The following is a 72,089-nucleotide window of genomic DNA, read 5'->3' as shown; positions in this document are numbered from 1 at the left end:
CGACTCAAAACACTCTTTTTAGGCTTTTCAAAACATGTTTTTCAAATTTTTATGTGATTTTCGAAGTTATAAAACAAAACATACTAAAAACACTCTAAAACAACTTAAAAACACCTTAAAACAGCAAGGAGCAACATTTTAAGTAATGGGTGATAAAATCCCACGAATTTGCATTAAATATACTTAGTTACCCCCCCCCCCCCCACACTTAAATCAAACATTGTCCTCAATGTTTTAAGCATAGATTCACACAAAACATAAGTAAACACACAAACAACAACTAAACATACTAAACATGGCAGAATGTAATTAACAAAGAGAAGAGTTTAGGGACGCAAATCTGGTTATGGAGTGTAAATTCCCTCTTCTCCTTGGTGATTGCATTGAGGCATTGATCTTGGTGATTCCACAGGCATACTCTTGAACTGGGCTGCATGATTCTTTTGGTCTCCTCCACTTGTTGATTTTCCTTTGTGCTACTGGGCTGGAGGATTCTTTTGGTCTTCCCTGAAGGTCTGAGCTTACCCCTTTGGTCTGTTTCTTTGTTCAATCTTTCCAATTCGTAATGAAAAGGGTTGGAGGATAACTCAGCCTATGTTTGTCTCCACATGCTTCAATGTATCATTTTCACTTGCCTTACTCGCTCCCCTTTGCAGAAGTGGTCCCTTCTCCGGAAGTGTATCAACCGTTGAAGATGACTACTCGAGAGCAACGCTAGGTAAGCAATCAGGAATAGGTTCCAGGCAGTTGGCTCAAGATCGGAAGACTGACTCCAAGTGCCGGCTGATTGCTTCTTTTACTTTGCCATGCGAGTAAGAACAAGGACAAAGAAAAAGACAGGGAAAGAGCATGATATGAGATACTTTTGCTTTTGACCTTGATGATATGAGATACCTTTGCTTTTGAAAAAGCGGTGAATGAATCAGCACATGTATTTGTTGTGCTGTTTCCTCCTGGGTCATCTGTACTCCAGACATCTGGTATCATCTTTGGGGAAGAAGAAAAAATTTAGTATTTCGAAAGGCTTTGCTGGGAGTGCGCCTTCAGAGGTGAGGGAGAGTTGGGCATTTTCTTCAGGTTTGCCCTGCCATAAAAGACGAAGGTCGACATATATAGAGATAATAGCAAGTGGTGGTACTTTTTATCTTTGTCGACAAACGTTTTGATCCCGCAACTCCGGCTTTTTGAAATAGTGGCGCCTCTTCGATCTTTGAATACGCCTCTTCGATTTCTGAGCAGGCGCCCCTTCGATTTCTGAACGACGCCCCTTCGCTTTCTGAACGACACGTGGTAGTGCAGATTCGGTTCCTTTTGACAAAGCTGCACGCGTCTTCAGAAAAGCAGAGAAAGCGTCGCCGAACTTTGCGCTTGTCGGCTAAAGATGTGTAGTTGCGATGATGGCGTCCACGTGTTTTCAGCTTTGTCAGAAATCTTTTGACAAAGTTGAACGCGTTTTCTGAAAAGCCGAGGGAGCGTCGCCTAACTTACGCCGGAAAATCCGGCTCTTTGAATCGGTGGACGCGTCGCCTTGGCTTTTTATAGAGCTATCGATCACCGCCAACATACACACTCTGAAGATCTCCCATTCTTGAAAATCGTCTTCGACCCTTCGAAATTTAACTCCATCCACCCCTTCTCTTTGAACACTTTTGAAAGAAAATGGCAAACTCATCGAACCTTAGCTTAGATTTGAGTCTCAGCAGCGATCCGGTTGCGCCCCGTCAAGGTAAGGTATGGCGCCCTTCTTTTTTATCTTCTAACGGTTCTCTTTCAGGTGAAGACTCTGTGATGCAGGACGCCACAACAGCTACAATAGTAGCTAGGAACCTCCTCACTCCAAAAGATAGTAGGCTGCTGTCAGGACGGTCCGATGAGTTGGCCGTTCAAGAGTCCCTCGCACTTAGTGTTCAGTGTGCGAGCTCTGTGTCCAACATGGGCCAACGCCTGCTTGCTCGGTCCCGTCAGGTGGAATCATTGATGGCAGAGGTGGAAAGTCTCAAGCAGGAGATCCAGCAGCTTAAGTACGAGAATAGAAGTTTGCATGTGCTTGCAAATAACTATTCGGCGGGCATGAAGAGGAAGCTTGATGAGCTGCAAGAATCTGAAGGTCGGATTCAAAGTGACCGTCAAAAGCTTGCTACTTATCTCCAGAGGCACCTTTTTCCTGGGTCATCCAGCGCTTGGCCAAGTATTGAGGCCTGGAATGCTCTAGCTCCGATGCCTTCTGCCCCTATGCCTCCCGCTTCTATGCCTTCTGCTTCGACGCCTCGTAGTGGGGCTTCAAGTAAACGCCCTTTGTGAAGGCTCCATCTTTCTTTGTTTAGCAGTGCCTATCAATAAATCAAACATTTTCTCAATGTTACAATCATAGACTCACACAATTAATAAACAAACAACAATAACTAAACAACCTAACAAGGCAGAAACGAAATAGCAACAAAGAGAAGAGTTTTTAGGAATCTGGAATTGGAGTGCTTTCTAAGTCTTCCTTTGTTGAATGCATGGGTTGCCTCCCAAGTAGCGCTTTCTTTTACGTCTTGCAGCCGGACGGTACCTCTGTTTAAGCTTGACTAGGTTCCACGGCATGGAGGGGTACCTCCTCCACGACATGCTCCTCAAACGTCTCGTAATAGGGCTTCAATCGATGCCCATTCACTTTGAATTCTTGCTGCGTCCTTGAACTTTTGATTTGTACTGCACCATGAGGGAAAACATTAGTGACAATAAAAGGACCAACCCATTTGGAACGCAACTTACCCGGAAACAACCGAAGGCGAGAATTGAACAACAACACTTTCTGCCCAATAGAGAACGTCTTGGCACGAATCATCTTGTCATGGAATGCCTTCGTTTTCTCCTTGTAAATCCGGGCATTCTCATATGCTTCATTTCGGATTTCATCAAGCTCACACAATTGAAGCTTCCTATGTAAACCTGCGGCATCAAGGTCCATATTGAATGTTTTGACGGCCCAATGTGCACGATGCTCTAATTCGACGGGAAGATGGCATGGCTTCCCATAGATGAGCCGAAAAGGTGACATCCCAATGGGGGTTTTGTAGGCAGTGCGATACGCCCACAATGCATCGTTTAAGCGCAAACTCCAATCCTTCCTTGTAGGCCCCACGGTCTTCTCAAGAATCTGCTTGATTTCCCTATTCGAAACCTCGGCTTGCCCGCTCGTTTGAGGATGATAAGGTGTGGCCACCTTATGTGTGACATTGTATTTCTTGAGCAACGCCTCGATGGTTCGATTACAAAAATGGGAACCTCCATCACTGATTAGCACTCGTGGCATTCCAAACCTTGCAAAAATGTTAGTTTTCACAAAATCTGCAACCACTCGAGAATCATTAGTTCGGGTGGCTTTTGCTTCCACCCATTTCGACACATAGTCCACAGCAAGCAATATATAAAGAAACCCATGTGACGAAGGAAAGGGACCCATAAAATCAATACCCCAAAGAGAGCAATTTCTGGAGTTAATAAGCATGTTTAGGTATGATCTCATGAATGGAATGCTACTACTTGGATGCGAGAACCAGTGACACCATATGCTCATACCAAATTCAAACTCCACAATTGAAATACATAACACTCAAGATAGAAGTCAAGGGTTGTAACGGGGCTTGGGGTAATTGGCTAAAAATGAAAGGTAAGGATAACAAACGTTCTTTAAGCAATAGTGAGCAAAGTATTGAATTAGGCACTTAGAATTCCCTTTAGAATGCAGAAGTCAACTTTGATCACCCAAGGGGGAATTACACAAAACTTAGGGCCATATTCATCTTTTTTTTTGGACCCTTTCTTCAACCATCAATGCTTGTGAGTTCATTCTTACTTATTTTCACTCATTTTTTTTTTTTTTTTTTTTCTTCTTCTTTTTCTTTTGAATCTCATATAAACTTAAGAACAAACTTTTACTCCCCCACACTCATTTTCTTGCATAATGTAACTCAAAAGGAATTCATTTAAGTCATGCTCACTATGCTTCAAGAACAAGGGTACGGATGGTCCTAATCTAGGCTAGGTGAGATGATATGGGTTAACAAAGAACATGGGCTAAACGAGGCTCAACGGGGTTAAAACCTTCAATATATACGTAATATGGGAAATAAGGCTATTTGGCTATGATGGCAACTACACAACTTCATCTTGATATATGTTATGCAATTCAATGTCATGCTTTGAATGAAACGGATATAAGTTCTAGCATTTAGTTCTATCATGATACAATTGCATTCTAAGTAGCAACCAAGCAAGGAATAATGAGATCATGCAACAACTTTAGAAAACACAGAATCACAGATTATAACTCTCCAAAGAAGGTAATAGCTCGAGTCTCACAAGGTTGTAGCGTTTGTATGAGTTCCTTCCTTCAAGCATGTTACAAAAATGAATTTTTCTTTTATGATTGCATGTGAAGTCATACATTATAACCATAACTAAGCATATACCAAGAGTAAATCAAACTTTTCTCCATGTTTATAACTCTTTTTAACAGTCATGCAATTACAAACCAAATCCTCATCATAACGTTGGAAGGTTCCCTAAGACACAAACACACAAAAACAACTCTTTTTTTTGGGTTTTTCAAAACAATTTTTTCAAATTTTTATGTGCTTTTCGGAGTTATAAAAACAAAACATACTAAAACACTCTAAAACAACTTAAAAACACCTTAAAACAGCAAGGAACAACATTTGAAGTTATGGGTGATAAAATCCCACGAATTTGCATTAACAACATTAGTTACCCCCCCCCACACTTAAATCAAACATTGTCCTCAATGTTTTAAGCATAGATTCACACAAAACATAAGTAAACACACAAAAAGCACTTAAACATACTAAACATGGCAGAATGTAATTAACAAAGAGAAGAGTTTAGGGACGCAAATCTGGTTATGGAGTGTAAATTCCATCTTCTCCTTGGTGATTGCATTGAGGCTTTGATCATGGTGATTCCACAGGCTTACTCTTGAACTGGGCTGGAGGATTCTTTTGGTCTCCTCCAACTCGTTGATTTTCCTTTGTCCTACTCTTGAACTGGGCAGCAGGATTTCTTTTGGTCTCCCCCGAAGGTCTGAGCTTCCTCCTTTTATCTCTGTTTCTTTGTTCAATCTTTGCAGAAGTGGTCCCTTCTCTGGAAGTGTATCAACTGTTGAAGATGACTACTCGAGAGCAACACTAGGTAAGCAATCAGGAATAGATTCCAGGCAGTCGGCTCCAGATCGGAAGACTGACTCCAAGTGCCGGCTGATTGCTTCTTTTACTTTCAAAATTTGATGCGAGATTTATACGCACACAAACTAAACCCTATTTGTGACAATTGTAGTAATGATGTAAGTAGGGATCGTTCTAACCGGGGATTAACTAGGGGTGCTAAACACTTGATTCAAATAAATAAAACTAATTTTTTAAAACACTTAACTTACTTAACAAGAACTCAAAACAAGTACACAAGACTTCAAATACTTGAAAACACAAAAATAAAACAAATACGAATGATTAAGACTTAACAAAAGATGGGGGGGGGGTTGAGTTTTTGACGAAATTAACTAAAATGCACAAATTGTAATTAAAGGCAAAACGTAAATATGAATGTGATGAAAATATGGATGATGGAATAGCCAAGGGGTTCTTCTCCACACATGTTACACTTGCATACAAGATTGATTCTCAGTTGGTCTTTCGATAAATTATGAAACTCAACACTCCGGGTTAATTAGGTCCGCTTAAATTAACCGTCAAGTTTTCCTTAAGTTAATGAATTGGATGGGTTAGCGCAACGCAATTCACAACATTCTCCAAAAGTCCTTTACGTGAACAGCACAATAAAGATACAATCAAAGATCATTAAGCATTATGAAAACTATAAGTGTTGACGAGGCATTCGCTACTATGATAAGCATGAAACTCGTGCCAAGAATTCATTTAACGCGATTGTTTATAAGCAACCTCCACTACTTGTGAATATAAGTTCATAACGATTAGGTGAAACTCACTTATATTCTAGTGTCATATTTATGCATGAAAATTAAGCGCGCATTCTCAATAAACATACATAAATAAGTTATCAATCAAACGGTTAAACAAATTGAATCCACAACTTATGAAATTCCAACGAAAGTTAATCAATTCATATTGCAAATATAAACATAGTTTCGAATCACCCCCTAGCTAAAGGGGGTTTAGTTCCTCATAACTTTGAAATCAAAGAAACACCTAAACATTCCAACAACTCAAACTTGAATTGTATGAACGTTTAGGCACTCTTCTCTTCCATTCCTCATACGTACAAAACAAAGAGAATTAAATTTAAACTTTGAAATCAAAGAAACACCTAAACATTCCAACAACTCAAACTTGAATTGTATGAACGTTTAGGCACTCTTTTCTTCCTCGTTGTTGTAGCACAAGGTCTAAGGTGAGCTTTGGGGATTATGTGAAGTGTTTTGGAGGGATGGGAAGTGGTTGGATAGTGGCTGCAATGGAGGAGAAAAACTGCACAGAAATGGAAGGATATGCACCGAAAAGGGGAAGTGTTTGTGTTGTGAATTGTGTTGTGAATTAGGTTGTGAAAGCATGTGGATTAGGTGGAAAGAGGTGGGTGTGCATGTGAGTTGAAATGCATGTGTTTAAATGGTTCAAATGTGTAGATGATTATGAGTATGATAAGTGATAAGTGTATGGTTATGATAAGTGATAAATGAATGATATGTTAAGTGATAAATGAATGATATGTTAAGTGATAAATGAATGATATGTGGTGATGATAAGTTGGTCTTCAATTTCGTCCATTCCTTTTGCTCCAAACATAAGCTATCCATTCCAAGTCCGATTTTGCTCCAAAATGCTTCTTTTTGCTTCCTTAGCCATGTAAACCTAAAAACACACGAAAGAAGCATAAAGGACTAAAATAACTAAAGAAACATAACGTAAATGTACGAGAACAAGCCATTTAAGTCGCATGAATATGCTCCTATCAATACTCTTGCCTAGAATTTACTTAACACAATCATGACTAGTGATTTTTACTACTTGTGAATATAAGTTCATAACGATTAGGTGAAATTCCCTTATATTCTAGCATCAAATTCATGTATGAAAACTAAGTATGCATCCTTAATCAGCACACAAGAACAAGTTCTCAATAAATCAATTAAGTAAATCGCATTCACAATTCAAGAAAAAAAATCTGGAGGAAATCAATTCACATAAAACATAAGTCCATGGCTATGAATTCACCTCTAACTAAGAAAAACTTAGTTACACATGTTCATAACAATTGAAAAGAAAATTAAAATAAACATGGAAACGAAATGAGGGAAGAAAGAACTCTGAAAATCTCCAATGGATGCAGATTTCTTGTGGCACAAGGGTCTCCTTTTCCTATGGAAGCCACGACACTCCTTCTTCTCCTTAGGGTTTGCGGCACAAGGGGTTATGTTTCTGAATATATGGTGTTTGGTGTGAATGAATGAATGAATTGAATGATGAATGGCTGCATAGGGTGTGTAAGGGGGTGCGGCACATTAAGTTACATATATATATATAGCACGGCCAAAACCCTAGGAATCAGAATTAGGGTTAAACCTAGCAGAAACAAGTGATTAGGGCCCTTAGGGTGAGGCAAAGGTTTGGAATTTAAGTCATAGCCCAATTAATTTCCAATATGGACTTATACAATCCAAATCCAAGAGGAAAAGGGCCAATTTAAATCAGAATCCAAGAGGAAAAAGGTTTAGGAAATTCGTCCAAAATTGGGCCTTCTAGAAACTAGGTGTTTTGTGGCTGATTTTGGGTTTTCTAGAAGAAATAAAAGGGGGAAGGGTGCGACACCCTTTTAGGGTCAGATAAGGCTTCTAGAAATTAGGTTTTTAGGTCCACTTGCAGCTAGGATTAAGGTGGAACAAGATTAGGTTAGGATAAGATAGGATAAGGTTTGGATAAGATAAGGTTGTTAGGAAAAGTTTCCATATTTCTTGCTTGTTCCTTATCTTCTTTGTCTTGAACTTTCCTTTTCTGATTTGTAGCATGTTCCTAGCCTCTTTTGACTCCAAATTCGTCCGACCACTTGCTCCATATACAACCTATCCATAATAGGCTCAAAATTGCCTTTTCTTGCCAACTTTGTCATTAGGACTTACAAACACACAAAAATAGCTTAAAACACTATAATAAGTAGTAATTAGCTAACTAAATGCAAGGAAACAACATAGCTAAGTAGCATAAATATGCTCCTATCAAATTCCCCCACACTTAGCTTTTGCTAGTCCTCGAGCAAAACGAAATAAACAAAACAAACAAAACACAGCCTAAACCTTCAAACATTGCCTCAGGGATTTCCAATGCAACATGACACATTAAAGATCACCACTCACATAGATTTTAGTTATCCCTACCCTCGAGCACATACTTTATCATAGTTACCACTCACTAGCTCGCATTTCATCAATTAAAACATGATTTTGAATGTAGTAACGTGCCTTAGAGAATCCCTCAATTCCTCACAAGATATACTCTCTATTTTCACACAGATTTTCTGACTACACTCCCTACACTAGGTATATGTGAGAAGATTGATGTAACATGTAGACTAGCACTCACATATGTATAATGAAAGAAGGCACTTTCTGGAATTATTAACATGTATATGTATATGATCTCATGAATGGAATGCCACTACTTAGACGTGAGAACCAAGGATACCATATGCTCAAACCAATTTTAAACTCCACATATTGAAACACATAACAATCAAGATAGAAGTCTAAGGATTGTAACAGGGCTAAGGTATTGGCTAACAAAGAAAGGTAAGGATAAACAAAAGTTCTTAAAGCAATAGTAAGCAAAGTAATGAAATGAACACTTACAATTCACTTTTGATGCAGAAACCAACTTTAAACACCCAAGGGGGATTCACACAACACTTAGGGCCAGATTCAAACTTTTGGACCTGATGTGATATATAATAACACACAAATTAAACCCTCTTTTTGAAAATTATAGTATAGATATAAGTAGGGATTGTTCTAGGCCGGGGATTAGGAGGGATTGCTAATCTAATGAAAATCGACTCAAAGATGTAAAAATATGCTTTAAAACACTTAAACAACTCAAAAGACTCTTAACTAAACTTGTATGACTCAAAACAAACTTCAAAGACTCAAAACTACTCAAAACAATAAAAAAGACTCAATTTAGACTCTAGGACTCAATTTGGACGAAAATGCAATTAGTTTTGACTCAAAAGACTCAAAAAGGCACTTTTGGACAGATTTGGAACAAGTAAGTAAAGGGGATTTGATTTTGGACGAATTTAAAAGAAAAACAAGTAAATTAAAAACTTGAAAACAGATTTTGACGAAATTAAGTAAAACCAATGGATGATGGACTAGCCAGGGATACTTCTCCACACATGATACATTCAAACATAAATTGATTTCCAGTTGCTTTTCTGATAAACCATGAACCTCACCACCCCAGATTAACCGTGACATCACTAATTAACCCTCAGATTTCCCTTAAGTTAGTGGATTGGATGACATCATACGACAACCCAAAGCATTCTTCAAAAGTCCCTTACATGACATCATAATAGAGATACAATCAAAGATCATTACGTTCAATGGAAATCATAAGTATTGACAAAGCACTTGTAACTATGACATCATGATACTCATGCTAGGAATTTACTTAACATGATTGTGAAAACAACCTTAACTACTTATGAATATAAGATTGTGACGATTATGTGAAACTCCCTTATATTCTAGCACCAAATTCAAGCATGCAAATTAAGTAGGCCTCCCTAATCGACATACAAGAATAAGTTATCCATCAAACGGTTAAGTAAATTGCATTCCTAATTTATGAAATCACAACTGGAATTTATCAATTCATATTATAAACGTAATCATGGTTTCAAAGCATCCCTAGGCTAAAACGAGTTTAGCCTCTCATGTTCATAACAAAACAAAGGAAAATAGAATTAAACATTGAAAACAAAAGAAAGATTACACCTAAAAACGCTCCAACACTCCAACTCGAATGCACAAACGTCCAAGGCTTCGTCTTCCATCTCCTCTTCCTTGCTAAGTCACGGCACAAGAGTCTAGGGTGGTTTTGTGGATGATTTTCTAGGTTTTGAATGGATTTAGGAAGGTAGGGTGGTGCGGCAAGGGTTGATGGTGGTGTATGGAGGTTTGGATGAAGGTTTGGAAGTAGGGGAATGGTGGAAAGTTGGATTGAAGGCTGCGGCAAAGGTTGGTTTTTTAAGTGAATGAAGGCAGGTTGTATGGAAGAGTGATTAGGTTCAATAAGGGTGCGGCATAGGGGTTTTTATAAGGAAGAAAGAATCCTAAGGCTTTATTACTTAGTTTAGGAAAGGAATTTACTCCAAATCCTTAAAGAAAAGGAAACACAAAGTCAGAAATTGAAGGAAAAGGGAAGGGAACCTGCGGCATTCAATTGTGAGAAGGGGAATGTCATTTATTTCTGAAATTAGGCAAGGATTTTGGAATAGAAAAGGATATGTGAGTTATGGCTGAGTTTGATATGAAAAAGGAATGTGTTTGAATGCTTTAGAGTAGGAAAGAAGGCCCTCCCTTGCACGGCAAGGAAGGGAAACACTAAGGGGATACACGGCAAGGAATTTATGTTGCAAGGAAACTTTGTTCTGTGTCCTAGAATAAATAGAAGTCCTTAATGTTGCTGAAACATGGAGTCTTTAAGGATTAGGAAAGGTTAAACCAAAATAGGAAACCTTGGCTTAACTTTCCTACTTCAAGTAGGAAACCTTCTTTGACTAGGATTCCTCATTTGATTAGGAATCCTCTTGTGATTAGGAATCCTAACTCCTTTAGCTCTTCAATTTCGTCCATTCCTTTTGCTCCAAGCATAAGCTATCCATTCCAAGTCCAATTTTGCTCCAAAATGCACCTTTTTGCTTCCTTAGCCATGGGAACCTAAAAACACACGAAAATGGCTTAAACTACTAAAACAACTATGAACTAACAACATAAATGCACGAAAACAAGCCAACTAAGTCGCCTAAATATGCTCCTATCAGGACCCTTTCTTTAACAACCAATAATTGTGAGTTCAATCTCACTTATTTCTCAACTCTTTTTCTTTCTTTCTTTTTTTTTTTTTTTTTTTTTATTCATATAAACCCTTCCCTCACACTTGTTTTTCTGCAATTTGTAGAACAAAAGGAATTCCCTCTAAGTCATGCTTCACTATCCTTTAAGAACAAGGGTATGGGTATTTTAAGAACAAGGGTATCGGTATTCCTATTCTTGGCTAGGTAAGGATAATGTGGTTAACAAAGAAATTAGGCTAAATAAGGCTCAAAGGGGCTAATCCTACAATACATATGCAAAGGGGTAAGGCTTTTTTGGCTCTGGGTTTAAACTAAACAACTTCATGTTGTTATTTGTTATGCTAATCAATTTCATGCTTTGAATGAAATGGGTATGAGTTCTAGTATTTGGAACTATAGTGATGAAACGTATTCCAAGTAGCAACCAAGCAAAGAATAATGAGATCATGCAATGACTTTAGAAAACAAGAACATCAAGATTAGTAACTCTCCAAACAACTTTTAGGCTCAAGTCTCTCAAGGTTGTAGCGTTAGTTTGAGTTTCTTCCTTCAAGCATGTTACAAAAACTGTTTTTTTCTTTTTGTGATTACATGTGAATTCGTAAATGACAACTACAACTAAGCATAAACCAAAGAGCATATCAAACTTCCGTCCATGTTTGTAACTTTCTTTAATAGTCATGCAATTAAAAACCAAATCCTCATCATTGTGTTAGAAGGTACCCTAAGACACAAACAAACACACAAAAAGGACTCTAAAAACGACTCTTTTTGGGTTTCTCAAACACTTTTTCGATTTCTTTTTTTTTAATTTTCGGATTTTCTGTTTAAGACACATAAAAACACTTCAAAACACACTAAAAACACTTAAAAATAGTGAATGACAACTTTGGAAGTGATAGGTGATAAAATCCCACGAAAATTATGCAAAAACAACTTGTTTACACCCCCACACTTAAACCAAACATTGTCCTCAATGTTTTAAGCATAGACTCACAAACAAACAAACAAAAAACACAACTAACAACATGACAAGCATAGCAAAGTAAAAGCAATAAAGAGTAGGGGTTTAGGAACGCAAATCTAGTTGTGGAGCTAGAGTTCCATCATCTCCTCGTTTGAACACATGGGTTGTCTCCCAAGAAGCGCTTGCTTTAACGTCTTCCAGCCGGACGATACCTCCTTCAAATCTTCAATAGGGCTCATGGCATGGAGGGGTATGTCCTCCATGGCATGCTCCTTGAAATTCTCGTTGTAGGGCTTCAAACGGTGTCCATTCACTTTAAATTCATGTCCCGTCTTCAAACTTTGAATTTGGACTGCACCATAAGGAAAGACATTAGTAATAACAAAAGGACCGATCCATTTAGAACACAACTTACCCGGAAACAAACGAAGGCGAGAATTGAAAAGTAACACTTTCTGCCCTATTGAAAATGTCTTGCTACGAATCATCTTGTCATGGGAAACCTTTGTTTTCTCTTTATAAATGCACGCGTTCTCATAAGCCTCATTCCTTATCTCCTCAAGCTTATTCAATTGAAGCTTCCTATGAATTCCAGCGGCATCTATGTCCATATTGAATGTCTTGACGGCCCAATGTGCTTTGTGCTCCAATTCAACGGGAAGATGACATGGTTTCCCATAGATGAGCCGAAATGGGGACATCCCAATTGGTGTTTTATAAGCGGTACGATATGCCCACAATGCGTCATTCAAACGCAAGCTCTAATCCTTCCGAGTTGGCCCAACGGTCTTCTTTAAAATCTTCTTGATTTCTCGATTAGAAACCTTGGCTTGCCCACTTGTTTGAGGATGATAAGGTGTGGAAACGTTAGGCATGACATTATACTTCTTGAGCAACGCCTCTATGGTCCGATTACAAAAGTGAGAACTTCCATCACTTATAAGAACCCTTGACATTCCAAATCTCGCAAAAATGTTAGTTTTCACAAATTCTGTAACCACTTTGGAATCATTAGTACGGGTGTCTTTTGCTTGATAGGACCATATTTATGCTACTTAGTTATGTTATTTCCTTACATTTAGTGAGCTAATTACTACTTATTATAGTGTTTTAAGCTATTTTTGTTTGTTTGTAGGTCCTAATGACAAACTTGGCAAGAAAAGGCAATTTTGAGCCTTTTAGAGCAGTTTTGGGCTTATTATGGATAGCTTGTATATGGAGCAAGGTGGATGGACGAATTTGTAGTCAAAAGAGGCTAGGAATGCTACAAATCAGAAAAGGAAAGTTCATGACAAAGAAGATAAGGAAAGTGCAAGAAAAGAGGAAACATTATCCAAAACCTTATCCAACCTTATCTTATCCAAACCTAATCTTGTTCCACCTTAATCCTAGCTGCAAGTGGACCTAAAAACCTAATTTCTAGAAGCCCTATCTGACCCTAAAAGGGTGCCGCACCTCCACCCCCCCCCTTTTTATGCCTTCTAGAACACCCAAAATCAGCCATAAAGCACTTAGTTTCTAGAAGGCCCACTTTTGGACGAAAATTCTTAAACCTTTTTCTGATTGGATTCAGATTTTATTTGGCCCTTTTTCTCTTGGATTTGGATTGTATAAGTCCATATCTGAGATTAATTGGGCTAGGACTTAATTCCCAAACCCTTGCCACAACACTTGTATCAGCTAGGTGTAACCCTAAATCTGATTGCTAGGGTTTCGGCCCTGCTATATATATATATGCCTATTATTGTGCCGCACCCCCTTAGACACCCTAGGCAGCCAATCATCCTTCAAATCATTCATTCATTCACACCACACACCATCCATTCAGAAATAGACTTTGTGCCGCAATTCTTAGGGAGAAGAAGGAGTGTCGTGGCTTCCATAGGAGAAAGACCATCTTGTGCCGCAAGAAATCTGCACCCATTGGAGACTTTCAGAGTTCTTTCTTCCCTTGTTTCGTTTCCATGTTTATTTTAATTTGCTTTTCAATGGTCATGAAAATGTGTAACTAAGCTTTTCTTAGTTAGAGGTGAATTCAAAGCCATGGGCATATGTTTTATATGAATTGATTTCCTCCAGATTTTGTTTCTTGAATTGTGGATGTGATTTACTTAATTCATTTATTGAGAACTTGTTCTTGTGTGTTGATTAAGGATGCATACTTAGTTTTCATACATGAATTTGATGCTAGGATATAAGGGAATTTCACATAATCGTTATGACCTTATATTCATAAGTAGTGGAAATCACTAGTCATGATTGTATTAAGTAAATTCTAGGCAAGAGTATCATGCAATTCATAGTTACGAATGCCTAGTCAATGCTTAGGGTTTTCAAAAAGCTTAATGATCTTTGATTTTATCTCTATTATGCAGTTCATGTAGGGAATTTGATAAGAATAATTTCATTATCGATGCGTATTCCATCCAATTCAATGAAACTAGGGAAATCTGAAAGTTAATTTGTGGTTTTCACAATTAATTTGGGGCATTGTCATTCATGGTTTAAAGGGATAAAATCTGGAAATCAATTTGTGTTGCATATGTGCATGTGTGGAGAAGGACCCTCTAACTAGTCTTTTTCCCATTCAATTCACCTAATTTAGTGCCTAATCTGTTTAGTTTACAATCTGTCCATTTTAATTAATTTCGTCCAAATCAATTCCCCATTTTATTAAGTGTGTTAGATTAGTTAGAAAAGTGTTTGAATCTGTCCAAATTAGTGTTTTGAGTCTAAGTTAGTTAAATTTCGTCCAAATCACCCTTTAGAGTTGATAGGAGCATATTTATGCTACTTAGTTATGTTGTTTCCTTGCATTTAGTGAGTTAATTACTATTTATTTCAGTCTTTTAAGTTATTTTCGTATGTTTTTAGGTCCTAATGGCAAAAGGAGCAAGAAAGTGCATTTTGAGGCTATTTGGAGCATTTTTGGGCATGAAGTGGATAGCTTAACCATGGAGTAAAGAGGATGGACGAAATTGAAGTCAAGAAGGGCTAGGAAAGGCTACAAATCTGGTGGAAGAAGTCCTAATGCAATGAAGATAAGGAAGAAGCAAGAAACAAGGAACCTTATCCAACCTTATCTTATCCTATCCTAGAAACCTTATCCTATCCTAACTCTAACATTATCCTATTCTATCCTATCCAAATCAGGTTAGGACTTAAATCTAGCTAATTAAAGGGGATTAATTACACATTTAAACACCTATTTCAGTTTCTAGAAGCCTTATCCATTTGTTTGCCGCATGTGGACCATTCATTGTAGGTTTAGGAGTTGCAATCCTTCCTCTACATGATAGAAGCATATTTATGCGCCTTAGTTAGCTAGTTCTTATGCATTTATGTTGTGTTTTCTTACTTAATTTAGTGTTTAAAGTCATTTTCGTGTGTTTATAGGTTCATATGGCTAAGGATGCAAAAGGATGCCTTTCGGAGCCTTTTGGAGCAAATTAGAGATTGGAATGGATTGCATATGCTTAAAGCCAAGAAGATGGACGAAATTGAAGACCAAAGGAATGAAAATGAAGAACAAAGAGTTCACATTCATCACCAACACAACCATGCATCCACACATTCTTTCACCATCATTGCAGCCACATGCACTTGTTCCCCTTTCATCATTCCCTTTATTCTTTCATCATTCCATCCACTCATTCATCAAACCACTCCCATCCATTTCATCATTGCAAACATTCAAACAAACACCACACAATGCCGTGGCTCCTATCCCATTTCCAGATTTTCCCTTTGCATTTCCCCTTCATAAATCAGCCACATGCACTTTAATCATTCAATCACACCAACACACATTCAATCTCCAACCTTTCACATGCATTCCATCTTTTAATTTAATCACATGCACATTCACCTTGCCTTTGCAGAAAATCCACTTCATAACACATGCATCTTGGCAGATTTCACATGCACTCATGCACATTCACCTTAATCATTCACATAGCTTTAATCCACATGCATTTCCACCTAGATTTCCACCTCACAACCACCAGAAATCAACCAAAACCGTGCATTCCCTTTCATTTCTGTCAAAGCACATGCATTTCCACCCTTTAATCACATGCACAAACAGCCACATGCATCTCCCATCACCATTTCAGCTTTCCACCTAATTCCTAGTCATCATGTTCCCCCCATTTCACCTATAAATAAGCATGCATTGCAGCCACAAACAACACACTCTTCCATTTCAGAAAACCATCTCTCATACACATTCATTCACGCCAGAAATTCCTCCCCTCTCTCTAGCACTACCATACTTCACCATTCTTCATATTTTCTGCCCAAAAACACTCCTTACCTTCCCCTACATCCATCCCTACCCTAAACACATCCTTCTACATCATCCATAACCCCCAAAACTCACCAAAACCCCTTGTGCCGCAGCAACTAGAGGAGAAGAGGCCTAAACGTTCATACAATTCAAGATTGAGTTGTTGGAATTTTTAGGTGTACTTCGATTCTTGTTTTCAATGTTTACTTTGTTATTACTCTCTAAGTTTGTTGTAATCATGAGTGGCTAAACCCCTAATTAGTTAGGGGAAAGTTTGAAGCCATGAACATGTTTGAAATATGAATTGATTTCTTCCAATTGTGATTTGTTAATTTGTGATTGCAATTCAATTATCATGTTTATTAAAGACTTGTTTTTGTATGTTGATTAGGGATGCATACTTAGTCTTCATGCATAAACTCGATGCTAGTTTATAAACGAGTTTCACCTAATCGTCACAAGTTTATAAACATGAGTAGTGAAGGTTGCTAGTCACAACCGCGTTAATTGAATTCTTGGCAAAAGTATCATGCATTCATAGTTACAATTGCCTTGTCAACACTTATAATTTTCATAGAGCATAATGATCTCTCATTGTATCTCTTCTATGCATTCATGTTGAGAACCATTGGAGAATGATTTGAATTGTCGCATGCATCATCCAATTCAATAACTTAAGGAAAATTTGAGAGTTAATTAGTGCATCACGGTTAACTTGGGGTGTTGAGCATCATAGTTAATGAAAAACAATTGGAGAATCGATTCATATATAAATGTGTCATGTGTGGAGAATGGACCTCTAACTAATCCATCCATCATCTTGTTTCTCAAATCCGTTTATACAATCTGCCTAGTTTATTAATCTGTGCATTTAATTTAATTTCGTCAAAACCTTAATCCCCCTTTACTTTAGTGTCCAACTTAGTTAGAAAGTGTCTTAGTTTGTGTTTTTAAGTGTTTTGATTCAATTTGTTACACAAATTCGTCCAAATTCACCAAAGTGCTCAAAACTGCCCAGAAAGTGTTTTTAAGGCAGTTTTGAGTGTTTTGGGTGATGTTTGAGTCTTTTGGTTTGTTTTAGTGTTTTAAAGTTTAGTTTTGCATTCTTTGAGTCTAGTAAGTGTTTTATATTGTGTTCTTACGTTTTTGAGTCAATTTCACATTGATTAGCATCCCTAGTTAATCCCCGGTCTAGAACGATCCCTATTTGCTCATTTACTACAATTGTCATCCATAGGGTTTAATTTGTGTGTTTAACTATTTTCGCATCAAATTTTGGCGCCGTTGCCGGGGATTAGCAAAATTGCTAATCCCTTGTGTTTTTGCCGTATGTTTTTAGTGTAATTTACCTAGTTTTCTCATTTTGTTTTGTTTTCTTGGTTTAGGTACTAGTGCATGACGCGGAGTTCTCAAACTGTGCATGCACATATCTTAGACTTTAACGACGATTTTGAACGTGATTTGAGAAGAAAGAGGAGGCATCCCGAACCTAGTGAACCTAGTTCAAGTTCAGAGGCCGAATCTGAGTTTGAAAGTGTGGAAGAAGAAGTTATGGCAGCAGACAATCGGACCATTAAAGAGCTTTCGGCCTCGGGGTTGGCCAATGCCGCACCATTATGCATTCAATACCCCGCGGCTGCCCAAGGCAAGACCGATGAATTCGAGTTGAAGTCAAGCTTGTTGCACCACATTCCGAAATACCATGGGCTTTCCATGGAAGATCCCAACAAGCATCTCAAGGAGTTCGAGGTTGTTTGTTCGAGCATGACACCCATAAATGTCGATGGGAACATTCTAATGATGAAAGCTTTTCCATTCTCTCTTGTGGAAAAGGCTAAGGATTGGCTTTATGAATTGGCACCCGGGACCGTTACTTCTTGGGAGAGCATGAAGAGAGCGTTCTTGGAGAAGTTCTTCCCTACTTCAAGAGTCATTCTCTTGAGGAAGAAAATTAGCGGAATCCAACAAAGTCAAGGAGAAACTTTTCCGGCATACTACGAGCGTTTTAAAGCCCTTGTTGCATCATGTCCTCAACATCAAATGAAGGAGGAGCTTCTCCTTCAATATTTCTATGAGGGCCTTCTTCCCATTGAAAGGCAAATGCTCGATGCTTCGGCGGGAGGTGCATTGGTGGACAAAACTCCTATGGCAGCCAAGACCCTAATCGCAAACCGTGCTCTAAATGCACAACAATATGAAGGACTTGGGCAAAGGGACCCCCCACGGCAACAAGTGAATGAGGTAAGTTCTCAATCCGACCTTCAAACTCAATTAGCTAATCTTACTTCTATTGTGTCTCAAATGGCCGAAGGAATGAAGATACAAGGACCGATTGTATGTGGTGTATGTTCTATCCAAGGACACCCTTCGGAAAAATGCCCACAATTGATTGAGAATGGGGGATGGGAGAGTGCAAATGCTATTGGATTTCCGAGCCACAATCAACCAAGGAATGATCCATATTCCAACACATACAATCCGGGTTGGAGAGACCATCCAAACTTCAAGTGGAGGGAACCTCAACAACCTCAACAACAAGGAGGCTTTAGACAACAACCCCCAGGGTTCTACACCAAGCCATTCGGCCCCAATCCAAACCAAGCACAACCTGCCCAAAACAATCAAGGTACGTCGTTGGGAAATGAAACACTTCTTAAATTACTTACCAATTTGTCTCAGGGGCAAGAGGATCAAACCAAAGCCATGCAAAACCAAGACAAAAGGGTGGATCACTTGGAGAAACAAATTGGGCAGATTGCGGAATTTGTAGGACAATTCCGAGACAAAGGCAAGCTCCCTAGCTCAACCATTGTCAATCCAAGGGGAGGATTCGAATCTGCCAAGGCAATCATGTTGAGAAGTGGTAAGGAGGTCGGAACCACCCCAAGCACGTCCAAAACAAGTCAAGAAGAGGACGTGTTGCTGCAAGAAGAGGAGGAACAAGGAATAAAGGCCACGGCAAGGGTGAAAGAATCTTTGCCGCAGCCCCCTATTGTGCCAAAACCGTCCAACATGCCTAAGGTAAGTCCAAATTCGACCTTGTCAAGTTCTATTCCACTAAACGTGCCCTTTCCTAGCAGGTTTAGGCAATCAAAGAAGGAGGAGAGTGAAAAGGACATTTTGGAAACCTTTAGGAAAGTTCAAGTCAACATTCCGCTCCTTGATGCAATCAAGCAAGTCCCTAAGTATGCCAAGTTCTTAAAAGAGCTTTGCATCACTAGGAAGAGGATTTCGACCAAGGAAGTGGTGAAGGTAGGTGAGAATGTGTCCGCCATCTTGCAACGCAAACTACCTCCCAAATGCAAAGATCCGGGTAGTTTTACCATTCCTTGTGTCATTGGTAACACTAGATTTGAATCTGCCATGCTTGATTTAGGTGCTTCTATAAATGTTATGCCATATTCCATTTATGCATCTATGAACCTAGGAGTGTTGAAAAATGATGGTGTTATCATACAATTGGCCGATAGATCTAATGCTTATCCAAAAGGAGTTTTGGAAGATGTTTTAGTGCAGGTTAATCATTTGATCTTTCCGGCGGATTTCTATGTTCTTGAGATGGATGAATCGGATCATGCACCCTCGCTGCCCATTCTACTTGGAAGGCCATTCATGAAGACGGCCCGTACTAAGATTGACGTGTTTAATGGAACTTTGTCCATGGAATTTGATGGGGAAGTGGTTAATTTCAATCTTTCTGATTCCATTAAGTATCCTAGTGAAGATCATTCATGTTTCTCTATTGATATTGTTGACTCTTTGGCGCAGGGATATCTTGAAGATTTGAATGACGATGCACTTGAAAAGGTCATTACAAGAGGTGTAGAAGTCAAAACCAAGGAGGCAAGCTATATGCAAACCCACGGCACACTTGAACAAACCTATGCCGTGCCTCCTAGTGAGGAATTCCTTGAAGTAGTTGCTGCCCTTGAGTCATTACCTAAACATGAGGGAAAGTTTCCTAACCGTGAGTCCATTCCCATTTCGACTAACAAATTGCTTCCATCCATAATTCAGGGACCTATTCTTGATCTCAAACCTTTACCAAGTCATTTGAAGTACATTTTCTTGGGGGAAAACGAGACACTACCTGCCATCATCTCTTCCTCCCTCACGGCACAAGAGGAGGAGAAATTAGTTCGTGTATTGAAGGAGTACAAATCTGCCCTAGGTTGGACATTGGCCGATATTAAAGGTATAAGCCCTACAACTTGTATGCATCACATATTTCTTGAGGAGGGGGCCAAACCAACTAGAGAGGCTCAACGCCGTCTTAACCCTCCGATGATGGAAGTTGTGAAAAAGGAGATAATTAAACTTCTAGATTGTGGAGTTATTTATCCTATCTCCGATAGTCGTTGGGTTTCACCTATCCAATGTGTGCCTAAGAAATCTGGGGTAACGGTTGTGGAGAATTCCGAGAATGAGCTTGTGCCTATGAGAATTCAAACCGGTTGGCGGGTATGCATTGATTATAGGAAGATAAATTCCACCACAAGGAAGGACCACTTCCCATTGCCGTTCCTAGATCAAATGTTGGAAAGGTTAGCAGGTCATTCCTTTTATTGTTTTCTTGATGGTTATTCCGGTTATAACCAAATTGTCATTGCTCCGGATGATCAAGAAAAGACCACTTTTACTTGTCCCTTTGGAACGTTTGCATATCGACGCATGCCATTTGGCTTGTGTAATGCTCCTGCCACGTTTCAAAGGTGTATGGTAAGCATATTTTCTGATTATGTTGAGAAGATTATTGAGATATTCATGGACGACTTTAGTGTTTTTGGTGATTCATTTGATCATTGTTTGGATAATCTCACTTTAATCTTGAAACGTTGTGTTGAAACAAATCTTGTTTTAAATTGGGAAAAATGTCACTTTATGGTTAAACAAGGTATTGTTTTGGGTCATATAATCTCTGAAAAAGGAATTGAAGTTGATAAGTCTAAAGTAGATCTTGTACGCTACTTACCCTCTCCTACTTCGGTTAGAGAGGTTCGTTCTTTTCTTGGTCATGCAGGATTCTATAGACGATTTATCAAGGACTTTTCCAAGATTGCACAACCCCTATGCCGCCTCCTCCAAAAAGATGTGTCTTTTGAGTTCAACGAGGCATGCGAGAAGTCATTCAAGCATCTCAAAGAGCTCCTAACCACGGCACCCATCATAACTCCCCCGGATTGGTCCATTCCATTTGAATTGATGTGTGATGCCTCGGATTATGCACTTGGGGCTGTTTTGGGTCAAAGGAAAAATAAACAGTCACATGTTATTTATTATGCTTCCCGCACTTTAAATGATGCTCAATTGAATTATTCTACAACCGAAAAAGAACTCTTGGCGGTTGTATTTTCTTTAGATAAGTTTAGATCATATCTTCTTGGTACTAAAGTAATTGTTTTCACTGACCATGCAGCCTTGAAGTATCTTCTCACCAAAAAGGAGGCTAAGCCAAGACTCATTCGTTGGATGCTCCTACTTCAAGAGTTCGATCTTGAAATCCGAGACAAGAAAGGGTGTGAAAACGTGGTGGCTGACCACCTAAGTAGAATGGTGCGTGGGGAAGAGTCCACCCCCATTTTAGAAACGTTTCCGGATGAGCAACTTCTGTCCATTGAGGTAAGAACCCCTTGGTATGCCGATTTGGTCAATTTCTTGGTGTCTAAGCAAGTTCCTAGTACCCTAAACAAGTTCCAACGTGATAAACTTGTTCATGATGCACGTTTTTATGTTTGGGATGATCCATATTTATGGAAATTCTGCCCAGATCAGATTGTGCGTAGATGTGTGCCCGAATCTGAATTTAATTCCATTCTTACATTCTGCCATACTTATGCATGTGGGGGACATTTTGGCACCCAAAGGACAGCCCTAAAGGTGTTACAATCTGGATTTTATTGGCCTAATCTCTTTAAAGATGCTAAAATGTTTTGTTTAACATGCGATAAGTGTCAAAGAACAGGTAACATAGGGCCTAAGGACCAAATGCCACAACAATCTCTCTCATTTGTGGAAATTTTTGATGTGTGGGGTATTGATTTCATGGGCCCCTTCCCTCCATCTTTTGGTTTCACTTATATCTTGCTAGCTGTCGATTATGTTTCCAAATGGGTGGAAGCCAAAGCCACCCGTACTAACGATTCTAAGGTTGTTGCAGATTTTGTGAAATCTAATATTTTTGCTAGGTTTGGGATGCCACGAGTTTTAATTAGTGATGGGGGTTCTCACTTTCGTAACCGCACCATTGAAGCTTTGCTCAAGAAGTACAACGTTACTCATAAGGTTTCCACACCTTATCACCCTCAAACTAATGGGCAAGCGGAGGTTTCAAATAGGGAGATCAAACAAGTCCTAGAGAAAACCGTGGGACCCTCAAGAAGAGATTGGAGTTTGCGCTTGGACGATGCATTGTGGGCCTATCGTACGGCTTACAAAACTCCCCTTGGCATGTCACCTTTTCGGCTTATATATGGTAAGCCATGTCATTTGCCCGTTGAGTTAGAGCACAAGGCACATTGGGCTGTGAAAACCTTCAATTTGGACATAGACGCTGCTGGAGTTCATAGGAAGCTCCAATTAGATGAACTTGAGGAGATTAGGAACGAGGCTTACGAGAATGCTCGCATCTACAAGGACAAGACGAAGGCTTATCATGATAAGATGCTTCGTACCAAAACGTTCTCCAAGGGGCAGAAAGTGTTGCTTTTTGATTCAAGACTTCGGTTATTCCCTGGTAAGTTACGTTCTAAATGGATTGGACCTCTTGTTGTTACTAATGTTTTTTCTCATGGTGCAGTCCAAGTCCAAAGCTTAAAAAGTGGCCACGAGTTCAAGGTGAACGGACATAGATTGAAGCCATACTATGAGAACTTTGTGGAGCATGTCGTGGAGGAGATCCCACTCCATGCCGTGGGCTCCAATGGAGCATGAACGTGTCTTCGTCCGGCTGCAAGACGTTAAAGAAAGCGCTACTTGGGAGGCAACCCATGCAATTCAACAAAGGAAGCTCAAGGAATCACTCCAATTCCAGATTTGCTTTCCTAAACCCTTCACTTTGTTGTTTATTTCGAATCTGCCTATTTAGTTGTTTTACTTGCTGTTTGTGTGTTTCTTTGTGTTTTGTGTGATTTTATGCTTGAAACATTGAGGACAATGTTTGATTTAAGTGTGGGGGGGTAACTAAGTGTTTTTGATGCAAATTCATGGGATTTTATCACCCTTTACTTATAGACTTGTTCCTTGCTGTTTTTAAGTGTTTTTAAGCAGTTTTGGTGTGTTTTAGTGTGTTTTGAAGTAAAAATCCGAAAATCACATAAAAATTTGAAAAATTTGTTTTAAAAACCCAAAAAGAGTTGTTTTCAAAGTGTTTTTGTGTGTTTGTTTTTGTTTTAGGGTACCTTCCAACACAATGATGAGGATTCGGTTTGTAATTACATGGCTGTTAAAGAGAGTGATTAACATGGATGAAAGTTTGATTTACTCTTTGTGTATGCTTGGTTGTGATTATAACTTATGACTTCACATGCAATCATAAAAAAAAAATAAAAAAATAAAAAAATAAAAAATCAGTTTTTGTAACATGCTTAAAGGAAGGAACTCAAATTAACGCTACAACCTTGTGAGACTTGAGCCTAAACGTTTATTTGGAGAGTTAGAATCTGTGCATTTTTGTTTTCTAAGTCGTTGCATGATCTCATTATTCTTTGCTTGGTTACTACTTAGAGGCGTTTCATCATTTAGTTCCAAATGCTAGAACTCATGCCCATTTCATTCAAAGCATGTTATTGATTTGCATAACACAGATTCAAGATGAAGTTGTGTAGTGACCACCACCTTAGCCATATTGCCGTGTATCCCATGTCATTTTATGTTTAAGTTAACCCACATTATCCTCACCTAACCTAGATTAGGACCATCCACACCCTTGTTCTTAAAGCTTAGTAAAGCATGATTCAAATTGAATTTCTTTCGATTTATGTTGGCAGAAAACAAGTGTGGGGGAAGTGTTCTTGTGTGAGAATTTGTGTGCCATAGGCACGGCATGAAAGAAAAGAAAAAGAAAAAAAAAAAGGCGTGAAAAGTATGAAAAAGAGTTGAAAAGTTGTGAAAAAGAATTCCAAAGTATTGTTTGTTGAAGTAAGGGTCCAAAACAATGAATTCGGCCCTAAGGAGTTGTCTAAGTCTTCCCCTTGTGTTTTAAAGTTAATTTCTGCAATCTAAATGAATTCTAAGTCTTAAGTACACTACTTTGCTTACTATTACTTAAAGAACGCTTGTTCTCCTTATCTTTTCTTTGTTAACCACTACCCCAAGCCCCGTTACAACCCTTGACTTCATTCTTGAGTGTTATGTGTTTCAATTTGTGGAGTTTGAATTTGGTATGAGCATATGGTCATTGGTTCTCGCATCTAAGTAGTAGCATTCCATTCATGAGATCATTTCTAAACATGCTTATTAACTCCATAAATTGCGTTCTTTGTTATACGTATATGTGAGCATTCGTTTTCATATTTACATCAATCTTCTCACATATAACTAGTATAGGGTGTGTAGTTAGAAAATCTGAGTGAAAATTGAGTGCATATCTTGTAAGGATTGAGCAAATTCTCTAAGGCATGTTACTACATTCAAAACATTCTTTTAATCGATTAATTGTGAACTAGTAAGTGGTGACTATGATTAAGTATGTTCTCAATTGTAAAGATGACTCAAATCTGTGGGGATGATGATTTTTAACATGTCATGTACCATTGGAAATCCCTGAGGTGAACGTTGGAAGGTTTAGGTTATGTTTTGTTTCTTTGTTTTGCTCGAGGACTAGCAAAAGCTAAGTGTGGGGGAATTTGATAGAAGCATATTTATGCGCCTTAGTTAGCTAGTTCTTATGCATTTATGTTGTGTTTTCTTACTTAATTTAGTGTTTAAAGTCATTTTCGTGTGTTTATAGGTTCATATGGCTAAGGATGCAAAAGGATGCCTTTCGGAGCCTTTTGGAGCAAATTAGAGATTGGAATGGATTGCATATGCTTAAAGCCAAGAAGATGGACGAAATTGAAGACCAAAGGAATGAAAATGAAGAACAAAGAGTTCACATTCATCACCAACACAACCATGCATCCACACATTCTTTCACCATCATTGCAGCCACATGCACTTGTTCCCCTTTCATCATTCCCTTTATTCTTTCATCATTCCATCCACTCATTCATCAAACCACTCCCATCCATTTCATCATTGCAAACATTCAAACAAACACCACACAATGCCGTGGCTCCTATCCCATTTCCAGATTTTCCCTTTGCATTTCCCCTTCATAAATCAGCCACATGCACTTTAATCATTCAATCACACCAACACACATTCAATCTCCAACCTTTCACATGCATTCCATCTTTTAATTTAATCACATGCACATTCACCTTGCCTTTGCAGAAAATCCACTTCATAACACATGCATCTTGGCAGATTTCACATGCACTCATGCACATTCACCTTAATCATTCACATAGCTTTAATCCACATGCATTTCCACCTAGATTTCCACCTCACAACCACCAGAAATCAACCAAAACCGTGCATTCCCTTTCATTTCTGTCAAAGCACATGCATTTCCACCCTTTAATCACATGCACAAACAGCCACATGCATCTCCCATCACCATTTCAGCTTTCCACCTAATTCCTAGTCATCATGTTCCCCCCATTTCACCTATAAATAAGCATGCATTGCAGCCACAAACAACACACTCTTCCATTTCAGAAAACCATCTCTCATACACATTCATTCACGCCAGAAATTCCTCCCCTCTCTCTAGCACTACCATACTTCACCATTCTTCATATTTTCTGCCCAAAAACACTCCTTACCTTCCCCTACATCCATCCCTACCCTAAACACATCCTTCTACATCATCCATAACCCCCAAAACTCACCAAAACCCCTTGTGCCGCAGCAACTAGAGGAGAAGAGGCCTAAACGTTCATACAATTCAAGATTGAGTTGTTGGAATTTTTAGGTGTACTTCGATTCTTGTTTTCAATGTTTACTTTGTTATTACTCTCTAAGTTTGTTGTAATCATGAGTGGCTAAACCCCTAATTAGTTAGGGGAAAGTTTGAAGCCATGAACATGTTTGAAATATGAATTGATTTCTTCCAATTGTGATTTGTTAATTTGTGATTGCAATTCAATTATCATGTTTATTAAAGACTTGTTTTTGTATGTTGATTAGGGATGCATACTTAATCTTCATGCATAAACTCGATGCTAGTTTATAAACGAGTTTCATCTAATCGTCACAAGTTTATAAACATGAGTAGTGAAGGTTGCTAGTCACAACCGCGTTAATTGAATTCTTGGCAAAAGTATCATGCATTCATAGTTACAATTGCCTTGTCAACACTTATAATTTCATAGAGCATAATGATCTCTCATTGTATCTCTTCTATGCATTCATGTTGAGAACCATTGGAGAATGATTTGAATTGTCGCATGCATCATCCAATTCAATAACTTAAGGAAAATTTGAGAGTTAATTAGTGCATCACGGTTAACTTGGGGTGTTGAGCATCATAGTTAATGAAAAACAATTGGAGAATCGATTCATATATAAATGTGTCATGTGTGGAGAATGGACCTCTAACTAATCCATCCATCATCTTGTTTCTCAAATTCGTTTATACAATCTGCCTAGTTTATTAATCTGTGCATTTAATTTAATTTCGTCAAAACCTTAATCCCCCTTTACTTTAGTGTCCAACTTAGTTAGAAAGTGTCTTAGTTTGTGTTTTTAAGTGTTTTGATTCAATTTGTTACACAAATTCGTCCAAATTCACCAAAGTGCTCAAAACTGCCCAGAAAGTGTTTTTAAGGCAGTTTTGAGTGTTTTGGGTGATGTTTGAGTCTTTTGGTTTGTTTTAGTGTTTTAAAGTTTAGTTTTGCATTCTTTGAGTCTAGTAAGTGTTTTATATTGTGTTCTTACGTTTTTGAGTCAATTTCACATTGATTAGCATCCCTAGTTAATCCCCGGTCTAGAACGATCCCTATTTGCTCATTTACTACAATTGTCATCCATAGGGTTTAATTTGTGTGTTTAACTATTTTCGCATCACTACACCTATATCATGAGTCCTTATCCATTTAGGTCCAGAAATCTACCCTTTACCCCTTCTAGAAGTCTAAATTCTGCCAAAAAATACCTAGTTTCTAGAAGCCCTTAATTTCTGGCGAAAATTCCCTATCCCTTTCCCTTTTGGTTTCTACAAAGACTTAACCCTTTTTCCATGGGATTGTGCAATCCTTGTCCTTCACTAAGTGTGCATAATTAGCCTATATAAACAGCCAATGCCTCACCATTTAATCCATCCACACACTCATTCATTCATTCATACTTTCATCCATCAAACACCACAATCCATTCTACACCACCCTAGTGCCGCAAGCAAGGAAGCAAGGAGAGGAGGACTTGTGCAATCTGCCATCCAAGGAGGGTTCGAAATCTTCCATTGGAGTGTGGAGAGTTTCTAGGTGTATTCTATCCTTAGTCTTAGTTCAATGTTTAAATTTAATTATCTTTGTTTTGCGAACATGAGGAACTAACTTCTTTTTAGTTAGAGGAGAATTTGAAGCCATGATTATATGTTTTATATGAATTGATTACGTCCGGTTCTTATTTCTTAAGGCATGAATGTGATTTGCTTATCTAAGTTATTAAAACTCGTTTATGTATGTGGATTGGGGGTTAACACTTAATTTGCATGCATAAACTTGATGCTAGAATATAGGGGGGTTTCACGTAATTGTTATTCACTTATATTCACAAGTAGTGGAGGTTGCTAGTCACAATCGCGTTAAGTAAATCCTTGGTATGAGTCTCATGCGTTTCATAGTGATGAATGCCTTGTCAATGCTTATAGTTTTCACAAAACTTAATGACTTTTGATATGAATCTTTGTTATGCGTCTCATATAAAGAACTTGAAAAAGATAATTTGGTTTAGATGCGTATTCCATCTAATTCAATGAAATAAGGAAAATTTGAGGGTTAGTTGTGCGATGCAACTAATTTGGGGCGTTGTCATTCATAGTCTAAAGGAGTAATAACTGGACATTGGTTCGTATGCATATATCATGTGTGGAGAAGGACCCTCTAACTAGCCTTCCACCCATTTATTTTACCTAAATTCGTTTTTCAAAAGTGTTTTCTATAAAGTTTTTGTTTTGAGTCTAAAATTCGTCAAAAACAATCCCCATGTTATTTAGTCTTCAAATTTGAGTCAAAACTTGTTTTCCTTGAGTCTTTTGAGTCTAGTCAAGTCCTATTTTCGTCCAAAACCTTTATTGAGTCTAAAACTGAGTCTTTTTGAGTATTGGTTGCTGTTTTAAGTGTCTAAAGTTAGTTTTGAGTCCAGAGTCTAGTTTAGTGTTTTTGAGTCTTATTTACATAGATTAGCATCCCTAGTTAATCCCCGGTCTAGAACGATCCCTACTTACATCTCTACTACAATTGTCACAAATAGGGTTTAATTTGTGTGTCAAGTTAATTTTCACATCAAGAGTCTAGTTTGAGTCTATTTGAGTGTTTTGGGCTCTTTTGAGTCTTTTTAAGTTGTTTTGAGTCATATAGGTCTGGGTAAGTGTTTTAAAGTTTAATTTTGTGTTTTTAAGTCAGTTTAGAGTAGATTAGCATCCCTAGTTAATCCCCGGTTAGAACAATCCCTACTTGCATTTATACTACAATTGTCACAAATAGGGTTTAATTTGTGTGTCAATATAATTTTCACACCAAATTTTGGCGCTGTTGCCGGGGATTAGTAAACTTGCTAATCCCTTGTGTTTGTGTCATGTCAAAGTGTGCCGTAAGGTCAAGAGTGTCGTGTGTTTATTTGTTCTTTCTTTTTATTTTTTCGGCACCAAGTGTTTATTTTTGTTCTATCTTTCTTTTTGTGTTTGCCGTGCTTATTCTTTGTTTTGTTTGTGTGCCGTGCCCTATTCTTTGTTTTGTGTGTGTTTGCCGTGCTTTGATAGGAGCATATTTAGGCGACTTAGTTAGCTTGTTTTCCTGCATTTATGTTGTTAGTTCGTAGTTATTTTAGTTGTTTAAGCTATTTTCGTGTGTTTTTAGGTTCACATGGCTAAGGAAGCAAAAAGGTGCATTTTGGAGCAAAATTGGACTTGGAATGGATAGCTTATGCTTGAAGCAAAAGGAATGGACGAAATTGAAGACCTAAAGGAATGGACAAGAGGATTCTAATCAAATGAGGAATCCTAGTCAAAGAAGGTTTCCGACTTGAAGTGGGAAAGTTAAGCCAATGTTTCCTATTTTGGTTTAACCTTTCCTGATCCTAAATGTCCTTAAATTCCAGCAAGTTTGAAGGAACCTTATGTATTTTAGGACACAAATAAAGCTTCCCTTACAATCTCCCATAAGTGGTTCATCTCCTTGCCGTGCAAGGGAGGTCCATTGTTGCTTATTCTAAGTCATTAAACCACATTCCTATTTCATTCTAGTTAATGCCGCACCTCACATACCTATTCCATTCCAAATCCTTGCCTAATTTCAGAAATAAAGCACATTCCCTTTTTCCTATCCTTTGCCGCAATTACCTTCCCTTTTCCCTTTTAATTTCTGACTTTATGACTCCTTTTCCTGATGGATTTGGGGTCTAAATCCTTTCCTAAACTATGTAATAAACTCTAGGGATTCTTGCTCCCAAATAAATACCTTAGCCAAACCCTTCATTCAGCCCTAATCACCCTTCCATACAATCTGCCCTCATTCACACAGAAACACATCCTTGCCGCAGCCTTCCATCAATCCTTCCACCATTCTCCTACTTCCATACCTTCACCCAAGCCTCCATACATCATCCCTAACCTTTGCCGCACGACCCTACCCTCCTAAATCCATTCACAACCCAGAAAATCATCCATAAATCACCCTAGACTCTTGTGCCGTGACTTAGCAAGGAAGAAAAGAAGAAAAACGAAGCCTTGGACGTTTGTGCATTCAAGTTGGAGTGTTGGAACGTTTTTAGGTGTAATCTATCTTTTGTTTTCAATGTTTAATTCTATTTTCCTTTGTTTTGTTGTGAACATGAGAGGCTAAACTCGTTTTAGCTAGGGGATGCTTTGAAACCATGATTACATTTATAATATGAGTTGATTAATTCCAGTTGTGATTTCACAAATTGTAAATGCAATTTACTTAACCGTTTGATGGATAACTTATTCTTGTATGTTGATTAGGGAGGCCTACTTAATTTGCATGCTTGAATTTGGTGCTAGAATATAAGGGAGTTTCACTTAATCGTCACAAACTTATATTCACAAGTAGTTAAGGTTGTTTTCACAATCATGTTAAGTAGATTCCTAGCATGAGTATCATGATGTCATAGTTACAAGTGCTTTGTCAATACTTATGATTTCCATTGAACGTAATGATCTTTGATTGTATCTCTATTATGATGTCATGTAGGGGACTTTTGAAAAATGCTTTGGGTTGTCGTATGATGTCATCCAATCCAATAACTTAAGGGAAATCTGAGGGTTAATTAGTGATGTCACAGTTAATCTGGGGTGTTGAGGTTCATGGTTTATCGGAAAAGCAACTGGAAATCAATTTATGTTTGAATGTATCATGTGTGGAGAAGTATCCCATGGCTATTTAATCATCCATTGGTTTTTCCCAAATTCGTCAAAAATCTGTTTTAAGTCCTTAATTTACTTGTTTTTCTCTTAAATTCGTCCAAAACCAAATCCCCTTTACTTACTTTTTTCAAATCTGTCTAAAAGTGTGTTTTTGAGTCTTTTGAGTGAAAAACAATTGTATTTTCGTCCAAATTAAGTCTTAGAGTCTAAATTGAGTCTTTTTTATTGTTTTGAGTTGTTTTGAGTCTTTTAAGTTTGTTTTGAGTCATACAAGTTTAGTTAAGAGTCTTTTGAGTTTGTTTACATCTTTGAGTCAATTTTCATTAGATTAGTAATCCCTCCTAATCCCCGGCCTAAAACGATCCCTACTTATATCTATACTACAATTGTCATTAAGAGGGTTTAATTTGAGTGCTATTATTTATCACATCATGCTTCTAAGAGAGTTGCTGAATTCATTTGTTTCATTGTTCTAGGTACAAGTGTATGACTCGTAGTTCTTATCCCGTTCGTGAGAATATCTTGGAGTTTGACGACGATTTTGAACGAACTTTGAGAAGAAAGAGGAAGCAACCAGAACCTAATCCACCTAGTGCTAGTTATGAGGCCGAATCTGAAGAAGAAGAAGTGGAAGAAGAAGAACAAGTCATGGCGGGGGATAATCGAACAATCAAGGCGCTTTCTGCCTCGGGATTAGATAATGCCATGCCATTATGCATTCAATACCCTAGGGCGGCCCAAGGCAAGACCGATGAGTTCGAATTGAAGTCAAGCTTGTTGCATCATATTCCCAAGTACCATGGGCTGTCCATGGAAGATCCAAACAAGCATTTGAAGGGGTTTGAAGTTGTATGCTCAAGCATGACACCCATTAACGTTGATGGGAATATTTTGAAGATGAAAGCTTTTCCATTCTCTCTTGTGGAAAAGTTTAAGTATTGGCTTTATGAATTGTCACCCGGGATCGTTACTTCTTGGGAAAGCATGAAGAGAGCATTCTTGGAGAAGTTCTTCCCTACTTCAATAGTCATTCTCTTGAGGAAGAAAATTAGCGGAATCCAACAAAGTCAAGGAGAATCTTTTCCGGCATACTATGAGCGTTTTAAAGCCCTTGTTGCATCATGTCCTCAACATCAAATGAAGGAGGAGCTTCTACTTCAATACTTCTATGAAGGCCTTCTTCCCATTGAAAGGCAAATGCTCGATGCTTCGGCGGGAGGTGCATTAGTGGACAAAACTCATATGGCAGCCAAGACCCTAATTGCAAACCGTGCTCTAAATGCACAACCATATGAAGGACTTGGGCAAAGGGACCCCCCACGGCAACAATTGCATGAGGTAAGTTCTCAATCCGACATTCAATCTCAATTAGCTAATCTTACTTCTCTTGTGTCTCAGATGGCCAAAGGAATGAAGATACAAGGACCAATTGTATGTGGTGTATGTTCTATCCAAGGACACTCTTCGGAAAGGTGCCCTCAATTGATTGAGAATAGGGGGTGGGAGAGTGCAAATGCCATTGGATTTCCAAGCCACAATCAGCCAAGGAATGATCCATATTCCAACACATACAATCCGAGTTGGAGAGACCATCCAAACTTCAAGTGGAGGGAGCCTCAACAACCTCAACAACAAGGTGGCTTTAGGCAACAACCCCCAGGGTTCTACACCAAGCCATATAACTCCAATCCAAACCAATCCCAACCTGCCCAAAATAACCAAAATACGTCTTTAGACAATGATACACTTATTAAATTACGTAGCAATTTGTCTCAGGGGCAAGAGAATCAAAACAAAGCGATGCAAAATCAAGACAAAAGGGTGGACCAGTTGGAGAAACAAATTGGGCAGATAGCGGAGTTTGTAGGACAATTCCGAGACCAAGGCAAACTACCTAGCTCAACCATCGTCAATCCAAAATGAGGTTTTGAAACCGTTAAGGCTATCACCTTGAGAAGTGGAAAGGAAGTTGGAACTAACCTCGAACCAACCAAATCAAGCCACAAAGAGGACGAAAAGCTGCTGCTCAAAGAGGAGCCATTGGACAAAGCCACGGCAAGGGTGGAACAAACCTTGCCGCAGCTCCCTATTTTCCCAAAACCGTCCCACACCACCAAGGTAAGTTCAAATTCGACTTTGTCAAGTTCTATTCCACTAAACGTGCCCTTTCCTAGCAGGGTTAGGCAATCAAAGAAGGAGGAAAGTGAAAAGGACATTATGGAAACCTTTAGGAAAGTTCAAGTCAACATTCCGCTCCTTGATGCAATCAAGCAAGTTCCTAAGTATGCCAAATTCTTAAAAGAGCTTTGCACAACGAGGAAGAGGATTTCAAACAAAGAGGTGGTCCAGGTAAGTGAAAATGTGTCTGTAGTGCTACAAAGGAAACTACCACCTAAATGCAAAGATCCGGGTAGTTTTACAATTCCTTGTGTTATTGTAAATACAAAGTTTGAACATGCTATGTTAGACTTAGGAGCTTCAATTAATGTCATGCCTTACTTAATTTATGCATCTATGAACTTAGGAGAGCTTAAAAATGATGGTGTGATTATTCAATTAGCCGATCGTTCTAATGCATATCCAAAAGGAGTTTTGGAGGATGTTTTGGTGCAGGTTAACAATTTGATTTTCCCAGTAGACTTTTATGTGCTTGACATGGAAGATTCGGCCCATTCTATCCCATTACCGATCCTCCTTGGGAGACCTTTCATGAAAACGGCCCACACCAAGATAGACGTGTTCAAGGGGACATTAACAATGGAACTTGATGGGGAAGTTATTGATTTCAAACTTTCTGAAACTATAAAATATCCTAAAGATGATCATTCTTGTTTTTCTATTGATATATTTGATTCATTGGCGCAGGATTATCTGGACTCCTTGGAGAGGGATCCCTTTGAAACGACCATTACTAAAGGAATGGGACTTAAAAACGAAGGGGCAGGAGATGATAAAACCCACGGCATGGATGTGGAATTCCATGCCGTGCCTACATGTGAAGATGAGGCCGAGATGGTTGCTACCCTTGAGTCGTTGCCACAACACTTTGGTAAGCCTCCAAACCCAATTCCAATTCCTGTTTCTACTAACAAGTTGTTACCTTCAGTGATTCAGGCACCCATTCTTGAGCTTAAACCATTGCTGGATCATTTGAAGTATGTCTATTTGGGAGAAAATGAGACGTTGCCCGTCATAGTTTCCTCATCCCTCACGGCAATGGAGGAGGAGAAATTGATTCGGGTGTTGAAAGAGCACAAAACGGCCATAGGATGGACCTTGGCCGACATCAAGGGTATTAGTCCTACAACTTGCATGCATCGCATACTTCTAGAGGAGGGGGCTAAACCAACTAGAGAGGCTCAACGCCGGCTCAACCCTCCAATGATGGAAGTTGTGAAAAATGAGATTATCAAGCTTCTTGATTGTGGGGTGATCTATCCTATCTTGGATAGCCGTTGGGTTTCACCGGTTCAAGATGTGACAAAGAAATCCGGAGTGACTGTGGTGAAGAATGCCAAGAATGAGCTTGTGCGAACCCGTATCCAAATAGGTTGGAAAGTGTGCATTGACTATAGGAAGCTCAACGCCAGCACAAGGAAAGATCACTTCCCTTTGCCATTCATTGATCAAATGCTTGAAAGGTTAGTCGGTCATTCTATTTATTGTTTTCTTGATGGTTATTCGGGATATAATCAAATTGTTATAGCTCCAGATGATCAAGAAAAGACTACTTTTACTTGTCCATTTGGTACTTTTGCTTATCGTCGAATGCCATTTGGTTTATGTAATGCACCAGCCTCCTTTCAAAGATGCATGGTAAATATCTTTTCAGATTTTGTAGAAAAGATTATTGAAATTTTCATGGATGATTTTAGCGTGTTTGGTGATTCGTTTGATGATTGTTTAGATAATCTCACATTAATCTTGAAACGATGCATTGAAACTAACCTTGTTTTAAATTGGGAAAAATGTCATTTTATGGTAAAACAAGGAATAGTTCTAGGACATATTATTTCGGCCAAGGGTATTGAAGTGGATAAATCCAAAATAGATTTTGTACGCTACTTACCCTCTCCTACTTCGGTTAGAGAGGTTCGTTCTATTCTTGGACATGCAGGATTTTACAGGCGATTCATCAAAGACTTTTCTAAGATTTCCCAACCCCTATGCCGACTTCTCCAAAAAAAGGTACCATTCAAGTTCGACGAGGAATGTGAGAAGGCCTTCAAACACCTAAAGGAGATGCTTACTTCGACCCCTATCATAGTTCCACCGGATTGGAGCCTTCATTTTGAGCTTATGTGTGAGGCCTCAGATTATGCATTAGGGGTTGTTTTAGGCCAAAGGAAGAACAAGCAGAAGCATGTCATATACTATGCATCCCGGACCCTAAATGATGCTCAATCGAACTACTCCACAACGGAAAAAGAACTTCTAGCTGTTGTTTTTGCTTTAGATAAGTTTTGTTCTTATTTACTTGGAACTAAAGTTATAATCTACTCTGATCATGCAGCGTTGAAGTACTTACTTACGAAGAAGGAGGCCAAACCAAGGCTTATTCGTTGGATGCTTCTCCTTCAAGAGTTCGATATCGAAATCCGGGACAAGAAAGGAAGTGAAAACGTGGTGGCTGACCACTTGAGCCATATGGTGCATGAGGAGGATGCCGTGCCTATCCCAGAGACATTCCTAGATGAGCAATTGCTGTCCATCGAGGTAAGTGCACCATGGTATGCCGATTTAGTGAACTATTTTATGTCTAAACAAGTTCCAAGCACCTTAAACAAGCACCAATGTGATAAACTTAAAAACGATGCATGTTTTTATGTGTGGGATGACCCATATTTGTGGAAATATTGCCCTGATCAGATTCTACGTAGGTGTGTTCATGAAACGGAGTTTAATTCAATTTTAACTTTCTGTCACACTTATGCATGTGGGTGTCATTTTGGCACTTCAAGAACATCACATAAAGTCTTAGAATATGGATTTTATTGGCCTACTATATTTAAGGATGCTAGAACTTTTTGTGTGACTTGTGATCGTTGCCAAAGAACGGGCAATATAGGTGTCAAAGACCAAATGCCGCAACATCCCATCTTTTCTATCGAAATCTTTGATGTTTGGGGCATTGATTTTATGGGTCCTTTTCCTTCATCTTATGGTTGTGTTTATATTTTACTTGCGGTTGATTATGTTTCGAAATGGGTGGAAGCTAAAGCCACCTGGACTAATGATTCCAAAGTGGTTGCAGAATTTGTGAAAACTAACATATTTGCAAGATTTGGAATGCCAAGGCTTCTTATAAGTCATGGAGGTTCTCACTTTTGTAATTGGACCATAGAGGCATTGCTCAAGAAATATAATGTCACACATAAGGTGGTAACACCTTATCATCCTCTAACAAGCGGGCAAGCCGAGGTTTCTAATAGAGAAATCAAGCAGATTTTAGAGAAGACCGTTGGGCCAACTCGGAAGGATTGGAGCTTGCGTTTGAATGACGCATTGTCGGCATATCGTACCGCCTACAAAACACCAATTGGGATGTCTCCATTTCTGCTCATTTATGGGAAACCATGCCATCTACCCGTTGAATTGGAGCATAAAGCACATTGGGTTGTAAAGACATTCAATATGGACATAGATGCCCCTGAAGGTCATAGGAAGCTTCAATTGAATGAGCTTGAGGAGATAAGGAATGAGGCTTATGAGAATGCGCGCATTTACACAGAGAAAACAAAGGCTTACCATGACAGGATGATTTGGAGCAAGACATTCTCAATTGGGCAGAAAGTGTTACTTTTCAATTCTCGCCTTCGCTTGTTCCCAGGTAAATTACGTTCTAAATGGATAGGTCCTTTTGTTATTACTAATGTCTTTCCTCATGGTGCAGTCCAAATTCAAAGTTTGAAGACGGGACATGAATTTAAAGTGAATGGACACCGGTTGAAGCCCTACTACGAGAATTTCAAGAAGCATACCGTGGAGGACATACCCCTCCATGCCGTGAGCCCTAGTGAAGATTAAAAGGAGGTATCGTCCGGCTGGAAGACGTTAAAGCAAGCGCTTCGTGGGAGGCAACCTATGTGTTCAAACGAGGAGATGATGGAACTCTAGCTCCATAACCAGATTTGCGTTCCTAAACCCTACTCTCTATTGCTTTTACTTTGCCATGCTTGTCATGTTGTTAGTTGCGTTATTTGTTTGTTTGCTTGTGAGTCTATGCTTAAAACATTGAGGACAATGTTTGGTTTAAGTGTGGGGGGGGGGGGGTAAACAAGGTGTTTTTGCATGAAAATTCGCTGGATTTTATCACCTATACTTCTAAAGCTGTTTTCACTGTTTTTAGTGTGTTTTGAAGTGTTTTTATGTGTCTTAAACCGAAAATCCGAAAATTTGAAAAAAATCAAAAAAGAGTGTTTTAAAAACCCAAAAAGTGTTGTTTTTAGAGTCGTTTTTGTTTTTATGTGTCTTAGGGTACCTTCCAACACAATGATGAGGATTTGGTTTTTAATTGCTTGACTATTAACGAAAGTTACAAACACGGATGGAAGTTTGATATGCTCTTTGGTTTATGCTTAGTTGTAGTTGACATTTACGAATTCACATGTAATCACAAAAGAAAAAAAAATCAGTTTTTGTAACATGCTTGAAGGAAGAAACTCAAACTAACGCTACAACCCTGAGAGACTTGAGCTTAAACATTCTTTGGAGAGTTATTAATCTTGATTTCTTGTTTTCTAAAGTTGTTGCATGATCTCATCATTCTTTGCTTGGTTGCTACTTAGAATGCGTTTCATCACTATAGTTCCAAATAATAGAACTCATACCCGTTTCATTCAAAGCATGAAATTGATTAGCATAGCAAATAACAAGATGAATTTGTTTAGTAGTCACCACCATAGCCAAATAGCCGAATCCACCCTTGTCATTTGTATTGTAGGATTAACCCCCTTTGAGCCTTGTTTAGCCTATTTTCTTTGTTACCCACATCCCCCTAACCTAGCCTAGAATAGGACTTCCCATACCCTTGTTCTTGAAGTATAGTGGAGCATGACTTAGAAGGAATTCCTTTTGAGTGACATTCTTGTAGAAAACAAGTGTGGGGGAAGGGATTTTGTGTGTATGTGTGTGCCAAAGTCTTAAAGGAGGCACGGGAAAAGAGAAAAAAAAAAACTTGAAAAACAAGAAAAAGAAGAAGAAAAGAAAGAAAAGGGAGTTGAAAATAAGTGAGAATGAACTCACAAGTGTTGATTGTTGAAAGAAGGGTCCAAAAAGTTTGAATTTGACCCTAAGTATTGCATGAATCTCCCATTGTGTTTAAAATGTAGTTTTCTGCATTCTAAAGGGAATTCTAAGTGTCTAATTCATTACTTTCCTCACTATTGCTTTGAGAACGGTTGTTTCCTCTATCTTTCCTTGTTAGCCAACACCTTAGCCCCGTTACAACCCTTAGACTTCTATCTTGATTGTTATGTGTTTCAATATGTGGAGTTTAAAATTGGTTTGAGCATATGGTATCTCTGGTTCTCGCGTCTAAGTAGTAGCATTCCATTCATGAGATCATATACATGTCATTGTCATAATTCCAGAAAATGCTTTCCTCGTTATAACTTATGTGAGTGTTCGTCTACATGTTTACATCAATCTTCTCACATATACCTAGTGTAGGGAGTGTAGTTAGAAAATCTATGTGAAAATAAAGAGTATATCTTGTGAGGAATTGAAGGATTCTCTAAGGCATGTTACTACATTCAAAATCATGTTTTAATTGATGAAATGCGAGCTAGTGAGTGGTAACTATGATTAAGTATATGCTTGAGGGTAGGGATTACTAAAATCTATGTGAGCGGTGATCTTTAATATGTCAAGTTGCATTGGAAATCCCTGAGATAATGTTGGAAGGTCTAGGTTGTGTTTTGGTTGTTTGTTTATTTCATTTTGCTCGAGGGCTAGCAAAAGCTAAGTGTGGGGGAATTTGATAGGAGCATATTTATGCTACTTAGTTATGTTATGTCCTTACATTTAGTGAGCTAATTACTACTTATTATAGTGTTTTAAGCTATTTTCGTTTGTTTGTAGGTCCTTGATGCGAGATTTATACGCACACAAATTAAACCCTCTTTTCGTCAAATTGTAGTATATGTATAAGTAGGGATCGTTCTGGACCGGGGATTAGGAGGGATTGTTAATCACTTGGATTTGACTCAAAAAAACGTAAAAACACAAAATAAATGTATTTCTAACTAATCTAACACTTTAAAATAAATGGGGGATTGGTTTTGGACGAAATTAAACTAAAATAGAAACTTGGAAACAAAACAGATTGTACAAACGAAATTGATGGAATAGAATGAAGAAAAACTAGTTAGAGGGTTCCTTATCCACACATGAACATAAGCATATAATTTGACTCCCAGTTATGACTTCAACAAACGATGAATGACAATGCTCCAAGTTAATTAGGTCCGCTTAAATTAACCTTCAGATTTCCCTAGATTCATTGGATTGAATGGGATACGCATTACAACCAAATTATTCCTAATCAAAGTCTCTCACATGGAATACGCATGATAGAGACATTCAACAAAGATCATTAAGTTCAACGGAAATCATAAACATTGACTAGGCATTCATAACTACGGAATACGCATGTTAATCCAGCCTAGGGTTTACTAAACACAATCGTGACTAGCGATTTTTACTACTCATGAATATAAGTTCATAACGATTAGGTGAAATTCCCTTATATCCTAGCATCAAGTCTTAGGCATGCAAATTAAGTGTCGACCCTCAACCCACATACATAAACAAGTTCTTAATCAAAACAGAAAAGTAACCCACATCTAAAGTTCATGAATTCATAACTGGAGTAAATCAAATCATAACCAACATATGTCCATGGCTTCAAATTCGCCTCTAACTAAAAAGAAAATAGTTTCACATGTTTAACATAATTGAATAACAAGTTAAATTAAACATGAAAACAGAAACAAGAAAAGAAAGAACAAATGGATGGAAAGTTAGCTACGGGGTTCATCTCCACATATGTTATACTTGCATAATAAAACGATTTCCAATTGCATTTCAACAAATCATTAATTCTCAACGCCCCGGGTCAATTAGGTCCGCTTAAATTAACCGTCAAGTTTTCCTTACGTTAATGAATTGGATGGGTTAGCGCAACGCAATTCACAACATTCTCCAAAAGTCCTTTACGTGAAAAGCACAATAAAGATACAATCAAAGATCATTACGCATCATGAAAACTTTAAGTGTTGACGAGGCATTCGTTACTATGGACTACGCATGAAACTTATGCCAAGAATTTATTTAACGCGATTGTTTATAAGCAACCTCCACTACTTGTGAATATAAGTTCGTAACTATTAGGTGAAACTCACTTATATTCTAGCGTCATATTGATGCACGAAAATTAAGCGCGCATTCTTAATAAACATTCATAAATAAGTTATCAATCAAACGGTTAAACAAATTGAACCACAACTTATGAAACGCAATTAGAATTAATCAAATCAAAATGCAAGCATAAACATATATTTCGAATCACCCCCTAGCTAAAGGGGGTTTAGTTTATTATAACTTTGAAATCAAAGAAATACCTAAACATTCCAACAACTCAAACTTGAATTGTATGAACGTTTAGGCACTCTTCTCTTCCATTCCTCATACGTACAAACAAAGAGAATTGAATTTAAACATTGAAATCAAAGAAACACCTAAACATTCCAACAACTCAAACTTGAATTGTATGAACGTTTAGGCTCTCTTCTCTTCCTCTTTATTGTAGCATAAGGTCTAGGGATAATTGGTTTTGGGGATGGAAGTGTGGAATGGAAGAGGAGTGGTGGAGAAGTGGAAGGGGAATGGAAAAATGGTGTTTGGATTATAAGGGGAGAGATGGGAAGCTCACGGCTAGGGAAGGGAGAATGTGTTTGTAATGTGTTGTGTATGAAATGAGATGTCCATGAATGAATGAATGCAAGGGTATTTATAGGAGTAGTGGAGGGAACATATGGCTATGTGATTTGTAGGTGAAGTAGGTGGATGTTGTAGGTGAAGTAGGTGGATGTTGTAGGTGAAGTAGGTGGATGATATGTTAAGTGATAAGTGATAAGTGATATGATATGTGGTTATGATATGATAAGTGGTTAAGTGGTGATGATAAGTGATAAGTGATTAAGTGATATGATATGTGGTGATGATAAGTGATAAGTGCATGTGGGTTAACTAATGAAGGAAATGCATGTGCAATGACAATGTGTTAGAATGGATGTGTGTTATGCATGGCATGATTGGGATTAGGAAAGGTTTAAATGTCCTAAAACTAAAGAGAACAAGGTTCCAACACTTTGGCTCCAATTAGGTTTTCAATTTCGTCCAACACTTTGGCTTCAAGCATAAGCTATCCGTCCTTAGCCCAAAAGTGCTCCAAAAGTCTCCAAAATGCATCTTTTTGCTCCTTTAGCCCTTTGGACCTACAAACACACGAAAATAGCTTAAAGTACTAAAATAACTAAAGAAACATAACGTAAATGTACGAGAACAAGCCATTTAAGTCGCATAAATATGCTCCTATCAAATACCCCCACACTTAGCTTTTGCTAGTCCTCGAGCAAAACAGAAAAACAAAACAAAAAGAACAAAACACAACCTACACCTTCCAACAATCGTCTCACGGATTTCCAATGCACATGACAAGTTAAAAATCATTATTCTCACAGATTTGAGCCATTTTTACACTTAAGTACATTCTTACTCATAGTCACCACATACTAGTTCACAATTAAGCATTTAAAACCATGTTTTGAATGTAGTAACATGCCTTAGAGAATTCCCTCAATTTCTTACTAGATGTACTCTCGTTTTTCACACAGATTTTCTAACTACACACCCTACACTAGGTATATGTGAGAAGATTGATGTAAACATGTAGATGAACACTCACATATGTTATAATAAGGAAAGCATTTTCTGGAGTTAATAAGCATGTTTAGATATGATCTCATGAATGGAATGCTACTACTTAGACGCGAGAACCAGTGACACCATAAGCTCATACCAAGTTCAAACTCCACAATTGAAATACATAACACTCAATATAGAAGTCAAAGGGTAGTAACGGGGCTAGGGTATTGGCTAACAATGAAAGGTGAAGGATAAACAAACATTCTTAAAGCAATAGTGAGCAAAGTATTGAATTAGGCACTTAGAATTCCCTTAAGAACGCAAAAGTCAACTTTGAACACCCAAGGGAAAATCACACAAAACTTAGGGCCATATTCAACTTTTTGGACCCTTTCTTCAACCATCAACGCTCGTGAGTTCATTCTTACTTATTTTCACTCCTTTTTTTTTTTTTTTTTGTTTTTTTCTTTTCTTCTTCTTTTTCTTTTGAATCTCAAAACATACATATAAACGTAAGAACAAACTTTTACTCCCCCACACTCATTTTCTTGCATAATGTAACTCAAAAGGAATTCATTTAAGTCATGCTCACTAAACTTTAAGAACAAGGGTATAGGAAAGTCCTACTCTAAGCTAGGTAAGGGGTGATGTGGGTAAACAAGGAATAAAGGCAAAACGAGGCTCAACGGGGTTAAAACTTACAACATATACGAAGTATGGGAAGTAAGGCTATTTGGCTATGGTGGTGGTCACTACACAACTTCTTCTTGAATATGTGTTATGCAAATCAATAACATGCTTTGAATGAAATGGGCATGAGTTCTAGCATTTGGAACTATATGATGAAACGCCTTCTAAGTAGTAACCAAGCAAAGAATAATGAGATCATGCAACGACTTTAGAAAACAAGAAATCACAGATTATACTCTCCAAAGAACGTTATAGGCTCAAGTCTCTCAGGGTTGTAGCGTTTGTTTGAGTTCCTTCCTTCAAGCATGTTACAAAAACGAATTTTTTTCTTTTATGATTGCATGTGAAGTCATACTATATAACCATAACCAAGCATATACCAAGAGTAAATCAAACTTTTCTCTATGTTTATAACTCTTTCTAACCGTCATGCAATTATAAACCAAATCCTTATCATTGTGTTGGAAGGTACCCTAAGACACAAACACACAAAAACGACTCTTAAAACAACTCTTTTTGGGTTTTTCAAAACAATTTTTCGAATTTTTATGGGATTTTCGAATTATAAAACAAAACACACTAAAACACTCTAAAACAACTTAAAAACACCTTAAAACACCAAGGAACAACATTTGAAGTTATGGGTGATAAAATCCCACGAATTTGCATTAAATATACTTAGTTACCCCCCCCCCAATACTTAAATCAAACATTGTCCTCAATGTTTTAAGCATATGGTTCACACAAAACATAAGTAAACACACAAAAAGCAACTAAACATACTAAACATGGCAGAATGTAATTAACAAAGAGAAGAGTTTAGGGACGCAAATCTGGTTATGGAGTGTAAATTCCCTCTTCTCCTTGGTGATTGTATTGAGGCATGATCTTGGTGATTCCACAGGCTTACTCTTGAACTGGTTTCCGCCCATCATTGATTTTCCTTTGTGCTACTCTTGAACTGGGCAGCAGGATTCCCTTTAGTGTCTCCCCCGAAGGTCTGAGCTTCCTCCTGCTATCTGTTTCTTTGTTCAATCTTTGCAGGAGTGGTCCCTTCTCTGGAAGTGTATCAACCGTTGAAGATGACTACTCGAGAGCAACGCTAGGTAAGCAATCAGGAATAGATTCCAGGCAGTTGGCTCCAGATCGGTAGACTGACTCCAAGTGCCGGCTGATTGCTTCTTTTACTTTGCCATGCAAGTAAGAACAAGAACAAAGAAAAAGACAGGGAAAGAGCATGATATGAGATATTTTTGCTTTTGACCTTGATGATATGAGATACCGTTGCTTTGAAGAAGCGGTGAATGAATCAGCACATGCTTCAATCCGCCGTTTTCTCCTGGGTCATATGTACTCCAGGCATCTGGTATCATCTTTGGGGAAGAAGAAAGAATTGAGTATTTCGAAAGGCTTTGCTGGGAGTGCGCCCTCAGAGGTGAGGGAGAGTTGGGCATTTTCTTCAGGTTTGCCCTGCCATAAAAGACGAAGGTCGACATATATAGAGATAATATCAAGTGGTGGTACTTTTTACCCTTGTCGACAAACGTTTTGATCCCGCAAATCCGGCTCTTTGAAATAGTGGCGCCTCTTCGATCTTTGAATACGCCTCTTCGATTTCTGAGCAGGCGCCCCTTCGATTTCTGAACGACGCCCCTTCGCTTTCTGAACGACACGTGGTAGTGCAGATGCGGCTCCTTTTGACAAAGCTGCACGCGTCTTCTGAAAAGCAGAGAAAGCGTCGCCGAACTTTGCGCTTGTCGGCTAAAGATGTGTAGATGCGATGATGGCCTCCACGTGTTTTCAGCTTTGTCAGAAATCTTTTGACAAAGTTGAACGCGTTTTCTTGAAAAGCCGAGGGGGCGTCGCCTAAATTACGCCGGAAAATCCGGCTCTTTGAATCGGTGGACGCGTCGTCTTGGCTTTTTATAGAGCTATCAATCACCCCAACACACACACTCTGAAGATTTCCCATTCCTGAAACTCGACTCCGGCCCTTTGTGAAATTTTAACTCCATCCACCCCTTCTCTTTGAACATCGTTGAAAAAAAATGGCGAACTCATCGAACCTTAGCTTAGATTTGAGTCTCAGCAGCGATCCGGTTGCGCCCCGTCAAGGTAATGTATGGCGCCCTTCTTTTTTATCTTCTAACGGTCCTCTTTCAGGTGAAGACTCTGTGATGCAGGACGCCACAACAGCTACAATAGTAGCTAAAAACCTCCTCACTCCAAAAGATAGTAGGCTGCTGTCAGGACGGTCCGATGAGTTGGCCGTTCAAGAGTCCCTCGCACTTAGTGTGAGTTCTGTGTTCAACATGGTTCAACGCCTGCTTGCTCGGTCCCGCCAAGTGGAATCGTTGATGGCAGAGGTGGAAAGACTTAAGCAAGAGATCCAGCAGCTTAAGTACGACAATAGAAGTTTGCATGTGCTTGCAAATAACTATTCGTCGGGGATGAAGAGGAAGCTTGATGAGCTGCAAGAATCTGAGGGTCGAATTCACAGTGACCGTCAAAGGCTTGCGTCTTATCTCCAGAGGCACCTTTTTCCTGGGTCATCCAGCGCTTGGCCAAGTATTGAGGCCTGGAATGCTCTAGCTCCGATGCCTCCCGCTCCGATGGCTTCCGCTCCGATGCCTCCCGCTTCTATGCCTTTCGCTTCTGCGCCTCGTAGTGGGGCTTCACGCAAACAACCTTTGTGAAGCTCCACCTTTCTCCATGTTTAGTATCTTTCTTTCTTTTTTTTTTTTCTTTTTTTTTTTTATTTTTTTTTTTTAATTTTTTTTTTATTAACATAAATAAAATCAAACGGCATGGAATTGGTCCTTGAATGGAAGGTGATACTTGAAGTGAACCGGCAGTGGTTTGAATTCTAGTGTAGGTGCCTGATTCAAAAAAAATAGCAAGTTAGTTTTAGGACATTTAAACCTTTCCTAATCCCAATCATGCCATGCATAACACACATCCATTCTAACACATTGTCATTGCACATGCATTTCCTTCATTAGTTAACCCACATGCACTTATCACTTATCATCACCACATATCATATCACTTAATCACTTATCACTTATCATCACCACTTAACCACTTATCATATCATAACCACATATCAGCCACATGCATCTCCCATCACCATTTCAGATTTCCACCAAGTTCCTAGCTGTCATGTTCCCCCCATTTCACCTATAAATAAGCATCCATTGCATTCATTCTCATTCACTCTTCCATATTCAGAAAACCATCTCATATACACATCCATTCACGCCAGAAATTCATGCTCTCTCTCTAACACAGCCATACTTCACCATTCTTCATATTTTCTGCCCAAAAACACTCCTTGCCTTCCCCTACATCCATCCCTACCCTAAACACATCATTCTACATCATCCATAACCCCCAAAACTCACCAAAACCCCTTGTGCTGCAGCAACTAAAGGAGAAGAGGCCTAAACGTTCATACAATTCAAGATTGAGTTGTTGGGATTTTTAGGTGTTCTTCGTTCTTGTTTTCAATGTTTACCTTGTTATTACTATCTAAGTTTGTTGTAATCATGAGTGGCTAAACCCCTAATTAGTTAGGGGAAAATTTGAAGCCATGAACATGTTTGAAATATGAATTGATTTCTTCCAATTGTAATTTGTTAAGTTATGATTGCAATTCAATTATCATGTTTATTAAAAACTTGTTTTTGTATGTTGATTAGGGATGCATACTTAGTCTTCATGCATAAACTTGATGCTAGTTTATAAACGAGTTTCACCTAATCGTCACAAGTTTATAAACATGAGTAGTGAAGGTTGTTAGTCACAACCGCGTTAATTGAATTCTTGGCAAGAGTATCATGCATTCATAGTTACAATTGCCTCGTCAACACTTATAATTCTCATAGAGCATAATGATCTCTCATTGTATCTCTTCTATGCATTCATGTTGAGAACCATTGGAGAATGATTTGAATTGTCGCATGCATCATCCAATTCAATAACATAAGGAAAATTTGAGAGTTAATTAGTGCATCACGGTTAACTTGGGGTGTTGAGCATCATAGATAATGAAAAGCAATTGGAGAATCGATTCATATATAAATGTGTCATGTGTGGAGAATGGACCTCTAACTAATCCATCCATCATCTTGTTTCTCAAATCCGTTTATACAATCTGCCTAGTTTATTAACTTGTTTTATTTAATTTAATTTCGTCAAAACCTTAATCCCCCTTTACTTTAGTGTCCAACTTAGTTAGAAAGTGTCTTAGTTTGTGTTTTTAAGTGTTTTGATTCAATTTGTTACACAAATTCGTCCAAATTCACCAAAGTGTCCAAAACTGCCCAGAAAGTGTTTTTAAGGCAGTTTTGAGTGTTTTGGGTGATGTTTGAGTCTTTTGGTTTGTTTTAGTGTTTTAAAGTTTAGTTTTGCATTCTTTGAGTCTAGTAAGTGTTTTATATTGTGTTCTTACGTTTTTGAGTCAATTTCACATTGATTAGCATCCCTAGTTAATCCCCGGTCTAGAACGATCCCTATTTGCTCATTTACTACAATTGTCATCCATAGGGTTTAATTTGTGTGTTTAATTATTTTCGCATCAAATTTTGGCGCCGTTGCCGGGGATTAGCAAAATTGCTAATCCCTTGTGTTTTTGCCGTATTTTTTTAGTGTAATTTACCTAGTTTTCTTATTTTGTTTTGTTTTCTTGGTTTAGGTACTAGTGCATGACGCGGAGTTCTCAAACTGTGCATGCACATATCTTGGACTTTAACGACGATTTTGAACGTGATTTGAGAAGAAAGAGGAGGCATCCCGAACCTAGTGAACCTAGTTCAAGTTCAGAGGCCGAATCTGAGTTTGAAAGTGTGGAAGAAGAAGTTATGGCAGCGGACAATCGGACCATTAAAGAGCTTTCAGCCTCGGGGTTGACCAATGCCGCACCATTATGCATTCAATACCCCGCGGCTGCCCAAGGCAAGACCGATGAATTCGAGTTGAAGTCAAGCTTGTTGCACCACATTCCGAAATACCATGGGCTTTCCATGGAAGATCCCAACAAGCATCTCAAGGAGTTCGAGGTTGTTTGTTCGAGCATGACACCCATAAATGTCGATGGGAACATTCTAATGATGAAAGCTTTTCCATTCTCTCTTGTGGAAAAGGCTAAGGATTGGCTTTATGAATTGGCACCCGGGACCGTTACTTCTTGGGAAAGCATGAAGAGAGCATTCTTGGAGAAGTTCTTCCCTACTTCAAGAGTCATTCTCTTGAGGAAGAAAATTAGCGAAATCCAACAAAGTCAAGGAGAATCTTTTCCGGCATACTACGAGCGTTTTAAAGCCCTTGTTGCATCGTGTCCTCAACATCAAATGAAGGAGGAGCTTCTCCTTCAATATTTCTATGAGGGCCTTCTTCCCATTGAAAGGCAAATGCTCGATGCTTCGGCGGGAGGTGCATTGGTGGACAAAACTCCTATGTCGGCCAAGACCCTAATTGCAAACCGTGCTCTAAATGCACAACAATATGAAGGACTTGGGCAAAGGGACCCCCCACGGCAACACTTGAATGAGGTAAGTTCTCACTCCGATATTCAATCTCAGATAGCTAATCTTACTTCTATTGTGTCTCAGATGGCCGAAGGAATGAAGATACAAGGACCGATTGTATGTGGTGTATGTTCTATCCAAGGACACCCTTCGGAAAAATGCCCTCAATTGATTGAGAATGGGGGATGGGAGAGTGCAAATGCCATTGGATTTCCGAGCCACAATCAACCAAGGAATGATCCATATTCCAACACATACAATCCGGGTTGGAGAGACCATCCAAACTTCAAGTGGAGGGAACCTCAACAACCTCAACAACAAGGAGGCTTTAGACAACAACCCCCGGGGTTCTACACCAAGCCATTCGGCCCCAATCCAAACCAAGCACAACCTGCCCAAAACAATCAAGGTACGTCGTTGGGCAATGAAACACTTCTTAAATTACTTACCAATTTGTCTCAGGGGCAAGAGGATCAAACCAAAGCCATGCAAAACCAAGACAAAAGGGTGGATCACTTGGAGAAACAAATTGGGCAGATTGCGGAATTTGTAGGACAATTCCGAGACAAAGGCAAGCTCCCTAGCTCAACCATTGTCAATCCAAGGGGAGGGTGCGAATCTGCCAAGGCAATCATGTTGAGAAGTGGTAAGGAGGTCGGAACCACCTCAAGGCCATCCAAAACAAGTCAAGAAGAGGACATGTTGTCGCAGCCTCCTATTGTGCCAAAACCGTCCAACACGCCTAAGGTAAGTCCAAATTCGACTTTGTCAAGTTCTATTCCACTAAACGTGCCCTTTCCTGGCAGGTTTAGGCAAACAAAGAAGGAGGAGCATGAGAAGGACATTCTTGAGACGTTTAGGAAAGTTCAAGTCAATATCCCGCTCCTAGATGCCATAAAGCAAGTGCCCAAATACGCTAAGTTCTTGAAGGAATTGTGCACTACAAGGAAGAGGGCGTCACATAAAGAGGTAGTAAGGGTAAGTGAGAACGTTTCCGCTGTTCTACAAAGAAAGTTACCACCAAAGTGCAAAGATCCAGGTAGCTTTACAATCCCTTGTATTATTGGTCAAACTAAGTTCGAACATGCTATGTTAGACTTAGGAGCTTCAATTAACGTCATGCCATACTCTATTTATGCTTCAATGAACCTTGGCGAATTGAAAAATGATGGTGTGGTTATTCAGTTGGCCGATAGATCTAATGCCTATCCAAAGGGCGTATTGGAAGATGTCTTAGTGCAGGTGAATGATTTGATCTTCCCGGCGGATTTCTATGTCCTTGAAATGGAGGAAACCACCCATGCTCCATCCTTGCCGATTCTTCTTGGGAGGCCATTCATGAAGACGGCCCGAACTAAGATAGACGTGTTTAAAGGCACTTTAACAATGGAATTCGATGGGGAAGTGATTGATTTTAATATTTCTGAAACTATGAGATTTCCTAATGATGATCACTCATGTTTCTCTATTGATATTCTTGATTCTTTGGCGCAGGCACACCTTGATCAATTACATGGCGATGCACTTGAAACAGTCATTACAAATGGCATCGAAATGAAGGATCACATGGATGTCACCATAACAAACTACGGCACACAATTGAACACCCATGCCGTGGCCTTTGATGAAGATGTAATTGAGACCGTGGCAGCCCTAGAGTCATTGCCACGGCTCCAAGGTAAGTTCCCTAGTTCAATTTCAATCCCAATTTCGACTGATAAGTTGCTTCCTTCTATAGAACAACCACCTACACTCGAGCTCAAACCGTTGCCAAATGACTTGAAGTATGTGTTTTTGGGCGAGCAAGACACATTGCCCGTCATTATAGCTTCATCACTCACGGCACAAGAGGAGGAGAAGTTGGTGAGGGTTTTCAAAGAGCACAAGACGGCAATAGGGTGGACTTTGGCCGACATCAAGGGTATAAGTCCTACCACGTGCATGCATCGAATTCTCATGGAAGAAGGCGCCAAACCATCAAGGGAAGCCCAACGTCGACTCAACCCACCAATGATGGAAGTAGTGAAGAAGGAAATCATCAAATTGCTTGATTGTGGCGTCATCTATCCCATCTCGGATAGTTGTTGGGTTTCACCGGTCCAAGTGGTTCCCAAGAAGTCCGGAGTCACGGTGGTGAAAAATGAAGAAGATGAACTTGTGCCTACACGAATTCAAACCGGTTGGAGGGTGTGCATTGATTATAGGAAGCTAAATGCGGCAACAAGGAAAGATCACTTCCCTTTGCCATTCATCGATCAAATGCTTGAAAGGTTAGCCAGTCATTCTTTTTATTGCTTTCTTGATGGTTATTCGGGATATAATCAAATTGTCATAGCGCCGGATGATCAAGAAAAGACCACCTTTACTTGTCCATTTGGTACTTTTGCATATCGTCGTATGCCATTTGGTTTATGCAATGCACCGGCCACTTTCCAACGATGCATGGTAAGTATCTTCTCTGATTATGTTGAAAAGATAATTGAAGTATTTATGGACGATTTTAGTGTGTTTGGAGACTCATTTGATGCTTGTTTACATAATCTCACTTTAATCTTGAAAAGATGCATGGAAACTAACCTTGTTTTGAATTGGGAAAAATGTCATTTTATGGTTAAACAAGGTATAGTTTTGGGTCATATCATCTCTGAAAAAGGAATTGAAGTTGATAAGTCTAAAATAGATCTTGTACGTCACTTACCCTCTCCTACTTCGGTTAGAGAGGTCCGTTCTTTTCTTGGTCATGCAGGATTTTATAGGCGATTTATCAAGGATTTTTCTAAGATTGCACAACCACTATGCTGTCTCCTACAAAAAGAAGTGGCGTTTGAATTCACTAAGGAGTGCACGGCATCATTCAACCAACTCAAGGAGTTGTTGACCACGGCACCCATTATTGTTCCCCCGGATTGGAGCCTCCCGTTCGAGCTTATGTGTGATGCGTCCGACTATGCTTTAGGAGCAGTTGTAGGACAAAGAAAGGACAAGAGGCCGCATGTCATCTACTACGCCTCACGGACGTTGAATGATGCTCAACTTAATTATTCCACAACCGAAAAAGAACTCTTGGCTATTGTATTTGCATTAGATAAGTTTAGATCATATCTTCTTGGTACTAAAGTAATTGTTTTCACTGACCATGCAGCCTTGAAGTATCTTCTCACCAAAAAGGAGGCTAAGCCAAGACTCATTCGTTGGATGCTCCTACTTCAAGAGTTCGATCTTGAAATTCGAGACAAGAAAGGGTGTGAAAACGTGGTGGCTGACCACCTAAGTAGAATGGTGCATGAGGAAGAGTCCACCCCCATTTTAGAAACGTTTCCGGATGAGCAACTTTTGTCCATTGAGGTAATGATAGGAGCATATTCATGCGACTTAAATGGCTGGTTCTCGTGCATTTACGTTATGTTTCTTTAGTTATTTTAGTCCTTTATGCTTCTTTTGTGTGTTTTCAGGTTCTAAGGGCAAAGTATGCAAAAGGATGCCTTTTGGAGCCTTTTGGAGCAAATTAGAGATTGGAATGGATATCATATGCTTGGAGCCAAGAGGATGGACGAAATTGAAGGATTCCTCCTCCATTGCAGCCACATGCACATTCAATCATTCACACCAAAACCTTGCACATGCTTTCCCATTTCATTATTTATTCACCTTGCAGCCACTCCACATGCATTTCTAGCTTTTCCTTTGCATTCCCCCTTTAATCAACACATGCATCCACTCACCAAGAAATCATTCATTCCACATGCACCCAAAACACCACCAGAAATCATCATTGCCGTGGGTACCTATCCCATTTCAGATTGTCATTCCACTTCATTGCACATGCATCTTCATAATTCAACACATGCATTCATTATTTATTTACTTTGCATCCTTTAATTTAATCACATGCACATTCAAACAAACACAATCATTCCAGCCATACCTTGCATTTTCAGATTGTTCCTCCATCATTGCACCACAATGCAGCCACATGCACTTGTTCCTCTAACATTTCAGCCATTTGCACTCCCATTCTCTCCCAAAACCGTGCACATGCCTTCTCCTTGCATTTCCAGCCATTCCACATGCTATTTCAGCCACATGCACTCATAATCATTCAACCAACATGTGCACATGCAACCTAGCTGTCATGTTCCCCCCATTTCACCTATAAATACTCATTCATTCATACTCATTCATACAGATTTCTGTCATTCACTCTTCCATATTCCCTCATCCATTGCAGAAATGTAGACCATCAAAGTCCCTTGTGCCGTGCTCTCCCTTACAATCCAAACACCATCCTTCCATTTCCACCACTCCCCAAACCATTCACACCATCAAACTATCCCTAGACCTTGTGCTACAACGAAGAGGAAGAGAAGAGTGCCTAAACGTTCATACAATTCAAGTTTGAGTTGTTGGAATGTTTAGGTGTTTCTTTGATTTCAACGTTTAATTTCAATACTCTTTGTTTTGTACGAATGAGGAATGGAAGATAAGAGGGCCTAAACGTTCATACAATTCAAGTTTGAGTTGTTGGAATGTTTAGGTGTTTCTTTGATTCTCTTTGTTTTGTACCATGAGGAACTAAATCCCCTTTAGCTAGGGGGTGATTCGAATATATGTTTATGCTTGCATTTTGATTTGTTTACTTCTAATTGCGTTTTATAAGTTGTGGATTCAATTTGTTTAACCGTTTGATTGATAACTTATTTATGTATGTTTATTGAGAATGCGCGCTTAATTTTCATGCATGAATATGACGCTAGAATATAAGTGAGTTTCACCTAATCGTTATGAACTTATATTCACAAGTAGTGGAGGTTGCTTATAAACAATCGCGTTAAACGAATTCTTGGCATAAGTTTCATGCGTATTCCATAGTAACGAATGCCTCGTCAACACTTATAATTTTCATAGAGCGTAATGATTCTTGCTTGTATCTCTTCTATGCATTCATGTTGAGGACTTGTGGGGAATGTTTTGAATTGTTGTATGCGCTAACCCATCCAATTCAATAACGTTAGGAAGATTTGAAGGTTAATTAGTGCATCACGGTTAACCCGGGGTGTTGAGTTTCATGGTTTATTGAAATGCAATTGGAAATCATTTTATTATGCAAGTGTAACATATGTGAAGATGAACCCCTTAGCTAGCATTCATTCATTTCAATTCCATTCATTCTATTCCATCAATTTCGTTTGTACAATCTGTTTTGTTTCCAAGTTTCTATTTTAGTTTAATTTCATCCAAAACCAATCCCCCATTTATTTTAAAGTGTTAGATTAGTTAGAAATACATTTAGTTTGTGTTTATGAGTGTTTTGATTCATTTTATTTCCCAATTTCGTCCAAATTCACCAAAGTGTTCAAAACTGCCCAGAAAGTGATTTTAAGGCAGTTTTGAGTGTTTTGGGTGATGTTTGAGTCTTTTGGTTTTTTTTAATGTTTTAAGTGTTTAGTTTTACATTCTTTGAGTTAGTTTAGTGTTTTATATTGTATTTTTACGTTCTTGAGTCAAGTTATTACTTAATTTCGTCCAGATTTGAGTGTGTTTGTGTTGTTTTGAGTCTTTTGGTTTGTCTTAGTGTTTTAAAGTTTAGTTTTGCATTCTTTGAGTCTAGTATAGAGTTTTATAGTGTGTTTTTATGTTTTTAAGTCAAATCCAAGTGATTAACAATCCCTCCTAATCCCCGGTCTAGAACGATCCCTACTTATACTTATACTACAATTGACAAAAAAAGGGTTTAATTTGTGTGCGTATAAATCTCGCACCAGGTAAGAACCCCTTGGTATGCCGATTTGGTAAATTTCTTGGTGTCTAAGCAAGTTCCTAGTACCCTAAACAAGTTCCAACGTGATAAACTTGTTCATGATGCACGTTTTTATGTTTGGGATGATCCATATTTATGGAAATTCTGCCCAGATCAGATTGTGCGTAGATGTGTGCCCGAATCTGAATTTAATTCCATTCTTACATTCTGCCATACTTATGCATGTGGGGGACATTTTGGCACCCAAAGGACAGCCCTAAAGGTGTTACAATCTGGATTTTATTGGCCTAATCTCTTTAAAGACGCTAAAATGTTTTGTTTAACATGCGATAAGTGTCAAAGAACAGGTAACATAGGGCCTAAGGACCAAATGCCGCAACAATCTCTCTCCTTTGTGGAAATTTTTGATGTTTGGGGTATTGATTTCATGGGCCCCTTCCCTCCATCTTTTGGTTTCACTTATATCTTGCTAGCTGTCGATTATGTTTCCAAATGGGTGGAAGCCAAAGCCACCCGTACTAACGATTCTAAGGTTGTTGCAGATTTTGTGAAATCTAATATTTTTGCTAGGTTTGGGATGCCACGAGTTTTAATAAGTGATGGGGGTTCTCACTTTCGTAACCGCACCATTGAAGCTTTGCTCAAGAAGTACAACGTTACTCATAAGGTTTCCACACCTTATCACCCTCAAACTAATGGGCAAGCGGAGGTTTCAAATAGGGAGATCAAACAAGTCCTAGAGAAAACCGTGTGATGCGTGATTTATACGCACACAAATTAAACCCTCTTTTTGTCAATTGTAGTATAAGTATAAGTAGGGATCGTTCTTAACCGGGGATTAGGAGGGATTGCAAATCACTTGGAAACTGACTCAAAAACGTAAAATAAAGTTAAAAACGTTCACAAAGACTCAAAGGACTCAAAACTGCCTAAAAACACTAACTAGGCAGTTTCTAACCTTAAACCCAATGTTGGACGAATTTAAGATTATGGTTTGATTAAACGTAAAAACACAATATAAAACACTATACTAGACTCAAAGAATGCAAAACTAAACTTTAAAACACTAAAACAAACCAAAAGACTCAAACATCACCCAAAACACTCAAAACAGCCTTAAAATCACTTTCTGGGCAGTTTTGAGCACTTTGGTGAATTTGGACGAATTTTGGGAAATAAATTGAATCAAAACACTTTAATACATAAACTAAACAAAGTCTAAACACTAAAGAACAAGAAAGTAAAGGGGGGTTTTAAATTGACGAGAATTGAAATAACGAAACAAGTTAATAAACTAGACAGAATGTAAAGATGAATTTGATGGAATTGAATGGATGGGAACCTAGCTAAGGGGTTCATCTCCATACATGTTATACTTGCATAATAAAATGATTTCCAATTGCATTTCAATAAACTATGATACTCAACACCCCAAGTTAACCGTGATGCACTAATTAACCTTCAAATCTTCCTAACGTTATTGAATTGGATGATGCATGCGACAATTCAAAACATTCCTCACAAGTCCTCAACATGAATGCATAGAAGAGGTACAAGCAAGAATCATTACGCTCTATGAAAATTATAAGTGTTGATGAGGCATTCGTTACTATGATTGCATGAAACTTATGCCAAGAATTTGTTTAACACGATTGTTTATAAGCATTCTTGGAGAAAATGATGGTGTGATTATGAAGAGAGCATTCTTGGAGAAGTTCTTCCCTACTTCAATAGTCATTCTCTTGAGGAAGAAAATTAGCGGAATCCAACAAAGTCAAGGAGAATCTTTTCCGGCATACTATGAGTGTTTTAAAGCCCTTGTTGCATCATGTCCTCAACATCAAATGAAGGAGGAGCTTCTACTTCAATACTTCTATGAAGGCCTTCTTCCCATTGAAAGGCAAATGCTCGATGCTTCGGCGGGAGGTGCATTAGTGGACAAAACTCATATGGCAGCCAAGACCCTAATTGCAAACCGTGCTCTAAATGCACAACCATATGAAGGACTTGGGCAAAGGGACCCCCCACGGCAACAATTGCATGAGGTAAGTTCTCAATCCGACATTCAATCTCAATTAGCTAATCTTACTTCTCTTGTGTCTCAGATGGCCAAAGGAATGAAGATACAAGGACCAATTGTATGTGGTGTATGTTCTATCCAAGGACACCCTTCGGAAAGGTGCCCTCAATTGATTGAGAATAGGGGGTGGGAGAGTGCAAATGCCATTGGATTTCCAAGCCACAATCAGCCAAGGAATGATCCATATTCCAACACATACAATCCGGGTTGGAGAGACCATCCAAACTTCAAGTGGAGGGAGCCTCAACAGCCTCAACAACAAGGTGGCTTTAGGCAACAACCCCCAGGGTTCTACACCAAGCCATACAACTCCAATCCAAACCAATCCCAACCTGCCCAAAATAACCAAAATACGTCTTTAGACAATGATACACTTATTAAATTACGTAGCAATTTGTCTCAGGGGCAAGAGAATCAAAACAAAGCGATGCAAAATCAAGACAAAAGGGTGGACCAGTTAGAGAAACAAATTGGGCAGATAGCGGAGTTTGTAGGACAATTCCGAGACCAAGGCAAACTACCTAGCTCAACCATCGTCAATCCAAAATGAGGTTTTGAAACCGTTAAGGCTATCACCTTGAGAAGTGGAAAGGAAGTTGGAACTAACCTCGAACCAACCAAATCAAGCCACAAAGAGGACGAAAAGCTGCTGCTCAAAGAGGAGCCATTGGACAAAGCCACGGCAAGGGTGGAACAAACCTTGCCGCAGCTCCCTATTTTCCCAAAACCGTCCCACACCACCAAGGTAAGTTCAAATTCGACTTTGTCAAGTTCTATTCCACTAAACGTGCCCTTTCCTAGCAGGGTTAGGCAATCAAAGAAGGAGGAAAGTGAAAAGGACATTATGGAAACCTTTAGGAAAGTTCAAGTCAACATTCCCCTCCTTGATGCAATCAAGCAAGTTCCTAAGTATGCCAAATTCTTAAAAGAGCTTTGCACAACGAGGAAGAGGATTTCAAACAAAGAGGTGGTCCAGGTAAGTGAAAATGTGTCTGTAGTGCTACAAAGGAAACTACCACCTAAATGCAAAGATCCGGGTAGTTTTACAATTCCTTGTGTTATTGTAAATACAAAGTTTGAACATGCTATGTTAGACTTAGGAGCTTCAATTAATGTCATGCCTTACTTAATTTATGCATCTATGAACTTAGGAGAGCTTAAAAATGATGGTGTGATTATTCAATTAGCCGATCGTTCTAATGCATATCCAAAAGGAGTTTTGGAGGATGTTTTGGTGCAGGTTAACAATTTGATTTTCCCAGTAGACTTTTATGTGCTTGACATGGAAGATTCGGCCCATTCTATCCCATTACCGATCCTCCTTGGGAGACCTTTCATGAAAACGGCCCACACCAAGATAGACGTGTTCAAGGGGACATTAACAATGGAACTTGATGGGGAAGTTATTGATTTCAAACTTTCTGAAACTATAAAATATCCTAAAGATGATCATTCTTGTTTTTCTATTGATATATTTGATTCATTGGCGCAGGATTATCTGGACTCCTTGGAGAGGGATCCCTTTGAAACGACCATTACTAAAGGAATGGGACTTAAAAACGAAGGGGCAGGAGATGATAAAACCCACGGCATGGATGTGGAATTCCATGCCGTGCCTACATGTGAAGATGAGGCCGAGATGGTTGCTACCCTTGAGTCGTTGCCACAACACTTTGGTAAGCCTCCAAACCCAATTCCAATTCCTGTTTCTACTAACAAGTTGTTACCTTCAGTGATTCAGGCACCCATTCTTGAGCTTAAACCATTGCTGGATCATTTGAAGTATGTCTATTTGGGAGAAAATGAGACGTTGCCCGTCATAGTTTCCTTATCCCTCACGGCAATGGAGGAGAAGAAATTGATTCGGGTGTTGAAAGAGCACAAAACGGCCATAGGATGGACCTTGGCCGACATCAAGGGTATTAGTCCTACAACTTGCATGCATCGCATACTTCTAGAGGAGGGGGCTAAACCAACTAGAGAGGCTCAACGCCGGCTCAACCCTCCAATGATGGAAGTTGTGAAAAATGAGATTATCAAGCTTCTTGATTGTGGGGTGATCTATCCTATCTCGGATAGCCGTTGGGTTTCACCGGTTCAAGATGTGACAAAGAAATCCGGAGTGACTGTGGTGAAGAATGCCAAGAATGAGCTTGTGCGAACCCGTATCCAAATAGGTTGGAAAGTGTGCATTGACTATAGGAAGCTCAACGCCAGCACAAGGAAAGATCACTTCCCTTTGCCATTCATTGATCAAATGCTTGAAAGGTTAGTCGGTCATTCTATTTATTGTTTTCTTGATGGTTATTCGGGATATAATCAAATTGTTATAGCTCCAGATGATCAAGAAAAGACTACTTTTACTTGTCCATTTGGTACTTTTGCTTATCGTCGAATGCCATTTGGTTTATGTAATGCACCAGCCTCCTTTCAAAGATGCATGGTAAATATCTTTTCAGATTTTGTAGAAAAGATTATTGAAATTTTCATGGATGATTTTAGCGTGTTTGGTGATTCGTTTGATGATTGTTTAGATAATCTCACATTAATCTTGAAACGATGCATTGAAACTAACCTTGTTTTAAATTGGGAAAAATGTCATTTTATGGTAAAACAAGGAATAGTTCTAGGACATATTATTTCGGCCAAGGGTATTGAAGTGGATAAATCCAAAATAGATTTTGTACGCTACTTACCCTCTCCTACTTCGGTTAGAGAGGTTCGTTCTATTCTTGGACATGCAGGATTTTACAGGCGATTCATCAAAGACTTTTCTAAGATTTCCCAACCCCTATGCCGACTTCTCCAAAAAAAGGTACCATTCAAGTTCGACAAGGAATGTGAGAAGGCCTTCAAACACCTAAAGGAGATGCTTACTTCGACCCCTATCATAGTTCCACCGGATTGGAGCCTTCATTTTGAGCTTATGTGTGAGGCCTCAGATTATGCATTAGGGGTTGTTTTAGGCCAAAGGAAGAACAAGCAGAAGCATGTCATATACTATGCATCCCGGACCCTAAATGATGCTCAATCGAACTACTCCACAACGGAAAAAGAACTTCTAGCTGTTGTTTTTGCTTTAGATAAGTTTTGTTCTTATTTACTTGGAACTAAAGTTATAATCTACTCTGATCATGCAGCGTTGAAGTACTTACTTACGAAGAAGGAGGCCAAACCAAGGCTTATTCGTTGGATGCTTCTCCTTCAAGAGTTCGATATCGAAATCCGGGACAAGAAAGGAAGTGAAAACGTGGTGGCTGACCACTTGAGCCATATGGTGCATGAGGAGGATGCCGTGCCTATCCCAGAGACATTCCTAGATGAGCAATTGCTGTCCATCGAGGTAAGTGCACCATGGTATGCCGATTTAGTGAACTATTTTATGTCTAAACAAGTTCCAAGCACCTTAAACAAGCACCAATGTGATAAACTTAAAAACGATGCATGTTTTTATGTGTGGGATGAACCATATTTGTGGAAATATTGCCCTGATCAGATTCTACGTAGGTGTGTTCATGAAACGGAGTTTAATTCAATTTTAACTTTCTGTCACACTTATGCATGTGGGTGTCATTTTTGCACTTAAAGAACATCACATAAAGTCTTAGAATATGGATTTTATTGGCCTACTATATTTAAGGATGCTAGAACTTTTTGTGTGACTTGTGATCGTTGCCAAAGAACGGGCAATATAGGTGTCAAAGACCAAATGCCGCAACATCCCATCTTTTCTATCGAAATCTTTGATGTTTGGGGCATTGATTTTATGGGTCCTTTTCCTTCATCTTATGGTTGTGTTTATATTTTACTTGCGGTTGATTATGTTTCGAAATGGGTGGAAGCTAAAGCCACCTGGACTAATGATTCCAAAGTGGTTGCAGAATTTGTGAAAACTAACATATTTGCAAGATTTGGAATGCCAAGGCTTCTTATAAGTCATGGAGGTTCTCACTTTTGTAATTGGACCATAGAGGCATTGCTCAAGAAATATAATGTCACACATAAGGTGGTAACACCTTATCATCCTCTAACAAGCGGGCAAGCCGAGGTTTCTAATAGAGAAATCAAGCAGATTTTAGAGAAGACCGTTGGGCCAACTCGGAAGGATTGGAGCTTGCGTTTGAATGACGCATTGTCGGCATATCGTACCGCCTACAAAACACCAATTGGGATGTCTCCATTTCTGCTCATTTATGGGAAACCATGCCATCTACCCGTTGAATTGGAGCATAAAGCACATTGGGTTGTAAAGACATTCAATATGGACATAGATGCCCCTGAAGGTCATAGGAAGCTTCAATTGAATGAGCTTGAGGAGATAAGGAATGAGGCTTATGAGAATGCGCGCATTTACACAGAGAAAACAAAGGCTTACCATGACAGGATGATTTGGAGCAAGACATTCTCAATTGGGCAGAAAGTGTTACTTTTCAATTCTCGCCTTCGCTTGTTCCCAGGTAAATTAAGTTCTAAATGGATAGGTCCTTTTGTTATTACTAATGTCTTTCCTCATGGTGCAGTCCAAATTCAAAGTTTGAAGACGGGACATGAATTTAAAGTGAATGGACACCGGTTGAAGCCCTACTACGAGAATTTCAAGAAGCATACCGTGGAGGACATACCCCTCCATGCCGTGAGCCCTAGTGAAGATTAAAAGGAGGTATCGCCCGGCTGGAAGACGTTAAAGCAAGCGCTTCGTGGGAGGCAACCCATGTGTTCAAACGAGGAGATGATGGAACTCTAGCTCCATAACCAGATTTGCGTTCCTAAACCCTACTCTCTATTGCTTTTACTTTGCCATGCTTGTCATGTTGTTAGTTGCGTTATTTGTTTGTTTGCTTGTGAGTCTATGCTTAAAACATTGAGGACAATGTTTGGTTTAAGTGTGGGGGGGGGGGGTAAACAAGGTGTTTTTGCATGAAAATTCGCTGGATTTTATCACCCATACTTCTAAAGCTGTTTTCACTGTTTTTAGTGTGTTTTGAAGTGTTTTTATGTGTCTTAAACCGAAAATCCGAAAATTTGAAAAAAATCAAAAAAGAGTGTTTTAAAAACCCAAAAAGTGTTGTTTTTAGAGTCGTTTTTGTTTTTATGTGTCTTAGGGTACCTTCCAACACAATGATGAGGATTTGGTTTTTAATTGCTTGACTATTAACGAAAGTTACAAACACGGATGGAAGTTTGATATGCTCTTTGGTTTATGCTTAGTTGTAGTTGACATTTACGAATTCACATGTAATCACAAAAGAAAAAAAAATCAGTTTTTGTAACATGCTTGAAGGAAGAAACTCAAACTAACGCTACAACCCTGAGAGACTTGAGCTTAAACATTCTTTGGAGAGTTATTAATCTTGATTTCTTGTTTTCTAAAGTTGTTGCATGATCTCATCATTCTTTGCTTGGTTGCTACTTAGAATGCGTTTCATCACTATAGTTCCAAATAATAGAACTCATACCCGTTTCATTCAAAGCATGAAATTGATTAGCATAGCAAATAACAAGATGAATTTGTTTAGTAGTCACCACCATAGCCAAATAGCCGAATCCACCCTTGTCATTTGTATTGTAGGATTAACCCCCTTTGAGCCTTGTTTAGCCTATTTTCTTTGTTACCCACATCCCCCTAACCTAGCCTAGAATAGGACTTCCCATACCCTTGTTCTTGAAGTATAGTGGAGCATGACTTAGAAGGAATTCCTTTTGAGTGACATTCTTGTAGAAAACAAGTGTGGGGGAAGGGATTTTGTGTGTATGTGTGTGCCAAAGTCTTAAAGGAGGCACGGGAAAAGAGAAAAAAAAAACTTGAAAAACAAGAAAAAGAAGAAGAAAAGAAAGAAAAGGGAGTTGAAAATAAGTGAGAATGAACTCACAAGTGTTGATTGTTGAAAGAAGGGTCCAAAAAGTTTGAATTTGACCCTAAGTATTGCATGAATCTCCCATTGTGTTTAAAATGTAGTTTTCTGCATTCTAAAGGGAATTCTAAGTGCCTAATTCATTACTTTCCTCACTATTGCTTTGAGAATGGTTGTTTCCTCTATCTTTCCTTGTTAGCCAACACCTTAGCCCCGTTACAACCCTTAGACTTCTATCTTGATTGTTATGTGTTTCAATATGTGGAGTTTAAAATTGGTTTGAGCATATGGTATCTCTGGTTCTCGCGTCTAAGTAGTAGCATTCCATTCATGAGATCATATACATGTCATTGTCATAATTCCAGAAAATGCTTTCCTCGTTATAACTTATGTGAGTGTTCGTCTACATGTTTACATCAATCTTCTCACATATACCTAGTGTAGGGAGTGTAGTTAGAAAATCTATGTGAAAATAAAGAGTATATCTTGTGAGGAATTGAAGGATTCTCTAAGGCATGTTACTACATTCAAAATCATGTTTTAATTGATGAAATGCGAGCTAGTGAGTGGTAACTATGATTAAGTATATGCTTGAGGGTAGGGATTACTAAAATCTATGTGAGCGGTGATCTTTAATATGTCAAGTTGCATTGGAAATCCCTGAGATAATGTTGGAAGGTCTAGGTTGTGTTTTGGTTGTTTGTTTATTTCATTTTGCTCGAGGGCTAGCAAAAGCTAAGTGTGGGGGAATTTGATAGGAGCATATTTATGCTACTTAGTTATGTTATGTCCTTACATTTAGTGAGCTAATTACTACTTATTATAGTGTTTTAAGCTATTTTCGTTTGTTTGTAGGTCCTTGATGCGAGATTTATACGCACACAAATTAAACCCTCTTTTCGTCAAATTGTAGTATATGTATAAGTAGGGATCGTTCTGGACCGGGGATTAGGAGGGATTGTTAATCACTTGGATTTGACTCAAAAAAACGTAAAAACACAAAATAAATGTATTTCTAACTAATCTAACACTTTAAAATAAATGGGGGATTGGTTTTGGACGAAATTAAACTAAAATAGAAACTTGGAAACAAAACAGATTGTACAAACGAAATTGATGGAATAGAATGAAGAAAAACTAGTTAGAGGGTTCCTTATCCACACATGAACATAAGCATATAATTTGACTCCCAGTAATGACTTCAACAAACGATGAATGACAATGCTCCAAGTTAATTAGGTCCGCTTAAATTAACCTTCAGATTTCCCTAGATTCATTGGATTGAATGGGATACGCATTACAACCAAATTATTCCTAATCAAAGTCTCTCACATGGAATACGCATGATAGAGACATTCAACAAAGATCATTAAGTTCAACGGAAATCATAAACATTGACTAGGCATTCATAACTACGGAATACGCATGTTAATCCAGCCTAGGGTTTACTAAACACAATCGTGACTAGCGATTTTTACTACTCATGAATATAAGTTCATAACGATTAGGTGAAATTCCCTTATATCCTAGCATCAAGTCTTAGGCATGCAAATTAAGTGTCGACCCTCAACCCACATACATAAACAAGTTCTTAATCAAAACAGAAAAGTAACCCACATCTAAAGTTCATGAATTCATAACTGGAGTAAATCAAATCATAACCAACATATGTCCATGGCTTCAAATTCGCCTCTAACTAAAAAGAAAATAGTTTCACATGTTTAACATAATTGAATAACAAGTTAAATTAAACATGAAAACAGAAACAAGAAAAGAAAGAACAAATGGATGGAAAGTTAGCTACGGGGTTCATCTCCACATATGTTATACTTGCATAATAAAACGATTTCCAATTGCATTTCAACAAATCATTAATTCTCAACGCCCCGGGTCAATTAGGTCCGCTTAAATTAACCGTCAAGTTTTCCTTACGTTAATGAATTGGATGGGTTAGCGCAACGCAATTCACAACATTCTCCAAAAGTCCTTTACGTGAAAAGCACAATAAAGATACAATCAAAGATCATTACGCATCATGAAAACTTTAAGTGTTGACGAGGCATTCGTTACTATGGACTACGCATGAAACTTATGCCAAGAATTTATTTAACGCGATTGTTTATAAGCAACCTCCACTACTTGTGAATATAAGTTCGTAACTATTAGGTGAAACTCACTTATATTCTAGCGTCATATTGATGCACGAAAATTAAGCGCGCATTCTTAATAAACATTCATAAATAAGTTATCAATCAAACGGTTAAACAAATTGAACCACAACTTATGAAACGCAATTAGAATTAATCAAATCAAAATGCAAGCATAAACATATATTTCGAATCACCCCCTAGCTAAAGGGGGTTTAGTTTATTATAACTTTGAAATCAAAGAAATACCTAAACATTCCAACAACTCAAACTTGAATTGTATGAACGTTTAGGCACTCTTCTCTTCCATTCCTCATACGTACAAACAAAGAGAATTGAATTTAAACATTGAAATCAAAGAAACACCTAAACATTCCAACAACTCAAACTTGAATTGTATGAACGTTTAGGCTCTCTTCTCTTCCTCTTTATTGTAGCATAAGGTCTAGGGATAATTGGTTTGGGGGATGGAAGTGTGGAATGGAAGAGGAGTGGTGGAGAAGTGGAAGGGGAATGGAAAAATGGTGTTTGGATTATAAGGGGAGAGATGGGAAGCTCACAGCTAGGGAAGGGAGAATGTGTTTGTAATGTGTTGTGTATGAAATGAGATGTCCATGAATGAATGAATGCAAGGGTATTTATAGGAGTAGTGGAGGGAACATATGGCTATGTCATTTGTAGGTGAAGTAGGTGGATGTTGTAGGTGAAGTGGATGTTGTAGGTGAAGTAGGTGGATGTTGTAGGTGAAGTAGGTGGATGATATGTTAAGTGATAAGTGATAAGTGATATGATATGATAAGTGGTTAAGTGGTGATGATAAGTGATAAGTGATTAAGTGATATGATATGTGGTGATGATAAGTGATAAGTGCATGTGGGTTAACTAATGAAGGAAATGCATGTGCAATGACAATGTGTTAGAATGGATGTGTGTTATGCATGGCATGATTGGGATTAGGAAAGGTTTAAATGTCCTAAAACTAAAGAGAACAAGGTTCCAACACTTTGGCTCCAATTAGGTCTTCAATTTCGTCCAACACTTTGGCTTCAAGCATAAGCTATCCGTCCTTAGCCCAAAAGTGCTCCAAAAGTCTCCAAAATGCATCTTTTTGCTCCTTTAGCCCTTTGGACCTACAAACACACGAAAATAGCTTAAAGTACTAAAATAACTAATGAAACATAACGTAAATGTACGAGAACAAGCCATTTAAGTCGCATAAATATGCTCCTATCAGTCCTAATGATAAAGTTGGCAAGAAAAGACAATTTTGAGCCTTTTAGAGCAATTTTGGGCTTATTATGGATAGCTTGTATATGGAGCAAGGTGGATGGACGAATTTGGAGTCAAAAGAGGCTAGGAACATGCTACAAATCAGAAAAGGAAAGTTCATGACAAAGAAGATAAGGAAAGTGCAAGAAAAGAGGAAACATTATCCAAAACCTTATTCAACCTTATCTTATCCTAACCTAATCTTGCTCCACCTTAATCCTAGCTGCAAGTGGACCTAAAAACCTAATTTCTAGAAGCCCTATCTGACCCTAAAAGAGTGCCGCACCTCCCCCCCCCCTTTTTATGCCTTCTAGAACACCCAAAATCAGCCATAAAACACTTAGTTTCTAGAAGGCCCACTTTTGGACAAAAATTCTTAAACCTTTTTCTGATTGGATTTGGATTTTATTTGGCCCTTTTTCTCTTGGATTTGGATTGTATAAGTCCATATCTGAGATTAATTAGGCTAAGACTTAATTCCCAAACCCTTGCCACAACTTAGGGTCCCTAAACACTTGTATTAGCTAGGTTTAACCCTAAATCTGATTGCTAGGGTTTCGGCCTTGCTATATATATATGCCTATTATCGTGCCGCGCCCCCTTAGACACCCTAGGCAGCCATTCATCCTTCAAATCATTCATTCATTCACACCACACACCATCCATTCAGAAATAGACTTTGTACCGCAATTCTTAGAGAGAAGTAGTGTCGTGGCTTCCATAGGAGAAAGACCATCTTGTGCCGCAAGAAATCTGCACCCATTGGAGACTTTCAGAGTTCTTTCTTCCCTTGTTTCATTTCCATGTTGATAGGAGCATATTTAGGCGACTTAGCTTGTTTTCGTACATTTATGTTGTTAGTTCGTAGTTATTTTAGTAGTTTAAGCTATTTTCGTGTGTTTTTAGGTTCACATGGCTAAGGAAGCAAAAAGGTGCATTTTGGAGCGTTTTGGAGCAAAATTGGACTTGGAATGAATAGCTTATGCTTGGAGCAAAAGGAATGGACGAAATTGAAGACCTAAAGGTGTTAGGATTCCTGATCACAAGAGGATTCATAATCACAAGAGGATTCCTAACCACAAGAGGATTCCTAATCAAAAGAGGAATCCTAGTCAAAGAAGGTTTCCTACTTGAAGTAGAAGAGTTAAGCCAAGGTTTCCTATTTTGGTTTAACCTTTCCTAATCCTTAAAGACTCCTTGTTTCAGCATCATTGAAGACTTCTATACATTCTAGGACATAAACCAAACTTCCTTGCAACCTAAGTGCCTTGCCGTGCATCCCATAGGTGATTCCCTTCCTTGCCGTGCAAGGGAGGTCTTTATTTCCTATTTTAAGTCATTAAAGCACATTCCTTTTTCACCTCAAACTCAGCCACATCTCACATACCTTTTCTATTCCAAAATCCTTGCCTAGTTTCAGAAATAAAGCACATTTCCTTTTTCCTATCCTTTGCTGCAAATTACCTTTCCTTTTCCCTTTTTATTTCTAACTTTATGACTCATTTTCCTGATGGATTTGGGGTCTAAATCCTTTCCTAAACTATGTAATAAACTCTAGGGATTCTTGCTCCCAAATAAATACCTAAGCTGAACCTTTCATTGACCCTAATCACTCTCATATACAATCTGCCTTCTTTCACAGAAACAACCCTTCTTTGCCGCCGCCTTCCATCAATCCTTCCACCATTCATACACATTCAAACCTTCATTCAACCATCCATACACATTGAACCTTCATTCAATTTAGTTAGAAAGTGTCTTAGTTTGTGTTTCTAAGTGTTTTGATTCAATTTATCACCCAAATTCGTCCAAATTAGTGTAAGTGCTCAAAACTGCCCAGATTGTGTTTTTAAGGCAGTTTTGAGTGTTTTGGTGCTGTTTTCAGTCTTTTGGTTTGTTTTAGTGTTTTATTGTTTAGTTTTGTATTCTTTGAGTCTAGTTTAGTGTTTTAACCTTTGTTTTACGTTTTTGAGTCAGTTTTCAAGTGATTTAGCAATCCCTCCTAATCCCCGGTCTAGAACGATCCCTACTTATTCATATACTACAATTGTCAAAAGAGGGTTTTAATTTGTGTGCTTATATATTTCGCATCATTTAGGTGTAATCTATCTTTTGTTTTCAATGTTTAATTCTATTTTCCTTTGTTCTGTTGTGAACATGAGAGGCTAAACCTTTTTTAGCTAGGGGATGCTTTGACACCATGATTACGTTTATAATATGAGTTGATTAATTCCAGTTGTGATTTCATAAATTGTGAATGCAATTTACTTAACCGTTTGATGGATAACTTACTCTTGTATGTTGATTAGGGAGGCCTACTTGATTTGCATGCTTGAATCCGTTGCCGGGGATTAGCAACTTTGCTAATCCCTTGGATTGTTTACTTTCTGTTTATTTTAATTTGTTCAAGTTTCTGACCTTGTTTTGTTTTTCTTGTTTTAGGTACTAGTGTATGACTCGGAGTTCTCAACCGATTCGTGAGAATATCTTGGACTTTGACAGCGATTTTGAGAGGACTTTGAGACGAAAGAGGAAGCAACACGAATCAAATCCACAAACCCCGGAACCTGACCTTGAAGAACAAGTCCTAGAAGGGGAAGAGGAAGCCACGGCAAGGATTTTTGAAGAACCACAAGGCATGGCCATGGACAACCGGACACTCAAGGAGCTTTCTGCTTCGGGATTGGATAATGCCGCACCTTTGTGTATCCAATATCCCCCGCCTGCCTAAGGGAAGACCGAAGAGTTCGAGTTGAAGTCAAGTTTGCTCCACCATATTCCGAAATACCATGGGTTGTCCATGGAGGATCCGAACAAGCATCTAAAAGAATTCGAGGTGGTGTGTTCAAGCATGACTCCCGTCAACGTCGATGGAAGTATTTTGAAGATGAAGGTTTTTCCATTCTCTTTAATGGACAAAGCCAAAGATTGGTTGTATGAAATAGCTCCCGAAACCGTCACATCATGGGAGAGTATGAAGAGGGCATTTCTGGAGAAGTTTTTCCCAACTTCTCGAATCATCCTTCTATGTAAAAGGATAAGTGGAATTCAGCAAGATGAAGGTGAATCTTTTCCTACATATTATGAACGTTTTAAATCACTTGTTGCTTCTTGTCCACAGCATCAGATGAAGGAGGAGTTACTTCTACAATACTTCTACGAGGGGCTCCTACCAATTGAACGTCAAATGCTTGATGCCTCGGCGGGTGGAGCATTGGTGGACAAGACACCCATGGCTGCCAAGGTCTTAATTGCTAATCGAGCGTTGAACGCTCAACAATACGAAGGAGTAGGCCAAAGAGGAGCCCCACGGCAGCAAGTTAATGAGGTAAGTTCCACACCCGACATTCATTCACAATTAGCTAATCTTACTTCCATTGTGTCTCAGATGGCCGAAGGAATGAGGATGCAAGGACCAATTGTATGCGGAGTGTGTTCTATCCAAGGACATGCTTCTGAGAAGTGCCCACAACTAATTGAAAATGGTGGATGGGAAAGTGCAAATGCAATTGGATTTCAAGGCCAAAACCAACCAAGGAACGATCCATATTCTAACACATATAATCCAGGTTGGAGAGACCACCCGAACTTCAAGTGGAGGGAGCCCCAACAACCACCACAACAAGGAGGCTTTAGACAACAACCCCCGGGTTTCTTCACTAAGCCATACGCACCCACACATGCTCCACAACAATCTGCCCCAAATGCTTCAGGTACGTCCCTAGACAATGATACACTTCTTAAGTTACTAACTAATTTGTCTCAGGGACAAGAGAATCAAGCCAAAGTAATGCAAAATCAAGAAAAAATGGTGGATCAATTGGAGAAACAAATTGGGCAGATTGCAGATTTTGTAGGGCAATTCCGAGACCAAGGCAAGCTCCCAAGCTCTACTATTCCAAACCCAAAGGGAGGGTTCGAAACGACCAAAGCAATCACCTTGATGATAGGAGCATATTTATGCGACTTAATTGGCTTGTTCTCGTGCATTTACATTGTGTTCCCTTAGTTATTTTAGTCCTTTATGCTTCTTTTGTGTGTTTTCAGGTTCATATGATGGAGTTGGTGAAAAGATGCATTTTGGTGCCTTTTGGAGCAAAATTGGGCTTGGAATGATCATCACATGCTTGGAGCACAAGGATTGGACATAATTGAAGACTTGAAGTCGACAAGGAATCCTATCATAAGAAGGTTTCCAAATTGAAGGAGGTTTCCCACTCACATGAGGATTCCTAATTGGATGAGGATTCCTAATCACACAAGGATTCCTACTTGAAGTAGGAAAGTTAAGCCCAGGGTTTCCTATCTTGAAGACTTCATATGCATTCTAGGACACAAAACAAAGGTCTCTTGCATTTTTCCTTCCCTTGCCGTGCACCATGTCAACTTCCCCTTTCTCATCATCCCTTGCCGTGCAAGGGAACCGTGTTTCCTTTAGTTTTAGGACATTTAAACCTTTCCTATATCACATCCGCACCTCCCTTGACCTTTCCTCTTCCTTGCCGTGCAAGGGAGATGGTTCTTTCCTATTTCCTTGCATTAAAACACATTCCTTTTGTGTTTTATGCCATTGCCGCAACTTTTAGTTAGTTTCCTTTAAATTTCTGATTTGATTTCCTATTTCTAGAAGCTTTTGACTTAATTTCTGTTTACCTAAATAACCTAGGGTTTTAACTCTTGAAATCCTATAAATAAACATCCTTGTTGCAGCCACAAGGGGGGATTCATTCATCATTCACGCCAGAAAATCATCCCATCCCTCTAACACATCCATACTTCACCATTCTCCATAATTTCTGCCCAAAACCAACCCTTGCCGTCCCCTACATCCATCCCAAACCTAAATCCATCATTCTACATCATCCATAACCCCCTAAACTCGCCAGAACCTCTTGTGCCGTAGCCAAGGAGAGGAAGAAGATTGCTCGAAGATTCTAGCTGTTCAACATTGGATCGTTGGAGTATTTAGGTGTTCTCTTTCTTATATTTACAATGTATAAATCTGTTTTCCTTTGTTTTGTGAACATGAGGAACTAAGCCTTTTGGCTAGGGGGCTATTCAATACCATGATTATGCTTGCAAGATGAATTGATTACATCCAATTGTTATTTCATAAGTTGTGAATTCAATTTGCTTAACTGTTTGATTGATAACTCATTCTTGTGTGTTGATTAAGGTGGCCACTTAGTTTTTCATGCAGGGATTTGAAGCTAAAATATAAGGGAATTTCACCTAATAGTTATAACCTTATATTTGCAAGTAGTGGAGGTCGTTTATCGACGATCGCATTAAGTGAATTCTTGGCAAAAGTTTCATGCTTTTCATAGTAACAATTGCCTTGTCAATACTTATAGTTTTCATGAAACTTAATGATCTTTGATTGTACCTTTATTGTGCTTTTCACGTAAGGGACTTTTAGATAATGTTTTGAGTTGTTGTATGCGCATTCCCATCCAATTCAATAACTTAAGGAAAACTTGAAAGTTAAAAAAGTGCTGTTCACGGTTAACTTGGGGTATTGAGTTTCATGATTTATTGAAAGAAGCAATGGGAAATCAATTTGAATGCAAGTGTGTCATGTGTGGAGAAGAACCCTCTAGTTAGCCTGTGACAACCCGTCCCAAAAATATCAAAAACGTACGTGTGAAAAGACACTTTTACCCCTAGTTCGTTCCCTTTACGTTATTGGTTGTTTTGTGTGGTGTTGGCATGTGTTGGGCCACACACTCACACTGTCATTCTCCCTAACCCTCTGTCCCTTTCCCTGTGATTGTCCCGAGCCCCTTTCCTCCTATTTCCCTTGAAAACGTACGGACGCACACCCAAAACCTATCAAACCTTTCCAGATCGAGGGAACCAAGGCCACATTCAAGCTCGTGAGGCTGGGAGGAGTGCAGCTGTACCATTTTCAGGTAAGAAAACCACCGTTTTCACGTCGATTTCACGAAGTCCGATTTGGGGTACTATTCATACACACGTGATTTCTCACGTTTTAAGGAAAATGAAGCTTGTAGGTAGCTTGGTGAGGTCCCAAGGAGTCTCGGAGTAATTCGTTTGAAGGAATTGGACGTCGGGATCGCCGTATTCGAAGTTGGGCGGAATTGGAGTGTGGTGACAGGTGAGATCTCGTGGTTTTTAACCCTTAAAAGTGGTATATTCGTGTTCTCCTAGGTCTAAGCTTCAAATTGGTAGTAATTTTGTCAAATTTGGGTGAAAAACGAACGAGATATCAACGTTTGAAATTTTTCCAGTTTTCCGGCGCCGGAGAAGGAGACGGAATATTCCGTCAAGTCTGACGGAATATTCCTGACGCCGTTAACGGAATCCGTTAGAACTAACGGAATATTCCCTACGGCGTCAGTTGACGCCGTCAGCGTGCCAGGCACGTGCCTGCGCGTGGGGCGCGTGCGGCGGTGAAAAATTTTTCTAAAAATTTGGGCGTGATCCTGAGGTTGTGTAGAGCACGTTGGTATATTCATTTGTCCAATTCGAGCAATGTATGAGAAGTTATTACGAGAAGTTGGTTATGTGCTTTAAAATTAACGTTTTTGTAGTTGTTTCGCATATAAGTGATACGTATCCTGAGGACGAGCGTGGTCACTCGAGGCAGGGGGGCTACGACCCTTCCACATACCAGTGAGTGGGCTTTTGGTTTTCCGTATATACCTATATACTTATATTTTCCCAGAAATTGATTTGAATTATTATATGCCATATGCCATGCATTATATTATCGTTGGTTGTGCATCGTTAGTTACATTATTAGTTGCATATATATACATATGCATATTGGGTGTTGTGGACGCACAGGTAAGTGCCAGGTAA

The 72,089-nt window shown here is 38.8% G+C and overlaps 1 protein-coding gene across 1 annotated transcript; it reads left to right on the top strand.

Moving 5' to 3' along the window:
- The first annotated feature begins 12,313 nt into the window (after positions 1–12,313).
- On the top strand, positions 12,314–71,441 carry LOC148697991 (uncharacterized). Its single transcript, XM_088690350.1, has 4 exons — positions 12,314–12,326; positions 19,297–20,696; positions 32,977–34,440; positions 71,436–71,441. The coding sequence occupies exons 1-4, from the start codon at positions 12,314–12,316 to the stop codon at positions 71,439–71,441; spliced, it is 2,883 nt and encodes a 960-aa protein (XP_088546476.1).
- The last annotated feature ends 648 nt before the right edge of the window (positions 71,442–72,089 follow it).

Source organism: Pyrus communis, chromosome 3 (genome assembly GCF_041283825.1).
Source record: "Pyrus communis isolate YQ-2024b chromosome 3, ASM4128382v1, whole genome shotgun sequence".
NCBI lineage: Eukaryota > Viridiplantae > Streptophyta > Magnoliopsida > Rosales > Rosaceae > Pyrus > Pyrus communis.
This window is presented reverse-complemented; position numbering and strand designations above follow the sequence as displayed.

What these genes read in the sequence shown, in the direction of transcription:
- LOC148697991 (XM_088690350.1), top strand. An exon ending in TTAAACTTCTAGATTGTGGA is followed by an intron (nt 20,697 to 32,976) that starts GTTATTTATCCT and finishes AGAAGTGGAAAG; the next exon opens with GAAGTTGGAACTAACCTCGA.